The 71,940-nt window shown below is 49.9% G+C and overlaps 1 protein-coding gene and 1 pseudogene across 1 annotated transcript; one reads left to right on the forward strand and one right to left on the reverse strand.

Annotated features, from left to right (window-relative positions):
- Nucleotides 1-15,177: 15,177 nt before the first annotated feature.
- LOC138286943 (zinc finger protein 135-like) lies at nucleotides 15,178-17,436 on the forward strand (annotated as a pseudogene).
- Nucleotides 17,437-62,103: 44,667 nt separating this feature from the next.
- On the reverse strand, nucleotides 62,104-62,784 carry LOC138286944 (oocyte zinc finger protein XlCOF26-like). Its single transcript, XM_069227319.1, has one exon. The coding sequence runs from the start codon at nucleotides 62,782-62,784 to the stop codon at nucleotides 62,104-62,106; it is 681 nt and encodes a 226-aa protein (XP_069083420.1).
- Nucleotides 62,785-71,940: the final 9,156 nt, after the last annotated feature.

A 71,940-nucleotide genomic window follows, 5' to 3' on the forward strand; every position in this document is an offset into this window, starting at 1 on the left:
CTCCGCCCTGGGTGTATGTGTGCTTGGGAAGGGTACAATACAATGATAGAGCAGTGCAGGGCTGGCGACTCCGCCCTGGGTGTATGTGTGCCTGGGAAGGGTACAATACAGGGATAGAGCAGTGCAGGACTGGCGACCCCACCCTGGGTGTATGTGTGCCTGGGAAGGTACAATACAGGGATAGAGCAGTGCAGGACTGGCGACTCCGCCCTGGGTGTATGTGTGCCCGGGAAGGGTACAATACAGGGATAGAGCAGTGCAGGACTGGTGACTGCCCTGGGTGTATGTGTGCCTGGGAAGGGTACAATACAGGGATAGAGCAGTGCAGGACTGGCGACTCCGCCCTGGGTGTATGTGTGCCCAGGAGGGTACAATACAGGGATAGAGCAGTGCAGGACTGGCGACTCCGCCCCGGGTGTATGTGTGCCCGGGAAGGGTACAATACAGGGATAGAGCAGTGCAGGACTGGCGACTCCGCCCTGGGTGTATGTGTGCCCGGGAAGGGTACAACACAGGGATAGAGCAGTGCAGGACTTGTGATTCTGCCCTGGGTGTATGTGTGCCCGGGAAGGGTACAACACAGGGATAGAGCAGTGCAGGACTGGTGACTCTGCCCTGGGTGTATGTGTGCCTGGGATGGGTACAATACAGGGATAGAGCAGTGCAGGGCTGGTGACTCTGCCCTGGGTGTATGTGTGCCTGGGAAGGTACAATACAGGGATAGAGCAGTGCAGGACTGGCGACTCCGCCCTGGGTGTATGTGTGCCCGGGAAGGTACAATACAGGGATAGAGCAGTGCAGGGCTGGTGACTCCGCACTGGGTGTGTGTGTGCCTGGGAAGGGTACAATACAGGGATAGAGCAGTGCAAGACTGGCGACTCTGCCTTGGGTGTATGTGTGTCACGGAAGGTACAATACAGGGATAGAGCAGTGCAGGACTGGCGACTCCGCCCTGGGTGTATGTGTGCCTGGGAAGGTACAATACAGGGATAGAGCAGGGCAGGACTGGCGACTCCGCCCTGGGTGTATGTGTGCCCGGGAAGGGTACAATACAGGGATAGAGCAGTGCAGGACTGGCGACTCTGCCCTGGGTGTATGTGTGCCCGGGAAGGGTACAATACAGGGATAGAGCAGTGCAGGACTGGCGACTCCGCCCTGGGTGTATGTGTGCCTGGGAAGGTACAATACAGGGATAGAGCAGTGCAGGACTGGCGACTCCGCCCTGGGTGTGTGTGTGCCCGGGAAGGGTACAATACAGGGATAGAGCAGTGCAGGACTGGCGACTCCGCCCTGGGTGTATGTGTGCCTTGGAAGGCACAATACAGGGATAGAGCAGTGCAGGGCTGGCGACTGCCCTGGGCGTATGTGTGCCCGGGAAGGTACAATACAGGGATAGAGCAGTGCAGGACTGGCGACTCCGCCCTGGGTGTATGTGTGCCTTGGAAGGCACAATACAGGGATAGAGCAGTGCAGGGCTGGCGACTGCCCTGGGTGTATGTGTGCCTGGGAAGGGTACAATACAGGGATAGAGCAGTGCAGGGCTGGTGACTCTGCCCTGGGTGTATGGGTGCCTGGGAAGGTACAATACAGGGATAGAGCAGTGCAGGACTGGCGACTCCGCCCTGGGTGTATGTGTGCCCGGGAAGGTACAATACAGGGATAGAGCAGTGCAGGGCTGGTGACTCCGCCCTGGGTGTGTGTGTGCCTGGGAAGGGTACAATACAGGGATAGAGCAGTGCAAGACTGGCGACTCTGCCCTGGGTGTATGTGTGTCACGGAAGGTACAATACAGGGATAGAGCAGTGCAGGACTGGCGACTCCGCCCTGGGTGAATGTGTGCCTGGGAAGGTACAATACAGGGATAGAGCAGGGCAGGACTGGCGACTCCGCCCTGGGTGTATGTGTGCCCGGGAAGGGTACAATACAGGGATAGAGCAGTGCAGGACTGGCGACTCCGCCCTGGGTGTATGTGTGCCCGGGAAGGGTACAATACAGGGATAGAGCAGTGCAGGACTGGCGACTCCGCCCTGGGTGTATGTGTGCGTGGGAAGGTACAATACAGGGATAGAGCAGTGCAGGACTGGCGACTCCGCCCTGGGTGTGTGTGTGCCCGGGAAGGGTACAATACAGGGATAGATCAGTGCAGGACTGGCGACTCCGCCCTGGGTGTATGTGTGCCTTGGAAGGCACAATACAGGGATAGAGCAGTGCAGGGCTGGCGACTGCCCTGGGTGTATGTGTGCCCGGGAAGGTACAATACAGGGATAGAGCAGTGCAGGACTGGCGACTCCGCCCTGGGTGTATGTGTGCCCGGGAAGGTACAATACAGGGATAGAGCAGTGCAGGGCTGGTGACTCCGCCCTGGGTGTATGTGTGCCCGGGAAGATACAATACAGGGATAGAGCAGTGCAGGGCTGGCGACTCCGCCCCGGGTGTATGTGTGCCCAGGAAGGTACAATACAGGGATAGAGCAGTGCAGGGCTGGCGACTCCGCCCTAGGTGTATGTGTGCCCGGGAATGGTACAATACAGGGATAGAGCAGTGCAGGACTGGCGACTCCGCCCTGGGTGTATGTGTGCCCGGGAAGGTACAATACAGGGATAGAGCAGTGCAGGACTGGCGACTCCGCCCTGGGTGTATGTGTGCACGGGAAGGTACAATACAGGGATAGAGCAGTGCAGGGCTGGTGACTCCGCCCTGGGTATATGTGTGCCTGGGAAGGTACAATACAGGGATAGAGCAGTGCAGGCCTGGCGAGTCTGCCCTGGGTGTATGTGTGCCTGGGAAGGGTACAATACAGGGATGGAGCAGTGCAGGACTGGCGACTCCGCCCTGGGTGTATGTGTGCCTGGGAAGGTACAGTACAGGGATAGAGCAGTGCAGGACTGGCGACTCCGCCCTGGGTGTATGTGTGCCCGGGAAGGTACAATACAAGGATAGAGCAGTGCAGGACTGGCGACTCCGCCCTGGGTGTATGTGTGCCCGGGAAGGTACAATACAGGGATAGAGCAGTGCAGGGCTGGCGACTCCGCCCTGGGTGTATGTGTGCCCGGAAAGGGTACAATACAGGGATAGAGCAGTGCAGGACTGGCGACTCCGCCCTGGGTCTATGTGTGCCCGGGAAGGTACAATACAGGGATGGAGCAGTGCAGGACTGGCGACTCCGCCCTGGGTGTATGTGTGAACCTGGGAAGGTACAATACAGGGATAGAGCAGTGCAGGGCTGGCGACTCTGCCCTGGGTGTATGTGTGCCTGGGAAGGTACAATACTGGGATAGAGCAGTGCAGGGCTGGCGACTCTGCCCTGGGTGTATGTGTACCCGGGAAGGTACAATACAGGGATAGAGCAGTGCAGGGCTGGCGACTCTGCCATGGGTGTATGTGTGCCTGGGAAGGTACAATACAAGGATAGAGCAGTGCAGGGCTGGTGACTGCCCTGGGTGTATGTGTGCCCGGGAAGGTACAATACAGGGATAGAGCAGTGCAGGACTGGCGACTCCGCCCTGGGTGTATGTGTGCCCGGGAAGGTACAATACAGGGATAGAGCAGTGCAGGACTGGCGACTCCGCCCTGGGTGTATGTGTGCCCGGGAAGGTACAATACAGGGATAGAGCAGTGCAGGGCTGGCGACTCCACCCTGGGTGTATGTGTGCCTGGGAAGGGTACAATACAGGGATAGAGCAGTGCAGGACTGGCGACTCCGCCCTGGGTGTATGTCTGCCCGGTAAGGTACAATACAGGGATAGAGCAGTGCAGGGCTGGCGACTGCCCTGGGTGTATGTGTGCCTGGGAAGGGTACAATACAGGGATAGAGCAGTGCAGGGCTGGTGACTCTGCCCTGGGTGTATGGGTGCCTGGGAAGGTACAATACAGGGATAGAGCAGTGCAGGACTGGCGACTCCGCCCTGGGTGTATGTGTGCCCGGGAAGGTACAATAGCAGTGCAGGACTGGCGACTCCGCCCTGGGTGTATGTGTGCCCGGGAAGGTACAATACAGGGATAGAGCAGTGCAGGGCTGGCGACTCCTCCCTGGGTGTATGTGTGCCCGGGAAGGGTACAATACAGGGATAGAGCAGTGCAGGGCTGGCGACTCCGCCCTGGGTGTATGTGTACCCGGGAAGGGTACAACACAGGGATAGAGCAGTGCAGGGCTGGCGACTCTGCCCTGGGTGTATGTGTGCCTGGGAAGGTACAATACAGGGATAGAGCAGTGCAGGACTGGGATAGAGCAGTGCAGGGCTGGCGACTCCGCCATGGGTGTATGTGTGCCCGGGAAGGCACAATACAGGGATAGAGCAGTGCAGGACTGGCGACTCCGCCCTGGGTGTATGTGTGCCCGGGAAGGCACAATACAGGGATAGTGCAGTGCATGGCTGGCGACTCTGCCCTGGGTGTATGTGTGCCCGGGAAGGTACAATACAGGGATAGAGCAGAGTAGGGCTGGCGACTCCGCCCTGGTAGTATGTGTGCCTGGGAAGGTACAATACAGGGATAGAGCAGTGCAGGACTGGCGACTCCACCCTGGGTGTATGTGTGCCTGGGAAGGGTACAATACAGGGATAGAGCAGTGCAGGGCTGGCGACTCCGCCCTGGGTGTATGTGTGCCCGGGAAGTTACAGTACAGGGATAGAGCAGTGCAGGACTGGCGACTGCCCTGGGTGTATGTGTGCCTGGGAAGGTACAATACAGGGATAGAGCAGTGCAGGGCTGGCGACTCCGCCCTGGGTGTATGTGTGCCCGGGAAGCGTACAATACAGGGATAGAGCAGTGCAGGACTGGCGACTCCGCCCTGGGTCTATGTGTTCCCGGGAAGGTACAATACAGGGATGGAGCAGTGCAGGACTGGCGACTCCGCTCTGGGTGTATGTGTACCCGGGAAGGTACAATACAGGGATAGAGCAGTGCAGGGCTGGCGACTCTGCCATGGGTGTATGTGTGCCTGGGAAGGTACAATACAAGGATAGAGCAGTGCAGGGCTGGCGACTGCCCTGGGTGTATGTGTGCCCGGGAAGGTACAATACAGGGATAGAGCAGTGCAGGACTGGCGACTCCGCCCTGGGTGTATGTGTGCCCGGGAAGGTACAATACAGGGATAGAGCAGTGCAGGACTGGCGACTCCGCCCTGGGTGTATGTGTGCCTGGGAAGGTACAATACAGGGATAGAGCAGTGCAGGACTGGCGACTCGGCCCTGGGTGTATGTGTGCCCGGGAAGGTACAATACAGGGATAGAGCAGTGCAGGGCTGGTGACTCCGCCCTGGGTGTATGTGTGCCTGGGAAGGGTACAATACAGGGATAGAGCAGTGCAGGACTGGCGACTCCGCCCTGGGTGTATATCTGCCCGGGAAGGTACAATACAGGGATAGAGCAGTGCAGGACTGGCGACTCCGCCCTGGGTGTATGTGTGCCTGGTAAGGTACAATACAGCGATAGAGCAGTGCAGGACTGGCGACTCCGCCCTGGGTGTATGTGTGCCTGGGAAGGGTACAATACAGGGATAGAGCAGTGCAGGGCTGGTGACTCCGCCCTGGGTGTATGTGTGCCCGGGAAGGGTACAATACAGGGATAGAGCAGTGGAGGACTGGCGACTCCGCCCTGGGTGTCTGTGTGCCCGGGAAGGGTACAATACAGGGATAGAGCAGTGCAGGACTGGCGACTCCGCCCTGGGTGTATGTGTGCCCGGGAAGGGTACAATACAGGGATAGAGCAGTGGAGGACTGGCGACTCTGCCCTGGGTGTATGTGTGCCCGGGAAGGGTACAATACAGGGATAGAGCAGTGCAGGACTGGCGACTCCGCCCTGGGTGTATGTGTGCCCGGGAAGGTACAATACAGGGATAGAGCAGTGCAGGACTGGCGACTCCGCCCTGGGTGTATGTGTGCCCGGGAAGGTACAATACAGGGATAGAGCAGTGCAGGGCTGGCGACTCCTCCCTGGGTGTATGTGTGCCCGGGAAGGGTACAATACAGGGATAGAGCAGTGCAGGGCTGGCGACTCCGCCCTGGGTGTATGTGTACCCGGGAAGGGTACAACACAGGGATAGAGCAGTGCAGGGCTGGCGACTCTGCCCTGGGTGTATGTGTGCCTGGGAAGGTACAATACAGTGATAGAGCAGTGCAGGACTGGGATAGAGCAGTGCAGGGCTGGCGACTCCGCCCTGGGTGTATGTGTGCCCGGGAAGGCACAATACAGGGATAGAGCAGTGCAGGACTGGCGACTCCGCCCTGGGTGTATGTGTGCCCGGGAAGGCACAATACAGGGATAGAGCAGTGCATGGCTGGCGACTCTGCCCTGGGTGTATGTGTGCCCGGGAAGGTACAATACAGGGATAGAGCAGAGCAGGGCTGGCGACTCCGCCCTGGTAGTATGTGTGCCTGGGAAGGTACAATACAGGGATAGAGCAGTGCAGGACTGGCGACTCCACCCTGGGTGTATGTGTGCCTGGGAAGGGTACAATACAGGGATAGAGCAGTGCAGGGCTGGCGACTCCGCCCTGGGTGTATGTGTGCCCGGGAAGTTACAGTACAGGGATAGAGCAGTGCAGGACTGGCGACTGCCCTGGGTGTATGTGTGCCTGGGAAGGTACAATACAGGGATAGAGCAGTGCAGGACTGGGATAGAGCAGTGCAGGGCTGGCGACTCCGCCCTGGGTGTATGTGTGCCTGGGAAGGTATAATACAGGGATAGAGCAGTGCAGGACTGGCGACTCCGCCCTGGGTGTATGTGTGCCTGGGAAGGGTAAAACACAGGGATAGAGCAGTGCAGGACTGGCGACTCCGCCCTGGGTGTATGCGTGCCTGGGAAGGGTACAATACAGGGATAGAGCAGTGCAGGGCTGGCGACTCTGCCCTGGGTGTATGTCTGCCCGGGAAGGTACAACACAGGGATAGAGCAGTGCAGGCCTGGCGACTCCGCCCTGGGTGTATGTGTGCCCGGGAAGGTACAATACAGGGATAGAGTAGTGCAGGACTGGCGACTCTGCCCTGGGTGTATGTCTGCCTGGGAAGGTACAACACAGGGATAGAGCAGTGCAGGACTGGGATAGAGCAGTGCAGGACTGGCGATTCTGCCCTGGGTGTATGTGTGCCCGGGAAGGGTACAATACAGGGATAGAGCAGTGCAGGACTGGCGACTCTGCCCTGGGTGTATGTCTGCTTGGGAAGGGTACAATACAGGGATAGAGCAGTGCAGGACTGGTGACTCCGCCCTGGTTGTATGTGTGCCTGGGAAGGGTACAATACAGGGATAGAGCAGTGCAGGACTGGCGACTGCCCTGGGTGTATGTGTGCCTGGGAAGGTACAATACAGGGATAGAGCAGTGCGGGACGGGCGACTCCGCCCTGGGTGTATGTGTGCCCGGGAAGGGTACAATACAGGGATAGAGCAGTGCAGGGCTGGCGACTCCGCCCTGGGTGTATGTGTGCCTGGGAAGGTACAATACAGGGATAGAGCAGTGCAGGACTGGCGACTCCGCCCTGGGTGTATGTGTGCCCGGGAAGGTACAATACAGGGATAGAGCAGTGCAGGGCTGGCGACTCCTCCCTGGGTGTATGTGTGCCCGGGAAGGGTACAATACAGGGATAGAGCAGTGCAGGGCTGGCGACTCCGCCCTGGGTGTATGTGTACCCGGGAAGGGTACAACACAGGGATAGAGCAGTGCAGGGCTGGCGACTCTGCCCTGGGTGTATGTGTGCCTGGGAAGGTACAATACAGTGATAGAGCAGTGCAGGACTGGGATAGAGCAGTGCAGGGCTGGCGACTCCGCCCTGGGTGTATGTGTGCCCGGGAAGGCACAATACAGGGATAGAGCAGTGCAGGACTGGCGACTCCGCCCTGGGTGTATGTGTGCCCGGGAAGGCACAATACAGGGATAGAGCAGTGCATGGCTGGCGACTCTGCCCTGGGTGTATGTGTGCCCGGGAAGGTACAATACAGGGATAGAGGAGAGCAGGGCTGGCGACTCCGCCCTGGTAGTATGTGTGCCTGGGAAGGTACAATACAGGGATAGAGCAGTGCAGGACTGGCGACTCCACCCTGGGTGTATGTGTGCCTGGGAAGGGTACAATACAGGGATAGAGCAGTGCAGGGCTGGCGACTCCGCCCTGGGTGTATGTGTGCCCGGGAAGTTACAGTACAGGGATAGAGCAGTGCAGGACTGGCGACTGCCCTGGGTGTATGTGTGCCTGGGAAGGTACAATACAGGGATAGAGCAGTGCAGGACTGGGATAGAGCAGTGCAGGGCTGGCGACTCCGCCCTGGGTGTATGTGTGCCTGGGAAGGTATAATACAGGGATAGAGCAGTGCAGGACTGGCGACTCCGCCCTGGGTGTATGTGTGCCTGGGAAGGTACAATACAGGGATAGAGTAGTGCGGGACGGGCGACTCCGCCCTGGGTGTATGTGTGCCCGGGAAGGGTACAATACAGGGATAGAGCAGTGCAGGGCTGGCGACTCCGCCCTGGGTGTATGTGTGCCTGGGAAGGTACAATACAGGGATAGAGCAGTGCAGGACTGGCGACTCCGCCCTGGGTGTATGTGTGCCCGGGAAGGGTACAATACAGGGATAGAGCAGTGCAGGACTGGTGACTCCGCCCTGGGTGTATGTGTGCCCGGGAAGGGTACAACACAGGGATGGAGCAGTGCAGGACTGGCGACTCTGCCCTGGGTGTATGTGTGTCCCGGAAGGTACAATACAGGGATAGAGCAGTGCAGGACTGGCGACTCCGCCCTGGGTGTATGCGTGCCTGGGAAGGTACAATACAGGGATAGAGCAGTGCAGGGCTGGCGACTCCGCCCTGGGTGTATGTGTGCCTGGGAAGGGTACAATACAGGGATAGAGCTGTGCAGGACTGGCGACTGCCCTGGGTGTGTGTGCCTGGGAAGGTACAATACAGGGATAGAGCAGTGCAGGACTGGCGACTCCGCCCTGGGTGTATGTGTGCCTGGGAAGAGTACAATACAGGGATAGAGCAGTGCAGGGCTGGCGACTCCGCCCTGGGTGTATGTGTGCCCGGGAAGGGTACAACACAGGGATGGAGCAGTGCAGGACTGGCGACTCCGCCCTGGGTGTATGTGTGCCTGGGAAGGGTACAATACAGGGATAGAGCAGTGCAGGGCTGACGACTCTGCCCTGGGTGTATGTCTGCCCGGGAAGGTACAACACAGGGATAGAGCAGTGCAGGGCTGGCGACTCCGCCCTGGGTGTATGTGTGCCCGGGAAGGTAAAATACAGGGATAGAGCAGAGCAGGACTGGCGACTCTGCCCTGGGTGTATGTCTGCCTGGGAAGGTACAACACAGGGATAGAGCAGTGCAGGACTGGGATAGAGCAGTGCAGGACTGGCGACTCTGCCCTGGGTGTATGTGTGCCTGGGAAGGGTACAATACAGGGATAGAGCAGTGCAGGACTGGCGACTCTGCCCTGGGTGTATGTCTGCTTGGGAAGGGTACAATACAGGGATAGAGCAGTGCAGGACTGGTGACTCCGCCCTGGGTGTATGTGTGCCCGGGAAGGTACAATACAGGGATAGAGCAGTGCAGGACTGGCGACTCCGCCCTGGGTGTATGTGTACCCGGGAAGGGTACAATACAGGGATAGAGCAGTGCAGGGCTGGCGACTCCACCCTGGGTGTATGTGTGCCTGGGAAGGTACAATACAGGGATAGAGCAGTGCAGGACTGGCGACTCTGCCCTGGGTGTATGTGTGCCTGGGAAGGTACAATACAGGGATAGAGCAGTGCGGGACGGGCGACTCCGCCCTGGGTGTATGTGTGCCTGGGAAGGGTACAACACAGGGATAGAGCAGTGCAGGGCTGGCGACTCCGCCCTGGGTGTATGTGTGCCTGGGAAGGTACAATACAGGGATAGAGCAGTGCAGGACTGGCGACTCTGCCCTGGGTGTATGTGTGCCTGGGAAGGGTACAATACAAGGATAGAGCTGTGCAGGACTGGCGACTCCGCCCTGGGTGTATGTGTGCCTGGGAAGGTACAATACAGGGATAGAGCAGTGCAGGGTGAATGCATTCACTGGGCGTATTTGTAACTGCTAGGAGGACAGTGCATGAGAGATGTAGTGCTGTGCAGTGTGTGCGTGATGAGTGCACACAATAGGCGTATGTGTACCTGCGAGGAGTATAATACCTCAAGGGTGTGGTGTATTACATTGCAAGTGCATTTAGTGGGTGTATTTGTAACTGCTAGGAGGAGAGTGCATGAGAGATGTAGTGCGTGAGTGCCGAGTGCACGCACTAGGTGTATGTGTACCTGCGAGGAATATAATACATCAAGGGTGTGGTGTATTACATTGCGAGTGCATTCAGTGTGTGTATTTGTAACTGTGAGGAGTGCAACACACGAGAGATGTAGTGCTGTGTGTGTGTGCGTGAAGAGTGCATGTACTGGGTGTATGTGTACCTGCGAGAAGTATAATACATCAAGGGTGTGGTGTATGACATTGCACGTGGATTCAGTGGGTGTATTTGTAACTGCTAGGAGGACAGTGCATGAGAGATATAGTGCGTGAGTGAAGAGTGCACGCACTAGGCATATGTGTACCTGCGAGGAGTATAATACATCAAGGGTGTGGTGTATTACATTGCAAGTGGAGTCAGTGGGTGCATTTGTAACTGCTAGGAGGGCAGTGCATGAAAGATGTAGTGCGTGAGTGAAGAGTGCACGCACTACGCGTATGTGTACCTGCGAGGAGTATAATACATCAAGGGTGTGCTGTATTACATTGCGAGTGCATTCAGTGGGTGTATTTGTAACTGCTAGGAGGATAGTGCATGAGAGATGTAGTGTGTGAGTGCACGCACTAGGTGTATGTGTACCTGCGAGGAGTATACTACATCAAGGGTGTGGTGTTGTGCATTCCGAGTGCATTCACTGTGTGTATTTGTAACTGAGAGGAGCGCAACACATGAGAGATGTAGTGCTGTGCGTGCATGCGTGAAAAGTGCATGTACTGGGTGTATGTGAACCTGCGAGAAGTATAGTACATGAACGGTAGTGTTGTGCAGCATGTGCATGGTAAATGTGCGCTGGCTGCATGAATGCTTGTAAGTGGCACAGTACAGAAAGGCTACCATAATGAGCAGTGCACACAGAGTGCAGCTGTGTGCTGAATGTATTTGTGCCTGTGGTGGCACAATACATGGGGTGACAGTGCTGGACAGTGTGTGTGCTGTGTACATACACTGAGCGCAGGAGTGCCTGTAATGGTACACTACATGGTAGACCCTGGGGTCCATTTTGAGAAGCCCAGGCCTGCCCGGTGAAGACATGAGGTACAGGAATGCCCCTAGACAGGTTTTTGTATTGCTGCATTCCTGTGAGCTGGGTGGGACCCAATGGAGGAGGGAGAGAGCGAGAGACTCTCCCTGTATATTTTAAAGATTGCTCTTTGATTCAGTGATAGATGACAAGGAAGGGACCGGGACTCTTCTTGAGGACGAGATGGGGCTGATGATCTACGATTACTCTTATGATGCACATATCACTATGGCTGAAATCCAGGTGTCAACTCTGGTCACTCCCACTCCCGCGGCCTGTGGCACTGTCAGCTTCAGAGTCTCTTCTGCTGTTACATGCAGCCTTTAAAGAGGAAGAGGGACAGACGTGTTTACTTCAAAAGAAGCAGAACCCCAACCTAAAACTTCAAAGGCCCTGACCCTAAATCACATTTAGGGGGTCATTCTGACCATGGCGGTAATTACCGCCATGGCGGAGGTCGGCGGTAGCACCGCCAACAGGCTGGCGGTGCACCGCTGGGCATTCTGACCGCGGCGGTTCAGCCGCGGCCAGAAACAGAAAGTCGGCGGTGTACCGCCGACTTTCCGCTGCCCGTCTGAATCCTCCATGGCGGCGGAGCGCGCTCCGCCATCATGGGGATTCTGACACCCCCTACCGCCATCCTGTTCATGGCGGCTCTCCCGCCATGAACAGGATGGCGGTAGGGGGTGCTGCGGGGCCCCTGGGGGCCCCTGCCGTGCCCATGCCAATGGCATGGGCACGGCAGGGGCCCCCGTAAGAGGGCCCCAAAAAGTATTTCAGTGTCTGCCCAGCAGACACTGAAATACGCGACGGGTGCAACTGCACCCGTCGCACCTTCCCACTCCGCCGGCTCAATTCTGAGCCGGCATCCTAGTGGGAAGGTTGATTTGCCCTGTGCTGGCGGGCGGTCTTTTGGCGGCCGCCCACCAGCACAGGGCAAATGTCAGAATCACCGCGGTGTTCTGACGGCCCCAAGGTCAGAATGACCCCCTTAGTGTCTGAAAATGGGCTGTAAGAAGGGCAGGTTGAGACTCTAACTATTGTCATAAGCCAAGCAGCCAGACGGGCTTTTGGAGGAGGGGAAGCGCTGAAAGACGTCTGCCTGTGCCCAGGACCCGGGGCAAAGGCCTGTTAGTCTTCCTCCTGGGTGAGGGGACATCACCCAGGGAAATCAAGGCCCCAGCTATGGAGCCTGGAGCAGCAGCACCTGTCCGCTTGCCATGACCAGAGTCCTGTAAGGAGTGCGCTGGAGGGAGCGAGGTCCAGTGGGAGTACTGTCGCGTCAACTTCTGTTGCGAGGTGTAAGGAGACAGCTGCGAGGTGTAAGGGGACAGCTGCTGCACAGATTGGGTCATTGCCCATGCGCAGATTCAAGTCGGGGAACTCTGTACCCCAGGAGAGGGCTGCCTAAAAATAGCTGTGGAAAGATTGCCATATGGTGAGGGCAAAGCCTTTGCAGCACAGTTGTAGTGACCCCGAATACCAGGGTATGGCGCCTTGGAAGATACTGGCTGTTAACAAGGGCCAAAGACAATAGTAGCAACCCCGTATGCCAGAAGGGGCTGCCGTGGTACGAATTGCCATGTGGTTAGGGCCAGGGCCTTGGGTGGCATTGGTGCAGCAATGCCGTATGCTAGGAGGGGCTGCCGGAAATAGTTGTGCTGTGAGGATTGGGATAGAGCCCAAGAACTGTGAAGCTGCTTTGGCCCATAAGTCATATGGACCATCGAGGGCGGCACCTGACCTCACGGACTGAGTGAAGATGCAATGAATGCATCACCACATCACCGGGATCCAGATTAGGAGCATTGGAATCACCCCTGCCCCCTCCGGTTGGGGAGGTGAGAACCTACTGTGCAGGAGGAGCGCAGAAACACTTCAGATGGCTGCCAGAGCCGACTGCATTCTGTTTTGCCAAAAAGCCCTGGAAGGAGCTGCAGCTTGAAATCCAACAGGATCCAAACTAAATCAATCTGAGGAAAACCTATAGAATCTCTAATTTATATTGTGTTAGAACCAGGCCTTGTTAACTACATTACTTTTATGGACATGGATGCATATTGAGGCGATGGAAAATCCACCTCAACTCACAATAATGCCTAAACTGGTTAGACAAAATCAGAAATGCCTGAACAAAGGCCAGGGGGGCTGGGAAAGTGGCAAAGATCACTTAAGGAACAGCAAGGTAAAGACGGGAGTTGGCGCTTCAGGTGATCCAATGTGAACAGGAAATCACTGTGAAGAAGAGGGTGAATGGAGTAACCTTTGTTATATTCTTCCTTGTTATACACTTCTTGAAATCCTGAAGCGTAAATAACAACAGCACATCATGATCCCTCTTTTTCCACAATTGTTCTTATGTAAATGAAATTGTGTCCATGTGTAGCTGCACCAGTAGCACACGGCTCTCTTTCTTTATCAAGCTCTCTGAACACTGGTAAATCACCTCCATGTCTGAAGTAAGATGTGACCTGTTCAACAGAACGTTTGCTTAAATATCCGTTTCTGGCGAAATATTTCTTTCAACTTTCAAAGATACTAAAAAATCGATTTCTTTTGCAACCAGTTAACTATTGTGTATTCACGTTCCATTATGTTTCCATTTAATGTTTTTCAATCTCTTTACGTACAACAGGAAACAAAGCCTGGATGCACAAAATGATTATGAATAATGAAGATAATATTGTAAATGTGAAACAAGCTGTCAGAAATAATGAGATCCAGTATTCAGGAAAACATCAACGCAGTCAGCGACAAACAAACCTGCACGTACAATGACAGATCCTGGAAGAGCCTTGTAGGACAGTTCATTGGATGTAAGAGTCTGAGCTGTGCCCCTCCGGGCCACAAGACGAAGAAGTGACCTCTAGGAGATTAAGGCAACAACAATGACAAACCCTGGAAGAGCCTTGTAGGACAGTTCATTGGATGCAAGAGTCTGAGCTGTGCTCCTCCAGGCCACAAGACGAAGAAGTGACCTCTAGGAGATTAAGGCAACAACAATGACAAACCCTGGAAGAGCCTTGTAGGACAGTTCATTGGATGCAAGAGTCTGAGCTGTGCCCCTCCAGGCCACAAGACGAAGAAGTGACCTCTAGGAGATTAAGGCAACAACAATGACAAACCCTGGAAGAGCCTTGTAGGACAGTTCATTGGATGCAAGAGTCTGAGCTGTGCTCCTCCAGGCCACAAGACGAAGAAGTGACCTCTAGGAGATTAAGGCAACAACAATGACAAACCCTGGAAGAGCCTTGTAGGACAGTTCATTGGATGCAAGAGTCTGAGCTGTGCTCCTCCAGGCCACAAGACGAAGAAGTGACCTCTAGGAGATTAAGGCAACAACAATGACAAACCCTGGAAGAGCCTTGTAGGACAGTTCATTGGATGCAAGAGTCTGAGCTGTGCCCTTCCGGGCCACAAGACTAAGAAATGACCTCTAGGAGATTAAGGCAACAACAATGACAAACCACCTCCTGTGGAAACCAGTGTCCAGCACCAGCGTTGATCATGGAATCGGTATGATGTGGTTACAGCAGTGCTCGGCTTCCTAAAATTATAACCCACTAGCCTCCAGTGCTCTAGGTGCATCGTAAACTCTTTCTGGCCAAACCAGGTGACCACAGAAAAGCACAATGGAGCAGAGCCAGACAACTGAAAGATAGAGAAAAGAAGAGTTCCGCTTTTAAAATACAAACTTCTGTCTCAATTTGCACCAACCAGAAGGAGGATGAATCTTTACGTGCAATTGTGAAATAACATTATCCAATCTGAAGACACAATCACCCAAAAAGAAACCTTACACATATTACAGGTTTCACAGATATTTGGTGAGCATTTTACTTTGTTTTTGAACAGGAAATCAAATGTTCATACAGGGAATGTGAGAATAACACAAGTGCTTTATTAGCCATGTTGGCCCATCAAGAAACACAGCCACGGGATGCAGACAAATGTATACCTGACCCAGAAACACTAACCAAGAGAGAGAAAAAATACACATGCTGCAAGAGCTTTAGTTTTTCATCACTACTGAAGTGCCAACAGCAAGCGTACACCGGAGAAAAAACATTTAAATGCATCGAATGTGTGAAGAACTTTAGTCGATTAACAGACCTACAAAGACATCAGCGGACACACACTGGAGAAAAACCTTACCATTGTAGTGAATGTGTGAAGATCTTCAGTCAATTACAGGACCTACAAAGGCATCAGCGAACACACACTGGAGAAAAACTATACCACTGCAATGCTTGTGGAAGTAGGTTTAGTCGTTCTTCAACATTAAGGATTCATCAACGAGCACACACTGGGGAAAAGCCTTTCAAGTGCAATGAATGTGTGAAGAGCTTTAGTCAAATATCAAGCCTCCAAACACATCTGCGAACACACACAGGGGAAAACCCTACGATTGCACTGAATGTGAATGTAGTTTTAGCGAACCTTCAACATTACGTAATCATCAGCGAACACATACAGGAGAAAAACCATTCAAGTGCAATGGATGTGGAAAGAGCTTCAGTTTTTTATCACACCTGAAAGAGCATCAGCGAACACACACCGGCGAGAAACCATATGACTGCAGTGAATGTGGAAGTAGCTTTATTCGATTATCACGAAGAGAATTTGGGTGTAAAAAAAGGGGACTGATGGCGCTCAGGAAACTAATTGGCCACAAATCTCATTTGGGGTTACCTACACAAGGGAAAACACCCCTCCCTTAAAGGTTCTAAGAAACCCAACAATGATAAACACAATGTGAGGTCCCCCCTCGTTCTTCTTTCTGTCAAAATTCAAGTGAGTAGAGTTCAAGTGAACGCAATCATAGATATCACACCAGTCTTTATAAAGTCCAAATCCATCCAGGATTTATTGGATCACATCTTCTGATAATCAATAAATTTCATGAAGATACATCTTGAGCCATACACATTGAGCCAACACGTGTTTCGTCTTGGGATAATCCTTTTGTCCCCAACGACTTCTTCAGGGCTAATCTCAAATAATCTTGAGTTATTTTAAAGTGTCCTTATTTTGACTATGTAGTACATCAGAAAGGTATACATTTACTATCCTCGAATCTTAATAGTTCATGAATTTTTTGATGGCCGTATATTTCAAGGCTACTACAATTGTACACGGAACAAACAAGGTGTTCCCATATTAAGGGAACGCTTTCCAGCGAGTGCGCGAGGACGCGTCCTGCTTCAACAGCCGTTTAAATACATTAACGGCGTTATTGTAACTCAAGATTATTTGAGATTAGCCCTGAAGAAGTCGTTGGGGACAAAAGGATTATCCCAAGACGAAACACGTGTTGGCTCAATGTGTATGGCTCAAGATGTATCTTCATGAAATTTATTGATTATCAGAAGATGTGATCCAATAAATCCTGGATGGATTTGGACTTTATAAAGACTGGTGTGATATCTATGATTGCGTTCACTTGAACTCTACTCACTTGAATTTTGACAGAAAGAAGAACAAGGGGGGACCTCCCATTGTGTTTATTATTCGATTATCACACCTACAAAGACATCAGCAAATACACACACAGAAAAAAACATTCAGGTGCAGTGAATGTGTGAAGAGCTTTAGGCTGTTATCACACCTACAAAGCCATCAACGAACACACACAGGAGAAAAACCATTCAAGTGCACTGAGTGTGTGAAGAGCTTTAGTCAATCTGCATACCTAAAAGAGCATCAACGTACACACACAGGGGAAAAGCCATTCAGATGCAGTGAATGTGTGAAGAGTTTTAGTCGATTATCAAACGTGCAAAGACATGAGCGAAGACATACTGGAGAAAAACCATATGATTGCAGTGAATGTGGAAGGAGGTTTAGTGACTCTTCAAAACTAAAGATTCATCAACGAACACACACAGGAGAAGAGCCATTCAAATGCAGCTATTGTGTGAAGAGTTTTCATTACTTTTCAAACCTACAACAGCATGAGAGAACACACACTGGAGAAAAACCTTTCAAATGCAGTGACTGTGTGAAGAAGTTTAGTCAATCTTCAGCGTTAAGGATTCATCGGAGAACACACACAGGGAAAAGCCATTTGGGTGCAGAGAATGTGGAAGTAGTTTTAGTCAGTCTTCATCCTTAAGGAGTCATCAACGAACACACACAAGGAAAAACACGTTCAAGTCCAGTGAGTGAGGGAAGAGCTTTAGTCACTTCAGATTTCCAAAGACATCAGCAAACATACACAGGGTGGGAAACCATATCATTGCAGTAAATATGGAAGTACTTTTGGTGAAATCTCCACATTAAGGAGTCATCAACAAACCTGCATGTGGTAAAACATATCATTGCAATAAACGGAAGAAGAACTTTAGTCATTTATCAAGCCTACAGGACATCAGCAAACACACACATTGGAAGGCTAGTGAAATGGTCTAAATGTGCGAAGAGCTTTTGTCAATATCAATCCTACAAATCCATAACCAACAACACACGGTCATTTAACACACACGTAAATACTCTTAGAGATGCAGCGATCTTGGCATGAATTTAGGTCCATTGACAATAATACCCTTGTGAGGTGAAGGAATAACAGAAATAGTAAAAATACAACTGTGTAGGACTTTCAAGAGCCAGATGATAAAAAGTAGATGATAGGCGACCTAAAGAGTGTCTATTCTCAGCAATTGCTTGTTTCTGTACACATAGCAAAAGGACAGGATATACCAGGAAGCACACTGGGAGACTAGTACAATGTGGACTAAAAGAAATAATACATTAATGTTTTTTATTGAGTAGAATAGAGTTGTGGTATCCAAACACACCTGATCATGTTACCTATAAAAGCAACTATGAACAATACTTGGACTAACCTGTATTTTCAGCTAATTTAAGGATTAGTGATAAAACCTATAACCTATCACAGTCTAACCAATTTAACAAGATTATCTCACACTGATGAATAGTCACAGCTGATTGTGGTGTTTGGATGTTATATGCAACATTTACTGTTCTGTGACGGCGGCCAGAGAACAGCGTCCAAAAGCGCAGTTAGTGAAAGTAAGAGAATGTAACTCTCTGGGTTAATGCTTGCAGTGCACAACTTTTACCTCCCAAGTCCCGACACGAGAGAAGTGATGCTCATTTCCATCATCACAGGCAACTGTAAATGCACCCACCATAGTGGTTCTTCCCCAGAAGATCCTGACATCGAGCTGGATCCTTGGGAGATTTGCTGACTAACCGCTGATTATGTAAATGATTCACAGTTAGGTTAATTATATATGGGGTTCTTAGCATCAAGCAGCTGAATCCTAGGAGACAGAATTGTTCAAAGGTAGTAATAAATGGGTACAGTCTTCATTGTGTGACTACTTTCACTAGGGACCCTGGAACTGGTGACATTAGGAGAGTCCAGCCTCGATCCTGTGACTGCTGTCAGCGGGGAGTCTGGCACAGGTGGCATTAGAGGAGTCTAGTCTCGACAGTGTGACTGCTGTCATTAGGGAGTCTGGCACAGGTGGCATTAGAGAGGTCTAGTCTTGATAGCCTGACTGCTGTCAGCAGGGAGTCTGGCACAGATGGCATTAGAGGGGTCTAGTCTCGATAGCGTGACTGCTGTCAGCAGGGAGTCTGGCACAGATGGCATTAGAGGGGTCTAGTCTTGATAGCGTGACTGCTGTCAGCAGGGAGTCTGGCACAGGTGGCATTAGAGGGTCCAGTCTTGATAGCGTGACTGCTGTCAGCAGGGAGTCTGGCACAGGTGGCATTAGAGGGTCCAGTCTCGATAGCGTGACTGCTGTCAGCAGGGAGTCTGGCACAGGTGGCATTAGAGGGGACTAGTCTTGATAGCGTGACTGCTGTCAGCAGGGAGTCTGGCACAGGTGGCATTAGAGGGTCCAGTCTCGATAGCGTGACTGCTGTCAGCAGGGAGTCTGGCACAGGTGGCATTAGAGGGGTCTAGTTTTGATAGCCTGACTGCTGTCAGCAGGGAGTCTGGCACAGGTGGCATTAGAGGAGTCTTGTCTCGATAGCGTGACTGGTGTCAGCAGGGAGTCTGGCACAGGTGGCATTAGAGAAGTCTAGTCTCGATAGCATGGCTGCTGTCAGCAGGGAGTCTGGCACAGGTGGCATTAGAGGGTCCAGTCTCGATAGCGTGACTGCTGTCACCTGGGAGTCTGAGACAGGTGGTATTAGAGGGGTCCAGTCTAAATAGCGTGACTGCTGTCAGCAGGGAGTCTGGCACTGTTGGCATGAGAGGAGTCTAGTCTCGATAGCTTGACTGCTGTCACCTGGGAGACTTGCACAGGTGGCATTAGAGGGGTCCAGTCTATATAGCGTGACTGCTGTCAGCCGGTAGTCTGGCACAGGTGGCATTAGAGGAGTCTAGTCTCGACAGTGTGACTGCTGTCAGCAGGGAGTCTGGCGCAGGTGGCATTAGAGGGGTCCAGTCTCTATAGCGTGACTGCTGTCAGCAGGGAGTCTGGCAAAGGTAGCATTGGAGGGGGCCAGTCTCGACAGCGTGACTGCTGTTAGCAGGGAGTCTGTCACAGGTGGCATTAGAGGAGTCTAGTCTAGACAGTGTGACTGCTGTCAGCAGGGAGTCTGGCAAAGGTACCATTGGAGGGGGCCAGTCTCAATAGCGTGACTGTTGTTAGCAGGGAGTCTAGCATAGGTCGCATTAGAGGAGTATAGTCTCGATAGCGTGACTGCTCTGAGAGGGAGTCTGGCACAGGTGGCAATAGAGGGGTCTAGTCTCGATAGCCTGACTGCTGTCAGCAGGGAGTCTGGCACAGGTGGCATTAGAGGAGTCTAGTCCCGATAGAATGGCTGCTGTCAGCAGGGAGTCTGGCACAGGTGGCATTAGAGGAGTCCAGTCTCGATAGCGTGACTTCTGTCACCTGGGAGTCTGGCACAGGTGGCATTAGAGGGGTCCAGTCTATATAGCGTGACTGCTGTCAGCAGGGAGTCTGGCACTGGTGGCATGAGAGGAGTCTAGTCTCAATAGCATGGCTGCTGTCAGCAGGGAGTCTGGCACAGGTGGCATTACAGGAGTCCAGTCTCGATAGCGTGACTGCTGTCACCTGGGAGTTTGGCACAGGTGGCATTAGAGGGGTCTAGTCTATATAGCGTGACTGCCGTCAGCAGGGAGTCTGGCACAGGTGGCATTAGAGGAGTCTAGTCTCGACAGTGTGACTGCTGTCAGCAGGGAGTCTGGCACAGGTGACATTAGAGGGGTCTAGTCTCGACAGTGTGACTGCTGTCAGCAGGAAGTCTGGCACAGGTGGCATTAGAGGGGTCCAGCCTCAATAGAGTGACTGCTGTCAGCCGGGAGTCTGGCACAGGTGGTATTAGAGGAGTCTAGTCTCAACAGTGTGACTGCTGTCAGCAAGGAGTCTGGCACAGGTGGCATTAGAGGGATCTAGTCTATATAGCGTGACTGCTGTTAGCAGGGAGTCTGGCACAGGTGGCATTAGAGGGGTGTAGTCTCAATAGTGGGACTGCTGTCAACAGGGAGTCTAGCACAGGTGGCTAAGAGGAGTCTTGTCTCGATAGCGTGACTGGTGTGAGCAGGGAGTCCAGCACAGGTGGCATTAGAGAAGTCTAGTCTCGATAGCATGGCTGCTGTCAGCAGGGAGTCTGGCACAGGTGGCATTAGAGGAGTCCAGTCTCGATAGCGTGACTGCTGTCACCTGGGAGTCTGGCACAGGTGGCATTAGAGGGGGTCTAGTCTCAATAGCGTGAATGCAGTCAGCAAGGAGTCTGGCACACGTGGCATTAGAGGGGTCTAGTCTCGATTAGCGTGACTGGTGTCAGCAGGGAGTCTGGCACACGTGGCATTAGAGCTGGCTAGTCTCGAAAGCATGGCTGCTGTCAGCAGAGAGTCTGGCACATGTGGCATTAGAGGAGTACAGTCTTGATAGCTTGAATGTTGTCAGCAGAGAGTGTGGCACAGGTGGCATTAGAGGGGTCTAGTCTCGATAGCCTGACTGCTTTCAACAGGGAGTCTGGCAAAGGTGGCATTAGAGGGTCCAGTCTCGATAGCGTGACTGCTGTCAGTAGGGAGTCTGGTGCATGTGGCATTAGAGGAGTACAGTCTTGACAGCTTGAATGTTGTCAGCAGGGAGTCTGACACAGGTGGCATCATAGGGGGTCTAGTCTTGATAGCTTGACTGCTGTCAGCAGGGAGTCTGCCACAGGTGGCATTAGAGGGGTCTAGTGTTGAAAGCGTGACTGCTGTCAGCAGGGAGTTTGGCATAGGTGGCATTAGAAGGGCCTAGTCTCGATAGCGTGACTACTGTCAGCAGAGAGTCTGGCACAGATGGCATTAGAGGGGTCTAGTCTTGATAGCGTGACTGCTGTCAGCAGGGAGTCTGGCACAGGTGGCATTAGAGGGTCCAGTCTCGATAACGTGACTGCTGTCAGCAGGGAGTCTGGCGCAGGTGGCATTAGAGGGGTCTAGTCTCGATAGCTTGACTGCTGTCAGCAGGGAGTCTGGCTCAGGTAGCATTAGAGGAGTCTAGTCTCAATAGCGTGAATGTAGTCAGCGGGGAGTCTGGCGCAGGTGGCATTAGAGGGGTCTAGTCTCGATTAGCGTGACTGGTGTCAGCAGGGAGTCTGGCACACGTGGCATTAGAGCTGGCTAGTCTCGAAAGCATGGCTGCTGTCAGCAGAGAGTGTGGCACATGTGGCATTAGAGGAGTACAGTCTTGATAGCTTGAATGTTGTCAGCAGAGAGTGTGGCACAGGTGGCATTAGAGGGGTCTAGTCTGGATAGCCTGACTGCTGTCAACAGGGAGTCTGGCAAAGGTGGCATTAGAGGGTCCAGTCTCGATAGCGTGACTGCTGTCAGTAGGGAGTCTGGCGCATGTGGCATTAGAGGAGTACAGTCTTGATAGCTTGAATGTTGTCAGCAGGGAGTCTGACACAGGTGGCATCATAGGGGGTCTAGTCTTGATAGCTTGACTGCTGTCAGCAGGGAGTCTGGCACAGGTGGCATTAGAGGGGTCTAGTGTTGAAAGCGTGACTGCTGTCAGCAGGGAGTCTGGCACAGGTGGCATTAGAAGGGCCTAGTCTTGATAGCGTGACTGCTGTCAGCAGAGAGTCTGGCACAGATGGCATTAGAGGGGTCTAGTCTTGATAGCGTGACTGCTGTCAGCAGGGAGTCTGGCACAGGTGGCATTAGAGGGTGCAGTCTTGATAGCATGACTGCTGTCAGCAGGGAGTCTGGCACAGGTGGCATTAGAGGGTCCAGTCTCGATAGCGTGACTGCTGTCAGCAGGGAGTCTGGCACAGGTGGCATTAGAGGGGATTAGTCTTGATAGCGTGACTGCTGTCAGCAGGGAGTCTGGCACAGGTGGCATTAGAGGGTCCAGTCTCGATAGCGTGACTGCTGTCAGCAGGGAGTCTGGCACAGGTGGCATTAGAGGGGTCTAGTCTTGATAGTTTGACTGCTGTCAGCAGGGAGTCTGGCTCAGGTAGCATTAGAGGAGTCTAGTCTCGATAGCATGACTGCTGTCAGCGGGGAGTCTGGCGCAGGTGGCATTAGAGGGGTCCAGTCTCTATAGCGTGACTGCTGTCAGCAGGGAGTCTGGCACAGGTGGCATTAGAGGAGTCTAGTCTTGATAAGCTTGACTGCTGTCAGTGGGGAGTCTGCCACGGGTGGCATTAGAGGGGTCCAGTCTCGATAGCGTGACTGTTGTCAGCAGGGAGTCTGGCACAGGTCGCATTAGAGGGGTCTAGTCTTGATAGCCTAACTGCTGTCAGCAGGGATTCTGGCACAGGTAGCATTGGAGGGAGCCAGTCTTGACAGCGTGACTGCTGTTAGCAGGGAGTCTGTCACAGGTGGCATTAGAGGAGTCTACTCTCGACAGTGTGACTGCTGTCAGCAGGGAGTCTGGCAAAGATAGCATTGGAGGGGGCCAGTCTCGATAGCGTGACTGCTGTTAGCAGCGAGTCTAGCACAGGTCACATTAGAGGAGTATAGTCTTGATAGCGTGACTGCTCTGAGAGGGAGTCTGGCACAGGTGGCATTAGAGGGGTCTAGTCTCGATAGCCTGACTGCTGTCAGCAGGGAGTCTGGCACAGGTGGCATTAGAGGGGTCTAGTCTCGATAGCGTGACTGCTGTCAGCAGGGAGTCTGGCACAGGTGGCATTAGAGGGGTCTAGTTTCGATAGTGTGACTGCTGTCAACAGGGAGTCTAGCACAGGTGGCATTAGAGAAGTATTGTCTCGATAGCGTGACTGGTGTCAGCAGGGAGTCTAGCACAGGTGGCATTAGAGGAGTCTAGTCCCGATAGCATGGCTGCTGTCAGTAGGGAGTCTGGCGCAGGTGGCATTAGAGGAGTCCAGTCTCAATAGCGTGACTGCTGTCACCTGGGAGTCTGGCACAGGTGGCATTAGAGGGGTCCAGTCTATATGGCGTGACTGCTGTCAGCAGGGAGTCTGGCACAGGTGGCATGAGAGGAGTCTAGTCTCAATAGCATGGCTGCTGTCAGCAGGGGGTCTGGCACAGGTGGCATTAGAGGAGTCCAGTCTCGATAGCGTGACTGCTGTCACCTGGGAGTTTGGCACAGGTGGCATTAGAGAGGTTCAATCTATATAGCATGGCTGCTGTCAGCAGGGAGTCTGGCACAGGTGGCATTAGAGGAGTCTAGTCTCGACAGTGTGACTGCTGTCAGCAGGGAGTCTGGCACAGGTGACATTAGAGGGGTCTAGTCTCGACAGTGTGACTGCTGTCAGCAGGGAGTCTGGCACAGGTGGCATTATAGGGGTCCAGCCTCAATAGAGTGACTGCTGTCAGCCGGGAGTCTGGCACAGGTGGTATTAGAGGAGTCTAGTCTCAACAGTGTGACTGCTGTCACCTGGGAGTCTGGCACAGATGGCATTAGAGCTGGCTAGTCTCGAAAGCAATGGCTGCTGTCAGCAGAGAGTCTGGCACATGTGGCATTAGAGGAGTACAGTCTTGATACTTGAATGTTGTCAGCAGAGAGTGTGGCACAGGTGGCATTAGAGGGGTCTAGTCTCGATAGCCTGACTGCTGTCAACAGGGAGTCTGGCAAAGGTGGCATTAGAGGGTCCAGTCTCGATAGTGTGACTGCTGTCAGCAGGGAGTCTGGCACAGGTGGCATTAGAGGGGTTCAGTCTCGATTGCATGACTGCTGTCAACAGGGAGTCTGACACAGGTGGCATTATAGGGGGTCTAGTCTTGATAGCTTGACTGCTGTCAGCAGGGAGTCTGGCAAAAGTGGCATTAGAGGAGTCTAGTGTTGAAAGCATGACTGCTGTCAGCAGGGAATCTGGCACAGGTGGCATTAGAGAAGTCTAGTCTCGATAGCGTGACTGCTGTCAGCAGGGAGTCTGGCACAGGTGGCATTAGAGGGGTCTAGTTTTGATAGCCTGACTGCTGTCAGCAGGGAGTCTGGCACAGGTGGCATTAGAGGAGTCTTGTCTCGATAGCGTGACTGGTGTCAGCAGGGAGTCTGGCACAGGTGGCATTAGAGAAGTCTAGTCTCGATAGCATGGCTGCTGTCAGCAGGGAGTCTGGCACAGGTGGCATTAGAGGGTCCAGTCTCGATAGCGTGACTGCTGTCACCTGGGAGTCTGAGACAGGTGGTATTAGAGGGGTCCAGTCTAAATAGCGTGACTGCTGTCAGCAGGGAGTCTGGCACTGTTGGCATGAGAGGAGTCCAGTCTCGATAGCATGACTGCTGTCACCTGGGAGACTGGCACAGGTGGCATTAGAGGGGTCCAGTCTATATAACGTGACTGCTGTCAGCCGGGAGTCTGGCACAGGTGGCATTAGAGGAGTCTAGTCTCGACAGTGTGACTGCTGTCAGCAGGGAGTCTGGCGCAGGTGGCATTAGAGGGGTCCAGTCTCTATAGCATGACTGCTGTCAGCAGGGAGTCTGGCAAAGGTAGCATTGTAGGGGGCCAGTCTCGACAGCATGACTGCTGTTAGCAGGGAGTCTGTCACAGATGGCATTAGAGGAGTCTAGTCTAGACAGTGTGACTGCTGTCAGCAGGGAGTCTGGCAAAGGTACCATTGGAGGGGGCCAGTATCGATAGCGTGACTGTTGTTAACAGGGAGTCTAGCACAGGTCGCATTAGAGGAGTATAGTCTCGATAGCGTGACTGCTCTGAGAGGGAGTCTGGCACAGGTGGCAATAGAGGGGTCTAGTCTTGATAGCCTGACTGCTGTCAGCAGGGAGTCTGGCACAGGTGGCATTAGAGGAGTCTAGTCCTGATAGAATGGCTGCTGTCAGCAGGGAGTCTGGCACAGGTGGCATTAGAGGAGTCCAGTCTCGATAGCGTGACTTCTGTCACCTGGGAGTCTGGCACAGGTGGCATTAGAGGGGTCCAGTCTATATAGCGTGACTGCTGTCAGCAGGGAGTCTGGCACTGGTGGCATTACAGGAGTCCAGTCTCGATAGCGTGACTGCTGTCACCTGGGAGTTTGGCACAGGTGGCATTAGAGGGGTCTAGTCTATATAGCGTGACTGCCGTCAGCAGGGAGTCTGGCACAGGTGGCATTAGAGGAGTCTAGTCTCGACAGTGTGACTGCTGTCAGCAGGGAGTCTGACACAGGTGACATTAGAGGTGTCTAGTCTCGACAGTGTGACTGCTGTCAGCAGGAAGTCTGGCACAGGTGGCATTAGAGGGGTCCAGCCTCAATAGAGTGACTGCTGTCAGCCGGGAGTCTGGCGCAGGTGGCATTAGAGGGGTCTAGTCTCGATAGCTTGACTGCTGTCAGCAGGGAGTCTGGCTCAGGTAGCATTAGAGGAGTCTAGTCTCAATAGCGTGAATGCAGTCAGCGGGGAGTCTGGCGCAGGTGGCATTAGAGGGGTCTAGTCTCGATTAGCGTGACTGGTGTCAGCAGGGAGTCTGGCACAGGTGGCATTAGAGGGTCCAGTCTCGATAGCGTGACTGCTGTCAGCAGGGAGTCTGGCGCAGGTGGTATTAGAGGGGTCTAGTCTCGATAGCTTGACTGCTGTCAGCAGGGAGTCTGGCTCAGGTAGCATTAGAGGAGTCTAGTCTCAATAGCGTGAATGCAGTCAGCGGGGAGTCTGGCGCAGGTGGCATTAGAGGGGTCTAGTCTCGATAGCTTGACTGCTGTCAGCAGGGAGTCTGGCTCAGGTAGCATTAGAGGAGTCTAGTCTCAATAGCGTGAATGCAGTCAGCGGGGAGTCTGGCGCAGGTGGCATTAGAGGGGTCTAGTCTCGATTAGCGTGACTGGTGTCAGCAGGGAGTCTGGCACATGTGGCATTAGAGCTGGCTAGTCTCGAAAGCATGGCTGCTGTCAGCAGAGAGTCTGGCACATGTGGCATTAGAGGAGTACAGTCTTGATAGCTTGAATGTTGTCAGCAGAGAGTGTGGCACAGGTGGCATTAGAGGGGTCTAGTCTCGATAGCCTGACTGCTGTCAACAGGGAGTCTGGCAAAGGTGGCATTAGAGGGTCCAGTCTCGATAGCGTGACTGCTGTCAGTAGGGAGTCTGGCGCATGTGGCATTAGAGGAGTACAGTCTTGATAGCTTGAATGTTGTCAGCAGGGAGTCTGACACAGGTGGCATCATAGGGGGTCTAGTCTTGATAGCTTGACTGCTGTCAGCAGGGAGTCTGGCACAGGTGGCATTAGAGGAGTCTAGTCCTGATAGAATGGCTGCTGTCAGCAGGGAGTCTGGCACAGGTGGCATTAGAGGAGTCCAGTCTCGATAGCGTGACTTCTGTCACCTGGGAGTCTGGCACAGGTGGCATTAGAGGGGTCCAGTCTATATAGCGTGACTGCTGTCAGCAGGGAGTCTGGCACTGGTGGCATTACAGGAGTCCAGTCTCGATAGCGTGACTGCTGTCACCTGGGAGTTTGGCACAGGTGGCATTAGAGGGGTCTAGTCTATATAGCGTGACTGCCGTCAGCAGGGAGTCTGGCACAGGTGGCATTAGAGGAGTCTAGTCTCGACAGTGTGACTGCTGTCAGCAGGGAGTCTGGCACAGGTGACATTAGAGGTGTCTAGTCTCGACAGTGTGACTGCTGTCAGCAGGAAGTCTGGCACAGGTGGCATTAGAGAGGTCCAGCCTCAATAGAGTGACTGCTGTCAGCCGGGAGTCTGGCGCAGGTGGCATTAGAGGGGTCTAGTCTCGATAGCTTGACTGCTGTCAGCAGGGAGTCTGGCTCAGGTAGCATTAGAGGAGTCTAGTCTCAATAGCGTGAATGCAGTCAGCGGGGAGTCTGGCGCAGGTGGCATTAGAGGGGTCTAGTCTCGATTAGCGTGACTGGTGTCAGCAGGGAGTCTGGCACAGATGGCATTAGAGGGTCCAGTCTCGATAGCGTGACTGCTGTCAGCAGGGAGTCTGGCGCAGGTGGTATTAGAGGGGTCTAGTCTCGATAGCTTGACTGCTGTCAGCAGGGAGTCTGGCTCAGGTAGCATTAGAGGAGTCTAGTCTCAATAGCGTGAATGCAGTCAGCAGGGAGTCTGGCGCAGGTGGCATTAGAGGGGTCTAGTCTCGATAGCTTGACTGCTGTCAGCAGGGAGTCTGGCTCAGGTAGCATTAGAGGAGTCTAGTCTCAATAGCGTGAATGCAGTCAGCGGGGAGTCTGGCGCAGGTGGCATTAGAGGGGTCTAGTCTCGATTAGCGTGACTGGTGTCAGCAGGGAGTCTGGCACACGTGGCATTAGAGCTGGCTAGTCTCGAAAGCATGGCTGCTGTCAGCAGAGAGTCTGGCACATGTGGCATTAGAGGAGTACAGTCTTGATAGCTTGAATGTTGTCAGCAGAGAGTGTGGCACAGGTGGCATTAGAGGGGTCTAGTCTCGATAGCCTGACTGCTGTCAACAGGGAGTCTGGCAAAGGTGGCATTAGAGGGTCCAGTCTCGATAGCGTGACTGCTGTCAGTAGGGAGTCTGGCGCATGTGGCATTAGAGGAGTACAGTCTTGATAGCTTGAATGTTGTCAGCAGGGAGTCTGACACAGGTGGCATCATAGGGGGTCTAGTCTTGATAGCTTGACTGCTGTCAGCAGGGAGTCTGGCACAGGTGGCATTAGAGGGGTCTAGTGTTGAAAGCGTGACTGCTGTCAGCAGGGAGTCTTGCACAGGTGGCATTAGAAGGGCCTAGTCTTGATAGCGTGACTGCTGTCAGCAGAGAGTCTGGCACAGATGGCATTAGAGGGGTCTAGTCTTGATAGCGTGACTGCTGTCAGCAGGGAGTCTGGCACAGGTGGCATTAGAGGGTCCAGTCTTGATAGCGTGACTGCTGTCAGCAGGGAGTCTGGCACAGGTGGCATTAGAGGGTCCAGTCTCGATAGCGTGATTGCTGTCAGCAGGGAGTCTGGCACAGGTGGCATTAGAGGGGTCTAGTCTTGATAGCGTGACTGCTGTCAGCAGGGAGTCTGGCACAGGTGGCATTAGAGGGTCCAGTCTCAATAGCGTGACTGTTGTCAGCAGGGAGTCTGGCACAGGTGGCATTAGAGGGCTCTAGTCTTGATAGCTTGAATGCTGTCAGCAGGGAGTCTGGCTCAGGTAGCATTAGAGGAGTCTAGTCTTCGATAGCATGACTGCTGTCAGCGGGGAGTCTGGCGCAGGTGGCATTAGAGGGGTCCAGTCTCTATAGCGTGACTGCTGTCAGCAAGGAGTCTGGCACAGGTGGCATTAGAGGAGTCTAGTCTTGATAGCTTGACTGCTGTCAGTGGGGATTCTGCCACGGGTGGCATTAGAGGGGTCCAGTCTCGATAGCGTGACTGTTGTCAGCAGGGAGTCTGGCACAGGTCGCATTAGAGGGGTCTAGTCTTGATAGCCTAACTGCTGTCAGCAGGGATTCTGGCCCAGGTAGCATTGGAGGGAGCCAGTCTTGACAGCGTGACTGCTGTTAGCAGGGAGTCTGTCACAGGTGGCATTAGAGGAGTCTACTCTCGACAGTGTGACTGCTGTCAGCAGGGAGTCTGGCAAAGATAGCATTGGAGGGGGCCAGTCTCGATAGCGTGACTGCTGTTAGCAGCGAGTCTAGCACAGGTCGCATTAGAGGAGTATAGTCTTGATAGCGTGACTGCTCTGAGAGGGAGTCTGGCACAGGTGGCATTAGAGGGGTCTAGTCTCAATAGCCTGACTGCTGTCAGCAGGGAGTCTGGCACAGGTGGCATTAGAGGGGTCTAGTCTCGATAGCGTGACTGCTGTCAGCAGGGAGTCTGGCACAGGTGGCATTAGAGGGGTCTAGTTTCGATAGTGTGACTGCTGTCAACAGGGAGTCTAGCACAGGTGGCATTAGAGGAGTCTTGTCTCGATAGCGTGACTGGTGTCAGCAGGGAGTCTAGCACAGGTGGCATTAGAGGAGTCTAGTCCGGATAGCATGGCTGCTGTCAGTAAGGAGTCTGGCGCAGGTGGCATTAGAGGAGTCCAGTCTCAATAGCGTGACTGCTGTCACCTGGGAGTCTGGCACAGGTGGCATTAGAGGGGTCCAGTCTATATGGCGTGACTGCTGTCAGCAGGGAGTCTGGCACAGGTGGCATGAGAGAAGTCTAGTCTCAATAGCATGGCTGCTGTCAGCAGGGGGTCTGGCACAGGTGGCATTAGAGGAGTCCAGTCTCGATAGCGTGACTGCTGTCACCTGGGAGTTTGGCACAGGTGGCATTAGAGAGGTTCAGTCTATATAGCATGGCTGCTGTCAGCAGGGAGTCTGGCACAGGTGGCATTAGAGGAGTCTAGTCTCAACAGTGTGACTGCTGTCAGCAGGGAGTCTGGCACAGGTGACATTAGAGGGGTCTAGTCTCGACAGTGTGACTGCTGTCAGCAGGGAGTCTGGCACAGGTGGCATTATAGGGGTCCAGCCTCAATAGAGTGACTGCTGTCAGCCGGGAGTCTGGCACAGGTGGTATTAGAGGAGTCTAGTCTCAACAGTGTGACTGCTGTCACCTGGGAGTCTGGCACAGGTGGCATTAGAGCTGGCTAGTCTCGAAAGCATGGCTGCTGTCAGCAGAGAGTCTGGCACATGTGGCATTAGAGGAGTACAGTCTTGATACTTGAATGTTGTCAGCAGAGAGTGTGGCACAGGTGGCATTAGAGGGGTCTAGTCTCGATAGCCTGACTGCTGTCAACAGGGAGTCTGGCAAAGGTGGCATTAGAGGGTCCAGTCTCGATAGTGTGACTGCTGTCAGCAGGGAGTCTGGCACAGGTGGCATTAGAGGGGTTCAGTCTCGATTGCATGACTGCTGTCAGCAGGGAGTCTGACACAGGTGGCATTATAGGGGGTCTAGTCTTGATAGCTTGACTGCTGTCAGCAGGGAGTCTGGCACAAGTGGCATTAGAGGAGTGTAGGAGGCTGGACTGGCTTGTAGTGAGTACCAAGGGGTACTTGCACCTTGCACCAGGCCCAGTTATCCCTTATTAGTGTATAGGGTGTCTAGCAGCTTAGGCTGATAGATAATGGTAGCTTAGCAGAGCAGCTTAGGCTGAACTAGGAGACGTGTGAAGCTACTACAGTACCACTTAGTGTCATATGCACAATATCATAAGAAAACACAATACACAGTTATACTAAAAATAAAGGTACTTTATTTTTATGACAATATGCCAAAGTATCTTAGAGTGTACCCTCAGTGAGAGGATAGGAAATATACACAAGATATATATACACAATAGCAAAAATATGCAGTATAGTCTTAGAAAACAGTGCAAACAATGTATAGTTACAATAGGATGCAATGGGGAAACATAGGGATAGGGGCAACACAAACCATATACTCCAAAAGTGGAATGTGAACCACGAATGGACCCCAAACCTATGTGACCTTGTAGAGGGTCGCTGGGACTATTAGAAAATAGTGAGAGTTAGAAAAATAACCCTCCCCAAGACCCTGAAAAGTGAGTGCAAAGTGCACTAAAGTTCCCCTAAGGACAAAATAGTCGTGTTAGAGGGAAAATGCAAGGAAAACACAAATCAGCAATGCAACAACGATGGATTCCTGACTGAGGGTACCTGTGGAACAAGGGGACCAAGTCCAAAAGTCACAAGCAACTCGGAGATGGGCAGATGCCCAAGAAATGCCAGCGGTTGGTGCAAAGAAGCTCTTACTAGGCTGAAGAACTGTGAATACTGCAGGAACGACAAGGGCTAGAGACTTCCCCTTTGGAGGATGGATCCCCCACGCCTTGGAGAGTCGTGCAGAAGTGTTTTCCCACCGGATGGACGCCAACAAGCCTTGCTACACGCAAATCGTGCGTTTGGCGTTTTTGGACGCTGCTGGGGCCCAGGAGGGACCAGGAGGTCGCAAATTGGACCTACAGAGAGAGGGGACGTCGAGCAAGACAAAGAGCCTTCACTGAAGCAGGTAGCACCCGGAGAAGTGCCAGAAACAGGCACTACGAGGATGCGTGAAACGGTGCTCGCCGAAGTTGCACAAAGGAGTCCCACGTCGCCGGAGACCAACTTAGAAAGTCGTGCAATGCAGGTTAGAGTGCCGTGGACCCAGGCTTGGCTGTGCACGAAGGATTTCCGCCGGAACTGCACAGGGGCCGGAGTAGCTTGCAAAGTCGCGGTTCCCAGCAATGCAGCCCAGCGAGGTGAGGCAAGGACTTACCTCCACCAAACTTGGGCTGAAGAGTCACTGGACTGTGGGGGTCACTTGGACGGTGTCGCTGGATTCGAGGGACCTCGCTCGTCGTGCTGAGAGGAGACCCAAGGGACCGGTAATGCAGCTTTTTGGTGCCTGCGGTTGCAGGGGGAAGATTCCGTCGACCCACGGGAGATTTCTTCGGAGCTTCTGGTGCAGAGAGGAGGCAGACTACCCCCACAGCATGCACAAGCAGGAAAACAGTCGAGAAGGCGGCAGGATCAGCGTTACAGAGTTGCAGTAGTCGTCTTTGCTACTATGTTGCAGGTTTGCAGGCTTCCAGCGCGGTCAGCGGTCGATTCCTTATCAGAAGGTGAAGAGGGAGATGCAGAGGAACTCGGCTGAGCTCATGCATTCGTTATCTAAAGTTTCCCCAGAGACAGAGACCCTAAATAGCCAGAAAAGAGGGTTTGGCTACCTAGGAGAGAGGAAAGGCTACTAACACCTGAAGGAGCCTATCAGCAGGAGTCTCTGACGTCACCTGGTGGCACTGGCCACTCAGAGCAGTCCAGTGTGCCAGCAGCACCTCCGTTTCCAAGATGGCAGAGGTCTGGAGCACACTGGAGGAGCTCTGGACACCTCCCAGGGGAGGTGCAGGTCAGGGGAGTGGTCACTCCCCTTTCCTTTGTCCAGTTTCACGCCAGAGCAGGGGCTAAGGGGTCCCTGAACCGGTGTAGACTGGCTTATGCAGAATTGGGCACATCTGTGCCCAACAAAGCATTTCCAGAGGCTGGGGGAGGCTACTCCTCCCCTGCCTTCACACCATTTTCCAAAGGGAGAGGGTGTCACACCCTCTCTCAGAGGAAGTTCTTTGTTCTGCCATCCTGGGCCAGGCCTGGCTGGACCCCAGGAGGGCAGCTGCCTGTCTGAGGGGTTGGCAGCAGCTGCAGTGAAACCCCAGGAAGGGCAGTTTGGCAGTACCAGGGTCTGTGCTACAGACCACTGGGATCATGGAATTGTACCAACAATGCCAGGATGGCATAGAGGGGGCAATTCCATGATCATAGACATGTTACATGGCCATATTCGGAGTTACCATGGTGAAGCTACATGTAGGTAGTGACCTATATGTAGTGGACGCGTGTAATGGTGTCCCCGCACTCACAAAGTTCAATGAATTGGCTCTGAACAATGTGGGGGCACCTTGGCTAGTGCCAGGGTGCCCTCACACTAAGTAACTTTGCACCTAACCTTTACCAGGTAAAGGTTAGACATATAGGTGACTTATAAGTTACTTAAGTGCCGTGTAAAATGGCTGTGAAATAACGTGGACGTTATTTCACTCAGGCTGCAGTGGCAGGCCTGTGTAAGAATTGTCTGAGCTCCCTATGGGTGGCAAAAGAAATGCTGCAGCCCATAGGGATCTCCTGGAACCCCAATACCCTGGGTACCTCAGTACCATATACTAGGGAATTATAAGGGTGTTCCAGTAAGCCAATGTAAATTGGTAAAAATGGTCACTAGCCTGTCAGTGACAATTTGGAAAGAAATGAGAGAGCATAACCACTGAGGTTCTGATTAGCAGAGCCTCAGTGAGACAGTTAGTCACTACACAGGTAACACATTCAGGCACACGTATGAGCACTGGGGCCCTGGGTTACCAGGGTCCCAGTGACACATACAACTAAAACAACATATATACAGTGAAAAATGGGGGTAACATGCCAGGCAAGATGGTACTTTCCTACAAGGAGTCTAGTGTTGAAAGCATGACTGCTGTCAGCAGGGAATCTGGCACAGGTGGCATTAGAGAAGTCTAGTCTCGATAGCATGGCTGCTGTCAGCAGGGAGTCTGACACAGGTGGCATTAGAGGAGTCTAGTCCCGATAGCATGGCTGCTGTCAGTAGGGAGTCTGGCGCAGGTGGCATTAGAGGAGTCCAGTCTCAATAGCGTGACTGCTGTCACCTGGGAGTCTGGCACAGGTGGCATTAGAGGGGTCCAGTCTATATAGCGTGACTGCTGTCAGCAGGGAGTCTGGCACAGGTGGCATGAGAGGAGTCTAGTCTCAATAGCATGGCTGCTGTCAGCAGGGGGTCTGGCACAGGTGGCATTAGAGGAGTCCAGTCTCGATAGCGTGACTGCTGTCACCTGGGAGTTTGGCACAGGTGGCAGTAGAGAGGTTCAGTCTATATAGCATGGCTGCTGTCAGCAGGGAGTCTGGCACAGGTGACATTAGAGGGGTCTAGTCTCGACAGTGTGACTGCTGTCAGCAGGGAGTCTGGCACAGGTGGCATTAGAGGGGTCCAGCCTCAATAGAGTGACTGCTGTCAGCCGGGAGTCTGGCACAGGTGGTATTAGAGGAGTCTAGTCTCAACAGTGTGACTGCTGTCACCTGGGAGTCTGGCACAGGTGGCATTAGAGCTGGATAGTCTCGAAAGCATGGCTGCTGTCAGCAGAGAGTCTGGCACATGTGGCATTAGAGGAGTACAGTCTTGATAGCTTGAATGTTGTCAGCAGAGAGTGTGGCACAGGTGGCATTAGAGGGGTCTAGTCTTGATAGCGTGACTGCTGTCAGCAGGGAGTCTGGCACAGGTGGCACTAGAGGGTCCAGTCTCGATAGCGTGACTGCTGTCAGCAAGGAGTCTGGTGCAGGTGGCATTAGAGGGGTCTAGTCTCGATAGGTTGACGGCTGTCAGCAGGAAGTCTGGCGCAGGTGGCATTAGAGGGGTCCAGTCTCTATAGCGTGACTGCGGTCAGCAGGGAGTCTGGCGAAGGTGGCATTAGAGGTGTCCAGTCTTGATAGCTTGACTGCTGTCAGTGGGGATTCTGGCACAGGTGGTATTAGAGGGTCCAGTCTCGATAGCGTGACTGCTGTCAGCAAGGAGTCTGGCACGGGTGGCATTAGAGGGGTCTAGTCTTGATAATGTGACTGCTGTCAGCAAGGAGTCTGAAACAGGTGGCATTAGAGGGTCCAGTCTTGATAGCTTGACTGCTGTCAGCAGGGAGTCTGGCACAGGTGGCATTAGAGGGTCCAGTCTCGATAGCGTGACTGCTGTCAGCAGGGAGTCTGGCACAGGTGGCATTAGAGGGGTCTAGTGTTGATAGCGTGACTGCTGTCAGCAGGGAGTCTGGCAGAGGTGGTTTTAGAGGGGTCTAGTCTTGATAGCCTGACAGCTGTCAGCAGGGAGTCTGGCACAGGTGGCATTAGAGGGGTCTAGTCTCGATAGCGTGACTGCTGTCAATAGGGAGTCTGGCACAGGTGGCATTAGAGGAGTCCAGTCTCGATAGCGTGACTGCTCTCAGAAGGGTTCGTTTTCAGATGTTTCCAGGAATAACAAGAGTTTCCTTGAGAGGGTACTAGCTCTCTGGTGGTGATGGAGAGAGAAGTGCTACTGGTAATATTGAGACCTGAGCTTCACTCCAGTTTTTGGAATTTAATTCAGTCATTTTTACCCAATTAATTCCTGATTTATTTGGAAAGCTAAAAGAATGCCTGTTGCCTAGCACTCGTCTTGTTAATAACCCAAAGAAATTCACACAAAATGTTGAATACTTGGAAGCTTTCTGTCCTAAGAGGGATTTAAATATATATTTGTAAAATACAAAAGTGATTTTATTTTTTTAACTGCTTTAAGTTTCACATATAGCACTACTTGGTGTTAGAGCCTTTTACACCTATAGCATCAATACCTATGATGCAAGCCTCGAAAAATTAAAAAATGCTACCGGAGCTGCAGGTCTAGTGGCTTGACCTAATTGTAATGCGCTAGACCAATAAATTGTTCTCAAATTGTGTGATCCTAGGTAAATAGTCATTTGTTTCTTTATTTTCATATATGAAACCATCTTCAAATGTGTGAGTTCAGCATGTCTACTTATAAAAACTATTTTCTTTGATTTAATAGACTAAACATTTACTCTAAGTAATCTAGTCCACATGTAGGGTACACATGACCCCAGACGTGTCTCTTTAGAATGTTTCTCAGTTCATGTTTAAAAACTCTAATTTGAATAAATATCTTACTATAGCATCACGTCAATGCACACTACCATTTGAGGACAGCATATTTTTCATTAAAATATTCTCAAACTTTCCCACTACGATCCAGTCTTACTGATAAAAGTCTATAGGGTATAAATAATAATATGTGCAAATTGGGCTTCAGCAAATATTTATGAATGCCGCATCACCAAGTAAAGTGTTCTGGTTTGTTTTGTTTCTATTAAAATCTTTGTGTCACACATCAGAATTACATAAAGTTGTGCTGCAGTTCATATATAAACTATTTAAATTGTGTGTGTTAGAAAGAAAACTGCAGCCTTTCATTTCTCACTCCCAATACCCCAGCTGGATTGTCAGACAGTCGACTTCACAAAATCCTTGAAGTCAAAAAAAGAAAAGTAAGCGCCAATCTCCACAATAAAATAAGCAAGACATTGAAAGAAGACATAAGCTGACATTTGACCTCTGTCTTGAATGCAATGTGACAAGATAAAAACAGGGTTTAAAAGCATCTTTATTGCTTATTCACTTCCTGAATGAATAGAACACCTGTTCTTTGCCAGCTAAAGCTCTCTCACCAGAACGGCCCACTAGGCCCTAAAAATAGCTCCCTATAATAAAACCTGATTCACCTTTGCGAGTGAGTGAGTAGATTTCTTGAGGCCTGTGATAGATGTTGTGAGGAAGTGTCCTTTTTGCAGATCCTCCCCACTTTTTGCTAAGTGTACTCTAGGCCTGTAAGTTAAATGTCAGTGGACTGCAGCACTGATTGTGCCACTTCTACAGTGACAAAGTGGAAGCATGACTCTAGGCCTGTACTTCAGCCTAGCGTGGCTGTTTTAAAACTGCTAATTCGACCTGGCAAAATAACCCCTTTTTAACCACCTTTTTAATACCTATAAGGAGTGGTGATTTCCCTTCTGGGCCCACTTTGGTTCTCCACTTTGTGTCACTTTTCAGACATTTTAGGCTGACGTTGTTTTAGCAATGTTATATTTTACTTGTTTTGCTTGCAGGATATTATACTGAGAATACGCTGCACATGCTGCTTGTTTTTAAAAATCCTTTCTCCTCATTTAATCAGTACACTCAGTACAAGGCTAGAGCACAGAACAAGATATCCTACTGCATACGTTGTCCGCCAAGCATCAGCTTCTAACATCTAGACACATCATTACATTAGAGCTGCATCTCTAACACAGTGTTTTTATTATAAACTTTCCTCTGTCCCTTTTCCTGTTGGAGAGGAGCATTCTGGTCACCACCATCCTGGATTGAAGGCAGCATTCGACATGCAGCCCTGCAAGCACTGACCTTCCATCCTGCAGAGAGGGATTGCCAATCCATTCCAGGCCGATCATCTGGTTATGTTTTTAAAAAAACATTTTTCATTTTTTGCAGCAGTCGTATGAGAGTGACATACATAACATTGTGTACATAACTTACGGAGGAGGGCATTCCACCATAAACTACCCTTTGTTCAATCAGAGTCTGTAAGGAAATACCTCCTTGGCATGGTTACCCGCTGACTTTTTGCCTTTGCTGATGCTAAGTTATGATTTGAAAGTGTGCTGGGACCCTGCTAACCAGGCCCCAGCACCAGTGTTCTTTCCCTAAACTGTACCTTTATCTCCACAATTGGCACAACCCTGGCACTTAGGTAAGTCCCTTGTAACTGGTATCCCTGGTACCAAGGGCCCTGATGCCAAGGAAGGTCTCTAAGAGCTGCAGCATGTCTTATGCCACCCTGGGGACCCCTCACTTAGCGTATACACACTGCTTCACAGCTTGTGTGTGCTGGTGGGGAGAAAATGACTTAGTCGACATGGCACTCCCCTCAGAGTGCCATGCCAACCTCAAACTGCCTGTGGCATAGGTAAGTCACCCCTGTAGCAGGCCTTACAGCCCTAAGGCAGGGTGCACTATACCACAGGTGAGGGCATAAGTGCATGAGCACTATGCCCCTACAGTGTCTAGGCAAAACCTTAGACATTGTAAGTGCAGGGTAGCCATAAGACTATATGGTCTGGGAGTCTGTCAAACACGAACTCCACAGCACCATAATGGCTACACTGAAAACTGAGAAGTTTGGTATTAAACTTCTCAACACAATAAATGCACACTGATGCCAGTGTACAATTTATTGTAAAATACACCCAGAGGGCATCTTAGAGATGCCCCCTGAAAACATACCCGACTTCCAGTGTGGGCTGACTAGTTTTTGCAAGCCTGCCACACACCAGACATGTTGGTGGCCACTTGGGGAGAGTGCCTTTGTCACTCTGTGGCCAGGAACAAAGCCTGTACTGGGTGGAGGTGCTTCTCACCTCCCCCTGCAGGAACTGTAACACCTGGCGGCGAGCCTCAAAGGCTCACCACTTTTGTTACAGCGCCCCAGGGCATCCCAGCTAGGGGAGATGCCCGCCCCTCCGGCCACTGCCCCCACTTTTGGCGGCAAGGCTGGATGAGATAATGAGAAAAACAAGGAGGAGTCACCCCCCAGTCAGGACAGCCCCTGAGGTGACTCTTGCTTTTAGAAATCCTCCATCTTGTGGATGGAGGATTCCCCCAATAGGATTAGGGTTGTGTCCCCCTCCCCCACAGGGAGGAGGCACAAAGAGGGTGTAGTCACCCTCAAGGACCGTAGCCATTGGCTACTGCCCTCCCAGACCTAAACACACCCCTATATTCAGTATTTAGGGCCCCCTGGAACCTAGGAAACTAGATTCCTGCAATCTAAAGAAGAAGAAGGACTGCTGACCTGAAGCCTTGTGGTGAAGACGGAGACGACAACTGCTTTGGCCCCAGCGACGCATCCAACAGGGACCAGCAACCTCTGAAGCCTCAGAGAACTGCCCTGCACCCAAGGACCAAGAAACTCCAGTGAACAGTGGCTCTGTTCAACCATCTGCAACTTTCTTGCAACAAAGAAACAGCTTCAAGGATTTCACGTTTCCCGCCGGAAGCGTGAGACTTTCTACTCTGCACCCGACGCCTCCGGCTCGACCTGCGGAAAACCAACACTACAGGGAGGACTACCCGGCGACTGCGGGCCCGTGAGTAGCCATAGTTGACCCCCCTGAGCCCCCGCAGCGAAGCCTGCAGAGGAAATCCAGAGGCTCCCCTTGATCACGACTGCCTGTAACAAGGGACCCGACGCCTGGAACCAACATTGCACCCGCAGCCCCCAGGACCGGAAAGAACCGAACTCCAGTGCAGGAGCGACCCTCTGCCTAGTCCAGGTGGTGGCTACCCCGAGGAGCCCCCCTGTGCCTGCCTGCATCGTTGAAGAGACCTCGGGTCTCCCCATTGCTTTCAATACAAAACCCGACACCTGTTTGCACTCTGCACCCGGCCGCCCCTGTGCAGCTGAGGGTGTACTTTCTGTGCCTGCTTGTGTCCCCCCTCGGTGCCCTACAAAACCCCCCTGGTCTGCTCTCCGAGGACATGGGTATTTACCTGCTGGCAGACTGGAACCAGGCCGCCACTATTCTCCATTGAAGCTTATGTATTTTGGGCAACCCTTTGACCTCTGCACCTGACCGGCCCTGAGCTGCTGGTGTGGTAACTTTGGGGTTGCCTTGAACTCCCAATGGTGGGCTCCCTTGGACCCAACTGTGAACCCTGTAAGTGTTTTACTTACCTGTGAACTTAACAATTACTTACCTCCCCCAAGAACTGTTGATGTTTGCAGTGAGTCCACTTTTAAAATAGCTTATTGCCATTTTTGTCAAAACTGTACATGCTATTGTGATTATTCAAAGTTCCTAGAATACCTGAGTGAAATACCTTTCATTTGAAGTATTACTTGTAAATCTTGAACCTGTGGTTCTTAAAATAACCTAAGAAAATATATTTTTCTATATAAAAACCTATTGGCCTGGAGTAAGTCTTTGAGTGTGTGTTCCTCACTTATTGCCTGTGTGTGTACAACAAATGCTTAATACTACCCTCTGATAAGCCTACTACTCGACCACACTACCACAAAATAGAGCATTAGAATGATCTCTTTTTGCCACTCTCTTACCTCTAAGGGGAACGCTTCGACTCTGTGCATGCTATTTCTTACTTTGAAATAGTATATACAGAGCCAACTTCCTACAGAGTCCATCCAACATAGAATATGATGTCCATTATACATACATGTGTGCTCGTAGGTGTTATTCATGCTCCTCACCTCCCACTAAGTCGACAACAAACACCCCTGCTCCTCCATGCTATCACTATCTTCTGTGTCTGTGTCGGCATCCGGGTCCAGGAGCTTGTTACAAAGGTGTTGCCAGACTGCAAGGTCTTCATCCACCTTTTCATCCCTCTTGCTGAGCTTAATATGTGTGTCTTCCGCTAGCGACCACTCCTGCACATGGCAGGAACAGTGTTGTAGCTCAGGCGTTCGCTGACTCATCCATGTGATTGCAACTCTATGTCGGGCCAGCACCAGAGCCAAATGTAGAAATCAACATGCCATTTTACGGCCCTTTGGCCATTTAATTTTGCCCTGTTTGCAGTGCAAAGGGGTTCATTCACTACAAAGATACATGGTCTTCTTTAAGTCCGCTACCACCCTAACCCAATATGTTTGCCCTGCACGACACTGCCAGGCTAGGTGCAGAAAGCTCAACCCACTAACGCTACAATGCGGACAGTTATCTACTCATATCGGGGACATGTGGTGGAGGTCTCTGGAAGTGAGATATGTCCTGTTCAGAAAATTATAGTGTACCACCATAAAGTGGGCATTGCAGGAGACTGTACATGTGAGGTCACAGATTTGCGTCTAGTCTCCATCATCCAAGAGTGTACCTAAGTCTTTGTCCAACAGGCCAATAGGATCCCCAGACTGTATGTAGATTTGGGCGCCACATGGTTACAAGGGCCAGTTAACCCTAGCCACCCTGGCCAGCCCTGTGTGATGCAGGAAGTGTCCCTGTCTTAGTGGGAATTCTGCACCAGCCTCTTCAAAAGTAATAAAGGTTCACTGGGGTATAGATCTCCAAATAGAATGCATCCACCCTCCTGTCTTGCTTGGAAGGAGATATTTCCCATCATTTGTCTTACCGGCTTCAATATCCAAACCAGGAGTTTTAGTTGAAAAGGAGCCCATTTCAATACAGATTCTATGAATCTCTGCCAGATTGTCGCTGTCTGTCGGACTACATATAGGATATCCTTAGAGATCCCTGCCCCTTCCATTAATAATTCAAGTAGTCCTCCTGGGTCTACCAGGCTAGCAACCAACCTCTTTTCTAAGTTATTACCTTCGGCTAGCCAATGAGCTGCATGCTGTAAATGCGCTGCATAATAATACAGAACAAGTCATGGCACTTGCAACCCACCCTCCTCATATTTTCTAGTCAATGGCCACCCTACTATGCGTAGCTGCCCAAAGCAAGGAGATGAGTATGGAGTCCAGTTGTCTAAATACCTTCCTTGGGAGAGGGCATAGTGAGTTTTGCAAGACGTAGAGACATCTCGGCAATAGCACCATCTTAGTGATGGCCAGTCTACCCATCAGCGAGTGGGGCAACGAGTTCCAGAAGGTCACTTACGACTTTGGGGAATTTTATACATTATCTATATTGAGGTGTAGCTGCTGTGCTCGGGTGTGTGCCATTTTGTTTTCTTGGTACCTGTTAGTTCCCATCGCAGGCCAGTGTCTGGGAGACTGTCCACAGGTGTGCCAACCAGCGAGGCTAGTGGATACATCAACGATTTTGAGCGGTTGAGCCACAGACCAGAAAGATCTCGGAATTCTTCTAATAAATGTAGTACCAAAGCCACACGAGGGGAGTAGAGATAAAAAAGGCATTTTCTGCGTATAGTGATGTGATGTTACTGGTATCTCACAGGCGTATACTCCAATCCTGCAACTCCCACCTCAACCACACTGCCAATGGCTCCATCATGAGTGCAAAGAGGAGTGGTGAAAACGGCCACCCCTGGTTTGATCGACTACGTCCCACATGTACTCTGGCCCTGGGTTCTGTGTACATGTTAGAAATGGGGTCTCTAGTTGGCGGAGGTATACACCCGTGTCCAAGTAGGGTCCACAGTCCTAGTCAGGGTAAGCATCAACACAATCTAAATTATCCTACGCCCACCCTCTGGTAGCTTGGCACTGAGCAGTCAGGCTTACTGCAAAAAATCAAGCAGTAACATAGTGAAAACAACACAAAAATACACCACACAAGTTTAGAAAAATAGATAATATTTATCTGAATAAAATAAGGTCAAAACGACAAAGATCCAATGAACATAAGTTGAAATATCACTTTTAAAAGGTTTAAAAGAGTCTCAATCCTTATAAATGAATAGTTGTTTCTTTGTAACACCCAGTACCTGGGATGCATAAATAATAACAACACACGGAGACCACAGAGGAGGAGATGCGTGGAAAACCAAGGTGTTGCGTCATATTTTTAGGTGCAGCACAGGCGATGAGTCTTTTCTTTCCACGCTGCAAGGGTTTGCATTGTTTTTCCGGTGCAGCACAGACGATGCATCATTTCTGTACACGCTGCAAGGGTTTGCATAGTTTTTCTGGCGCAAAGTCATGGTTCCTCACTGCAATGTGGGGGTATTTTGATGCCCAAGGACGATGCGTTGAAAACCCTTGATACGCAGGTAGAAGGAGTAGGCACTGCAGCGATCCGTAAGGCGGGCGCTACATCAAATTTCCCCTCAGAAAGTCGGTGCTGCATTGTTCCGGTCAGTGGTGTGGCGCTTTCTTAACCGTGATGCAGGCTTTGTGTCAATTTCTGCAGGTGTTGCATCAATTTTTGATGCACAAGGAGTTTCTTTGAAGAGGTGAAGTCTTTGTTGGCATTTAGACTTCAGAAACAGGAGGCAAGCTCAATGCAGGCCCTTGGCGAGCACTTCAGATGGAAGGCAGAGTCCTTCCTGCAGAGTCAGGGCAACAGGCAGGGCAGCAGTCATTCTCAGCAAAGCAGTCCAGATGAGTCCTTCTGGCAGCCAGGCAGTTCCTCTGACAGGGTGCAGGTGTATGTCCAGAAGCGTCTGATTTGGTGGGGTCAGAGACCAAGTTTATACACCCAAAATGCCTTTCAAAGAGTGGTTTTGAAGTACACAAGTTCCCCTTTCAGCCCAGTCCTGCTTGCTAGGGTTCCTGTGAGGGGTTATCAGTCCTTTTTGTGAGGGTAGGCCACTGGCCTTTGAAATGTAACTGTGAGCCCCCTTCACCTTTGCAGCCCACGAAGACTCATTTAGTATGCAGATGAATGTAAATGTGACTGCGTGTCCTGTGTTTGTAATTGTCTGGGTGGAATGCACAAGGGGAGCTGTCAACCAGCACAGACCAGACGTGGATTGGAGACAGGCTGTATGGCACAGATGGCAGTAAGTGCAGAGAAATTCCCACTTTTTAAAAGTGGCATTTCTAAAATAGTAATATTATATCCAACTTCACCTGTAAGCAGGACTTTTTATTACCGTTCTGGCCATACTAAACATGACAGGGCTACTCCTTCCAGATCAGAAGCTACTACTCAAAAGTATATGAGGGTAGGTCTAATGCTAGTCTATGAGAGGAGCAGGCCTCACAGTAGTGGAGAACGAATTTATGAGTTTCTCACTACCAGGACATGTAAGACACACATGTACATGTCCTGCCTTTTACCTACATAGCACCCTGCCCTATGGGTTACCTAGGGTATACGTTAGAGGTTACTTATATGTAGAAAAAGGGGAGTTAAAGGCTTGGCAAGTAGTTTTAAATGTCAAGTCAAGTGGCAGTGAAACTGCACACAAGGGCCTTGCAATGGCCGGCCTGAAACATGGTTAAGGAGCTACTTATGTGGGTGGCACAATCAGTGCTGTAGTCTTACTAGTAGCATTTAATTTACAGGTCCTAGGCACATCTAGTACACTTTGCTAGGGATTTACAGGTAAATTAAATATGCCAATTGGGGTAGGAGCCAATGTTACCATGTTTAGATTAGAGAGCATATACACTTTACCACTGGACAGCAGTGGTAAAGGGTGCGGAGTCCTAAAACCAGCAAAAACAGTGTCAGAAAAATGGATGGAGGCAGGCAAAAAGTTGGGGCATGACAACCCTAAGGCTGTCAGGTCTAACGTAAGCCCTCAACACCTCGAGCAGAATCCCTCAACACCTCAAGCAGATTACCCTAGTCTAGTGTTTCAAAGGGTTTTTCCAGGTCAATGGAGTCAATCTTATATTGGCAACATTTACATAACAAATGATGAACAATACCTGACTAGGGCGGACCGGATAGTGACAATATTGGCCACACACGGTTAGAAACGCAACCTAAATAAATCTAAAATCCTTTACCTGATCTTCCTCAGATATGAATTATTCAGCAAGCGTAGGGGTTGGCGCCTGACTTCCTACAGATGTGCCAACTTAGAGCCTAGAAATATATACATTTGTAATCCCTGATGGTTTTATTTCTAAAAAAGTGGTGTTACACCTTCTTGTAAATATGGAGCAGTGGTTAGTGCCACTGGAGCGTCACGAAAAGTGACGCTCAAGTGACGCTCGGGGCTCTTAAATCTGCCCCTAATCTGCCACATTATACTGAGCTAGTAAAACCCCTGTAATTTCTCTCACGTTCTCTGAAAAACAGTGGACTAAAAACACACAGCTACTTTGAATGAACTCCAAGCAGACATGATATAAACTAAGGCCCGTATTTATACTTTTTGACGCAAAACTGCGCTGGCGCAGTTTTGCGTCAAAAATATTACCGCCAGCTAACGCCATTTTGGTGCGCCGTGCGGGTGTCATATTTATACTTTGACGCACGGCGGCGCAAACAACAGGTGGGAGTCATTATTTTTGACGCACACCGCGGCCTCAAGTTGTATAGGAAAATGAGGTTAACGCGGCGGAAATGCCTGTGGGTCGATTTAACACACCGCAAACCGGATATGCGCCGTTTTGTTTGACGCTATAGCGTCAAAAAACACAGCGAACACAGCCATTTCACCAGAGGAGAGCCAAAATGGATCCCAGATGCCACTACAGACCCCAGGAAGATGACAGCAGACCAGGAACCAGCCAGGAGGACCCACACAAGAACCAGGACACTTTTAAGAAGAAAAGAAAGTGTTGCTTCAGTGCAGAGGAGCAGGAAATCCTGGTTAAAGAAGTGACGGAACACCAGCACCAACTGTTTGTCACATCAGAGTTGCCAATCAGTAGGAGAGAGGCTATATGGCAACAAATTGTTGACAAGATCAACAGTGTGGCAGAAGTACGCAGAACAGTCATCAAGTGCAAGAACCGCTGGCATGACTGCAAACGCAGGACCAAGGAAAAGATGGCCAGGAACAGGAAGGCAGCACTGCAGACTGGAGGGGGGAGTCCAGCACACCAGGAGGCCCTGGACCACATGGAGGAGATGGTCGCAGCCGTCATCCCTGAGGAGATCGTCACAGGCATTCAAGGACAGGACAGCGCAGACTACCAGGAGACAACACACATGCAGGGTAAATTGCATGGGGAATTAAAATGCAATAATGTCAACTGCAACCGGGGGGGGGGGAATACCTACTACACATTGCATGTAAGTCATCATATATATGGAGTGGCATGGGCAAAGGGGCATGGCAGGGGGGCATGGTCTGCACAAACAGAAGCTGGGGCACACCATTACACAACACCAACAACAGTCCCATGAGGGCATGCTGTCATGCCAACGATGGAGCAAAGGGAAAGCCTCGACAAGAGGGAAGGCCACTACGTCAAACTGACATCCTGGCACTCGTGAGCCAACATACCTCCTACATTAACTAGGGCCCTATTAGCAATCCTCTAGCCAAACCGACAACTGCAATGTAACTGAGACAACAGTTGCCACTACCACCTCTGATCTGTGTGCAGCTCAAGTAGCCAATGGCAGTAACCTGCCCATGGAACATACATACCTAAATTAGGGGGTGAGGATGACATCTGCAACAATCTCCTGAAACAAGACAAAGGCCCCAGTATACTCAAATGTCAATGCCCATAGTTGTCACAAACATCAGCCAAAGTAAACAACAATAGGAGCGACACAGCACTAAGGACACACCCATGCTGCATATGTCAGGGTCCATCCTGTGCCTGGGTAAAAAGGCAACATCCCAAATGTCATACTGCTCAGACAACAGCATTGAGGAGTTGACACATGTAACTGGTCACTGAAATACACCTGCACAGTCAGAGGACGAAATAGGACACTGATACGACTATCAGGGCAATCCAATGTAACACACATTACCCAACATCAGCAGGACACATTAACAATGTCAACATCCATATCAGATCATAACATTGCCATGCATAGGATATGCCACATGTCAATTACATTTAAGTCGATGTGAACGATCAGGGATTGGGGCAGGTCCTGATAGTTAAGTGGGCCATCAGAACACCCCCAGCCAGTGAAAGGTCTCACCATGAGAATGGATATACACGGAGGGTCGAGTAGGACAGGAAGGTGGCAATTCTCGATTTGGCATAAACCAACACCTAGAGGCGATGAGGCTGACAAGTCTGATAACGCAATAATATACATGTGACACACAGGTGGGCCATAGGCCTGAAACAATGCCCATCTGAAGGACTGCAGATATTAATACAAAACAAGATCACAAAGTGAATTCATCAAAAGGCAGGCACGTCACGTCAAAATTGTCACAACACAGACACACTAATTGTACCCTGTTTCATTGCAGAGGAAGATGGATCTCCTGCCGATATGCCTGTCCCCGATTTCCCTGATGACATGGATGACGTGCATATAAACATTTCCCAGGAGGCTATCCAAAAGGTCCTTGAAACCCTCCAGACCCCACCTTCAGTCACAAGGAGGAGCACAGAACAAGCAGCCATCGCAGAGGAACCACCCAGCACCCCAGTTGTAAGACCTGCCAGCTCCAATACAGCTGAGGACTCAGACGACACTGGCACCAGCTTTGAGAGAACTGTAGTTGGAGTACAGCGGGAGCTGGCCAAGGAGGTGCGGGTGGGGATGCAAAATATGGCAGCCAGCCTTGAGGGGGTGCGTTTGTGCATGATGTCATCTGCAGATCAGGCAGCAGCTATGCAAGCCCTAACATCTATCTTGCAGGAACTGCAGAAAACCCAGAAGGAAATCAGCACAGCTGTAATACAGTTGACCCAACACCTACAACAGCATTCCTGTCAATGCGTGCACGAATGCAACATTGAACCCCTCAGGGCCGACCTGGCTGCCTACCATCGTGATGTGGCTGCTATTCTCAAGAACCAGCAGATCCTCCTTGCTGCAGTACTACCCTTAAGACCTTCACAGGGAGCAGCGACCGGAATGTCTGACTCCACGTCTTCTAACACTGAGGTGTGTGTTGCCCTTTCACAACCAACAACAACAAGGACAAAGCAGGCAACACACACATCAGAAGAAGAAGACATGGAACAGATCACATTCACAAGGAAAATGACCAGGAAGCACTAGTCCCTGCCACATGGCCGACATTTACCAAGGTCCTGCGCTTTGTAACTTGTCAGTCTTGCAACAACTGTACTCAAGCATTGTTCTGCAAACCACTGTATATCTTGTCACCCAGCCCAGTGATTGTATCTCTCCTACTCATTGCCAAATCCTGTCCCTCTGCACTGTCTTAAACAGCAACCCCAGCATGACAAAAGCATTTTGGTAATCCCTTGTGTTGGATCACAATGGAAGATATCACTATAATGGACTCACATTCATAGACAATGTACAGATAGCACTACAGCACTTTTCAATAAATAGCACTTACACAACATATCTGTCTCTGGGTAATATGACATATCAACTGTGCAGTAGATAATTGAAATGTCCCTACTGTCAAATAACGTAGCTTCTCAATACAACTGTCCAGATATTATATAATTAGGGGTGTCACCAAAGTGGGGGCCAACTGCTGTTCAGTGTTTCGCAGCAGCTGCTGAATGGCCTGCCAGTTCAACCGGTACCTCTGTATGATGTTGTGTTCCCTGATGCCCTGAAGGGTTGTTCTTGGGCGGAATATCCTTTCCTGCCTTCTGCGCTGCCTTTGGGGTCCCTGCTGGTGTTGTTGTAGCTGCTGTTGTTGTTGCTGGCCTCTGTGTCTGCGTGCATGCTGGATTAGAATGACCTCCATGGCTCCCTGTTGCTGCTCTGCTGCTCTGCTGTTTGCTCTGTGTGTTCTGATTAAATACAGGTGTGTTTGCCCCATTTTAACGCCTGCCCTGACCCAGGGGTTAATTTTTGACGCAAATCGGGCTGTGTGTCATTTTCTGGCTCTGCCTCCCGGCCGTGCGTCATTTTTGCCCAAAAGCATAAATACGACGCACGGCCGTTTAAGCCATTTTTGGGACGGGAACGCCTACCTTGCATATAATTAACGCAAGGCGGGTTGCCGCATCCAAAAAATTACGCACACGCCAGAATTTTGTCGTCCGTGGGCTTGGGCGTCAAAGTTTAAATACGGGGCAACGTTTGCGCTGATTGTGCGTCCAAATTTTGGACGCACAATCGGCGCAGACGAAGTATAAATATGCCCCTAAATATTTATAGAATAGTGCTATCTAAAAACAAAATAGTTATTATAATTGTTCCCAGCATTTTGGGTTACACGTATATAGCTTACAATGAAGGACAGTTCCTACTGCTTACAAATCACATTTGTATTACACAGCTGAAGCACGCTTCGCTCCCACAGAGAAAATTATTAGTGTGGTACAAATGGCCATTTTGAAAGAGCTTCCTTTGTTGCAAGGGAAACTAATAATTATAGTTTTTTATGTTTCTAAACTAGAAGTGGTGTCAAAAGCAACTTTTTCTATGGTCACACTGTATACCTGTGTTGCGTGCAGTAGCCCGCATCTTTAAGTGCAGTTGAGGTAGGATCTGAGTATGATCTGACTGTCTGCTTTCAAGAATTTCTTCACTATACCCAAAATATACCACAAACTCCTAACATCCTTCCCATTGAGGAATATAGGAGAGTTTTCTATAAAGATGGCTCTGCACAGCCTGCGCTTGTTACTGTACTGAAATAACCTGACTTGTGCTGTAGTGCAGGGAAATTTGGAAAATGCCAAATTTAAAGCACTATATACTCAAACCTTTGGTGATTGTGTTGCACAGCTCGCAGAAATTCATGCATTGTTGCTTGCACTACAGAAGACTGATCCATCAACTCGCACACTAATCATGTCAGATTCATCCTTCTGTGTGCAAGGGAGCAATGTTGATTCAGCACAATGGCATTCAAAAGGTTTCAGAGATTCAAAAGTGAAACCAATTAAAAATAAGCGGCTCTGTGGAAAGATGGCTGTCTTAAAATACAAGCTTCTTTTGGTCCATGATTAGCATAGCGTGGCCCATAAAAGTAAGGGAATCATCGCTCGAAGGTACTGTGCAGCCGACTTAGCCGCAAAGTCAGCTGTTAATACTTTAAAAAAATCAGTGGTATCCAGAGCTCAATCCAAGTTGACAGGGACATTTTGGCAACGATATAAGCAATCATTAAGGGTGAAATGCCTTCAGAGGGCCTTCCTTGCACATACTCACACCCTCCTTCAAGATAACACTCTGATGGTTCCATTACCTGGACTGGAATCAAGACAAATTATAAACAAACAAGTTAGATTAAATACATACAAAGTAGAATGGTGCACCCACATCTCAAAAAATGTCTAATGTCAAGATTTTAGCAACACAAAAGGATGATGGACAGAGTGCTGAACAATGCAAACACTCACCCCCAGTCACAGATCTGGGTTTAATCCATCATTCTTTTGCTCACCATGCCACCCCAGGTTGGATCCAGCCATATGCAAATCTGTCTTGACCCTGTTCCTCATGGGAACAGTTCCACCCGAAATGCCAAGCCAGGTTCTCACTGGACAGTAAACAAGCATCCTGGGACTTATTTCAGGGTTTCAACCTTCATCAGCCAGGCTAGTTTGAATCCAGTGGCACAGTGAGCAAGGGACCCACGTCTGGGCATACCCTTCCCACTTAGGGCAACTTTAGCAACACAAAAGGATGATGGACAGAGTGCTGAACAATGCAAACACTCACCCCCAATCACAAATCTGGGTTTAATCTATCATTCTTTTGCTCACCATGCCACCCCAGGTTGGATCCATCCATATGCAAATCAGTCTTGACCCTGTTCCTCATGGGAACAGTCCAGCCCGAACTGCCAAGCCAGGTCCTCACTGGACCGGAAACAAGCATCCTGGGACCGGTTTCAGGGTTTCACCCTTCATCAGCCAGGCTAGTTTGAATCCAGTGGCACAGTGAGCAAGGAGCCCACATCTGGGCATACCCTTCCCACTTAGGGCAACTTTAGCAACACAAAAGGATGATGGACAGAGTGCTGAACAATGGAAACACTCGCCCCCAGTCACAGATCTGGGTTTAATCCATCATTCTTTTGTTCGCCATGCCACCCCAGGTTGGATCCAGCCATATGCTAATCAGTCTTGACCCTGTTCCTCATGGGAACAGTCCAGCCCGAACTGCCAAGCCAGGTCCTCACTGGACCGGAAACAACCATCCTGGGACCGGTTTCAGGGTTTCACCCTTCATCAGCCAGGCTAGTTTGAATCCAGTGGCACAGTGAGTAAGGAACCCACGTCTGGCCATACCCTTCCCACTTAGGGCAACTTTAGCAACACAAAAGGATGATGGACAGAGTGCTGAACAATGCAAACACTCACCCCCAGTCACAGATCTGGGTTTAATCCATCATTCTTTTGCTCACCATGCCACCCCAGGTGGGATCCAGCCATATGCAAATCGGTCTTGACCCTGTTCCTCATGGGAACAGTCCAGCCCAAACTGCCAAGCCAAGTCCTCACTGGACCAGAAGCAAGCATCCTGGGACCGGTTTCAGGGTTTTACCCTTCATCAGCCAGGCTAGTTTGATTCCAGTGGCACAGTGAGCAAAGGACCCACGTCTGGGCATACCCTTCCCACTTAGGGCAACTTTAGCAACACAAAAGGATGATGGACAGAGTGCTGAACAATGCAAACATTCAACCCCAGTCACAGATCTGGGTTTAATCCATCATTCTTTTGCTCACCATGCCACCCCAGGTTGGATCCAGCCATATGCAAATCAGTCTTGACCCTGTCCCTCATGGGAACAGTCCAGCCCGAACTGCCAAGCCAGGTCCTCACTGGACGGGAAACAAGCATCCTGGGACGGTTTCAGAGTTTCACCCTTCATCAGCCAACCTAGTTAGAATCCAGTGGCACAGTGAGCAAGGGACCCACGTCTGGGCATACCCTTCCCACTTAGGGCAACTTTTGCAACACAAAAGGATGATGGACAGAGTACTGAGCAATGCAAACACTCACCCCCAGTCACAGATCTGGGTTTAATCCATCATTCTTTTGCTCACCACGCCACCCCAGGTTGGATCCAGCCATAGGCAAATCAGTCTTGACCCTGTTCCTCATGGGAACAGTCCAGCCCGAACTGCCAAGCCAGGTCCTCACTGGACCGGAAACAAGCATCCTGGGACCAGTTTCAGGGTTTCACCCTTCATCAGCCAGGCTAGTTTGAATCCAGTGGCACAGTGAGCAAGGGACCCACGTCTGGGCATAACCTTCCCACTTAGGGCAACTTTAGCAACACAAAAGGATGATGGACAGAGTGCTGAACAATGCAAACACTCACCCCCAGTCACAGATCTGGGTTTAATCCATCATTCTTTTACTCACCATGCTACCCCAGGTTGGATCCAGCCATATGCAAATCAGTCTTGACCCGGTTCCTCATGGGAAATGTCCAGCCCGAACTGCCAAGCCAGGTCCTCACTGGACCGGAAACAAGCATCCTGGGACCGGTTTCAGGGTTTCACCCTTCATCAGCCAGGCTAGCCTGGCTAATAGTAACTTAATAGTAGCTTGAAGTGACTTTTAAATTTTTTGTTACGACCGGGGCTTTACAATTCTGGCCATGCCGGTATAAAACCGTCCAGGAGGCAACGCCACTGACCACCTCCTTCCAAACTATATATGACTTACAAAACAAAAAAATGCAATTGGTTTTAGTAACAATAAATTCACAAGACAGAGCAATCAGGTTTGACCCACCTAGAGATTTCTCACTCAGTAGATGGTATCATGAAAAGTAGTAAGTGATGCTAGGTCTGAAGGACTGAAGGGTTACTTCACCACTTGAGAATGTTGGACTCCTTCAAATAGGCTCCTATTAGGGTTACCACCTTTTCCAGAGAAAAATACTGGCAATGTGTTCATATTTCAAGATATTACAAAGGCCTAAACAGGATACTTAAACTAGACTTTTCATGAAATTGTCTATGTTCACTTTTAACATGGCTTTACTGCTTTGTGTACTTTAAATATCAGTCTTGGATCATTAGGGCAGCTATATTAAGTGCGACTGAAAAGAGGAAAAGTGCTAGTTTTAGGTGACTTTTTCTACTTTTTTAGTGGCTGGGATATTAACATGCCTGTAAAGAACTAGCCAGGTGGTAACCCTAGCTCCTATGTCATAAAACACTGTCCGTCTAATCAGTCTTTGTATTTGTAGTGCACAGAAGAACCAGGTCTTGAGTCTCTTCCTGATGTCCGCCAGTGAGGGTAATGTTCGGAGGGGGAGGGGTAGGTCGTTCCATGCTTTGGAGATGATGTAGGTGAAGGAGTGGCCACCATTACGGTTGTGCTGGATTCTGGGTGTGTGCGCAAGAGCCAGCGGGGAGGCGCGCAGGTGTCTGGCGGGCTGACGGAGGCTTATTCAGTGGTTGATGTAGGCTGGTCCTTGATCACATAGAGCTTTGTAGGCATGCGGGAAGAGCTGGAACTGGCATCTCTTATGGACAGGGAACCAATGAAGGTTTCTGAGGTGGGGGTGATGTAGGTGTGTTTGGGGAGGTGAAGGACAAGGCTGGCTTCCGCATTCCGTATGGTCTAGAGTCTCTTGAGGAGCTGAGAAGAGTTGCTGGAGTAGAGTGCGTTGCCGTAGTCAAGGTGGCTGGTGACGATGGCCTGGGTGACAGTTTTCCTGGTGTTGACTGTGACCCACCTGAAGATTCTGCAGAGCATGAAGAGGGTGTTGAAGCAGGAGGAGGCAAATGTGTTGACTTTGTGCTTCATGGTGAGCTCTCTGTTGAGGATGATGCTGAGGTTGCATGCGTGGTCTGTAGGCATAAGAGTTGGTCCGAGTTTGGCTGCCCACCAGCTATCGTCCCATAAGGATGTGTTTCTCCCGAAGTTTAGCACTTCTGTTTTGGTGCAGTTGAGTTTGAGGCTGTTAGTTTTCATCCAGTCAGCTACGTTGGTCATGGTGTTGCAGACGTTTGTCCTGGTGGTGGAGGGCTCTTCTGTGAGTAAGAGGATGCAGTGGGAATCATCTGCGTAGAAGAGGATGTTGAGTCCGTAGGATGTGACGATGTCAGCCAGGAGGGTCACATAGGTATTGAACAAAATGGGGCAGAGGGATGATCCTGCATATGATGTTCTTGTGTGTGAAGGTGAAGGAAGTCAGCTGGACATACTGGGTACATCCTGTTAGGAAGGAGGTGACCCATTTGAGAGTGTCTTCCTGTATGCTGATGCTGTGGATTCTGTTGATAAAGGTGTGGTGGGAGAAAGTGTCAAATGCAGCTGATAGGTTGAGAAGGATCAGGGCAGTGGTTTCCCAGTGATCAAGGAGTTTTCTGAATTCATCCATGCCAGCGATAAGTGTGGTGTTGGTGCTGTGGTTGGTGTGGAATCCTGATTGGATAATGTTGAGTAGTTTGCCTTCTTCCGGGTAGCTGGTTAGCTGTTGACTGAAGCCCTTATTGAGTACTATGGCAGGGTAGGGAAGCAGAGAGATAGGTTGGTAATGTTTGAGTTCTCTAGGGTTGGAGGAGGGTTTCTTTAGGAGGATTCTGATTTCCAAGTGCTTCCGTTTGTCTGTAAAAACAGCCGAGGTGATGGAGGTGTTGAGGATGATGGGAAGTTCCATGCTGATATGATTGGTTCTGAGTTTAAACAGGTGGTGGGGGCATAGGTCAGTGGGTAGATGACATGATGGCCAAGGTGGATTGTGTGGTGAGCGGTGTCCATGTGGTGATTATTCTGTTGGTGTGCCATAGGGGGTTGAGAGAAGGAGGGCTGAGAGATTGTGGAATGGGAGTTGAAGTTGTAGATGGTGACAATCTTGCTGTGAAAGTAGTCTGAGAGGGTGTTGTAGAGTTCTTGGGAAGGGTGGACAGAGTTCTCTGTGGCTGTCAGGTTGGAGTACTGTTTGACTATTCTGAATAGTTCTTTCATAAGGTTGGCTGCTAGGGAAATGTGGGCCATGATGGGTGCTCTCTTAGCTTCCTTGATTTGCCAGTGGTAGCTGCTGAGGACTGCTATGTAGGTTGCTCTGTCGGAGGGGTTCCTGGTGGATTGCCATTGTTTCTCAAGTCTGTAGCAGCTGCACTTTGTGGCTCTGAGCCGCAGGATGTACTGGCTGGCTTGTCCTTAGGTTTTATTGGTTCTGGCACGTTTCAGCGGGGCGACTGTCGGAGCATTCGGTGATCCAGGTGGAAAAATTCAGGATGGCCTGGTCAAGGTTGCATGATACCTTGAGTTTGAAATTGTCAAGGACCTGCATCCACTGTTTTTCTGTCACTTTGCCCCAGCTGCTGCAGTTGCATCCGTGGTGCTTGGGGGTGGTGTCTTGAATGCCGGCGATAGTGAAGTAGACAGTGCTGTGGTCAGACCAGGTGAGTTCTGTGTGCGTAGCTGAATCTGACTGTCACTGGAGGTGAAGATGGGGTCAAGTGTGTGAGGGTATGGTGACCAGTTGGATGAGGCCTATGCTGCTCATGTTCTCAAGGAAAGTGGTGGAGTTGGCATTGTTGATGTGGAATTTTAGGTCTCTGAGTAGGGTATAGTGGTTAGAGTCGATGGAAATAGGCGCTATGATATTGAGGATCATGTCAAAAAGGGCCGGTCGAGGTCCTGGGGGTCTGTAGACGAGGGTGCCTATTTCTGTTGTCTTGGCATCGGATTGTAGCTGGAAATTGAGATGTGCCATGAGGGGGTTGGGTCGTCGCTGTTGGCCATGCATCGGATTGTGTTCTTGAAGATGATGGCAATGTTCCTGCCATGTTTGTTGGTGCTGTGTTGAGTCATTTTGTAGCCATTGGGTGTTGCAGTGGAAATGTCAGGGTTCAAGGAGGGTTGAGCCAGGTTTCGGTGATGAAGGCCACGTCGGATGATAGGGAGGTGATTGTGTCCTAGATTTCCGTGGCATACTTGCAGAGTGATCGGAAGCTGAGCAGGATGCAATGGGGTGGTTCTGGGTTGTTCGTGGTCTTCAGTGAATTGGGCAGGGCCTCATAGCAGTGTCATGCAAGTAGCATTTGGTGCCTTGGAAGTGACATAAGATGTGGCATGGGCCAGAGCCTTCAAGCCTCGCTCACCACGAGTGACCCTCACATATTTACAGGTCGTGCTGAAGTCTCACTCACACCTGGCTGAATCTTATAAACAGGGGAAGGAGGGAGCTAGAACAAGAACTCCACATGTGACTGTGTTCAGAGAGGGGAGGCAAGGACTTACCTCCTCCAAAATTTAGGCAGTTGGACCACTGGACAGTCTGGGTCACTTAGGTCCACCACCTGTGTTCCAAGGGCACCATCTGTGCCCTTCAAAGCATTTCCAGAGGCTGGGGGAGGCTACTCCTCTTAGGCCCTTAACACCTATTTCCAAAGGGAGAGGGTGTAACACCCTCTCTCAGAGGAAATTCATTGTTATGCCTTCCTGGGACTGGGCTGCCCAGGCCCCAGTAGGGCAGAAACCTGTCTGAGGGTTGGCAGCAGCAGTAGCTGCAGAGAAAACCCCAGAGAGCTAGTTTGGCAGTACCCGGGGTCCATGCTGGTGCCCCAGGGATGCATGGGATTGGCACCCCAATACCAGATTTGGCTTGGGGGACAATTCCATGATCTTACACATGATACATGGCCATGTTCGAAGTTACCATTGTGAAGCTACACATAGGTATTGACCTATATGAAGTTCACACATGCAATGGTGTCCCCACACTCACAAAGTCCAAGGAAATTGCCCTGAACAATGTGGGGGTACCTTGGCTAGTGCCAGGGTGCCCTCACACTTAGTAACTTTGCACCTAACCTTCACTAACTGAGGGTTAGACATATAGGTGACTTATAAGTTACTTAAGTGCATTGTAAAATGGCTGTGAAATAACGTGGACGTTATTTCACTCAGGCTGCAGTGGCAGCCCTGTGTACGAATTGTCTGAGCTCCCTATGGGTGGCAAAAGAAATGCTGCAGCCCATAGGAATCTCCTGGAACCCCAATACCCTAGGTACCATATACTAGGGAATTATAAGGGTGTTCCATGTGCCAATCAGAATTGGTGAAAATAGTCACTAGCCTGCGGTGACAATTTTAAAAGCAGAGAGATCATAAACAGTGAGGTTCTGGTTAGGAGAGCCTCAGTGATACAGTTAGGCACCACACAGGGAACACATATAGGGCACAAGTTATGAGCACTGCGGTCTTGGCTAGCAGGATCCCAGTGACACAGGCAAAAACTAACATACACACAAGTAAAAAATGGGGTAATATGCCAGGCAAGATGGTACTTTCCTACACACATGGTAAGTTTTGTCTATGACATTCATAGAAAACACACATCCTTACGTAGGGACATTTTCTTAGAACATCAGCTGTTTTATTATAAAAACACTTCCTTGTCCCTTACACGTCAGAGGGAGATTCTAGCCAGAGAACCACAACTGTGTGCTGATTGCTAAATGCTTTGCTTGAGTTACTTATGCAGACTTCAGGCCTTTGCTCAGGTATGGGGGATGTTGTCTTCCAAGGGGAACCTGAAGGGCAGAATTAGAGCTTAACACGCTGTGCTCTGTTATAGCTTAGGTAGGAATTAGTCCATTGACTCTAGTGACAATATGGTAGCGTTATTTCTATGCTTTACTCTCCTTGTCCCAATTTTAATCTTGTCATGCTGTATCGTCCTGGTTACTGCAGACCATGCTTTGCTATCTAAGATGCAGTCGCTTTATTAAAGCATTATTGAAACCTATACTGCCTCGGTTTGTCATTGTGTATGTGAGACCTAATGTAACTGAGAGAAACTGATGAGACCTGAGTGACCACGGTTTCCGTGAGAAATCAATTATGTCATGCGCTTGGCTTCCCAACACCCCTGCCTTTGGGTAGAGATGAGGCACTGCTAGTTAGCTGGAGCACCTGTAGTGGGTCAGACTCAGTCTCCCACACCGCAGGCGATCCTGCAGCTCAAAATCCAGTAGTCTCACTAGAATAATGAGAGCCTACGTGACATGGCTGGAATCTGGGGACTCACGCTGAGTCATTAGTGGAAGCTGGGGACCCGACACTAGGAATTTTTGATTTTTTGAACCACAAAACTATATACAAAAAAACACAAAAACAAGCATTTAGAAAACAAATACACAAACAAAGAAATATTTTATTTACTGTGTAAAAAAAATGAAAAATCAACATTTAAATTTTAATAGGAAGTTTGGAGCGTTTCTAACTTAATTGAGGCCACTCATCATCCATACTATATTCTGTTTGATGCACTTGCTCTGCTCCCACAAATCAATCGGAGGATAGCAACTTAATTTTTCACATTTACAGAAGGATTATAAATTTTCAGTTGTACATTTTGTCCCTCATTACAACCCTGGCGGTCGGTGTTAAAGTGGCGGTAATACCACCAACAGGTCAGCGGAAAAAGAAATGGGATTTGGACCCTGGCGGTTACCGCCATCCAAGACTGCCACTTTAACACACCGACCACCAGGATGGTAAAGGCCGCTGGGCTGGAGACTTCGGTCTCCAGCCCGGTGGCCGTCACAATCCCACCCTCGGGATTACGACCCGGCCTACAGCCATGGTTTTCGTGCCAAACTTACTGCCATGAAAACCATGGCGGTAGGCACTATCAGTGCCAGGGAAACCCTTCCCTGGCACTAATGGGGTCTCTCCCGCCCCACCCTTCCCCTCCCTCTCCTGCCCCCCACACATATACACACCTACATGTGCTCCCATATACACACATGCACACACACATACCCACCACCACCCACACATGCACACATACATACCCACACCACGCAACTCACACCAACATAGCTTGTCACACACATGCATTCACAACACACAACACTCACAATCACTCATTTATGCATGCATCCAATGTGACTCACACCCGCATACCAAAACATACACACACACACCCACATACACACAACACCCCTACCCCCCTCTCTGGTCGGAGAACCCGACTTACTTTCTTGCAGGGGGTCCTCCTGCGGAGACGGTCCGCGGAACTGCTGTCAGCAGCAGCATCCGCCAGCAAAACTGTTTTGTTGCCGTGGCGGTGCTGCTGTCAGCAGCGCCGCCTTACCACCATCTGCTGCCATGACCGTCGGCGGTGTTCCGCCAGCATTCTGGCGGAATACCGTCGGTGGTCATGATATGCGTAGACGGCTGGTAGCCACGGCAGCAGTATGTTGCCGGCCGTCGCCGTGGAGGTAGGCGGTCAATACAGGCAATGTTGTAATGAGGCCCTTAGAGCCTTTTCTTACATATACTTTATTAATCTCTAAATAATATTTGATTTTCTAAGCAGTCACAGAGCCCCTGAGTAGGCTTCACAGACCTCCACGGTTCCCTGGACCACAGGTTAAGAATCACTGTCATTGAAAATCATTGCAGTATTCTCTCTTCTAAAATAAAAAAAATCACTGAAGAGTTGGCAGAATGTGAGTGAATGAATCAACCATTTATTTTAGAATTAATGTACATTAGTGTATATTGCATGAAATTGTTAAATCAGTATTACAGAAGAATACATCAATTACAAAAATGCATTTAACATTAGTTAATCTATTCATAAACAGTAGTAGGGAAACAAGGAACTGCTGCACCAAAAGTATAACTTACATCTCATGTCTAAAAACTAACTTAAAGGAATCAATAGTTTAAAACACCAATGGTTAAATGACACTTGCAAAAATATGTTCCAGTAGCTTCCTCCAACCTATGGATGACGTGAATTATTCAGCTAATTATGTTAATTTATGACATAAAACTCACATACTTAGACAATTCCTCACTAGTTTCAGTATATTTCATACACTTGGATCATGTGATATTAGGAGGAAAGTTATTACATATTTACAGTTTCTCACAATAGCATCATTTTCATTTTAAGGGCAACGATACATTGACAAAAGCAGCTTGCAAAATTCAATTCTGTTTTCTTGTTATCTGTCTCCTTGGAGTCACACAACTGGATTTGTGAGCGACTGTGTGCAGATTCGTATTCTGCACATCTGCACTGAAAGCTAGAGACAGATTTCTTATCAGTAAACAAACCATTTAAATTATTCAGACATCCTCACTGCTTACCTGTGATAATGATCTTTCTGGTGGATACTCCTATCTGCCTGCAGATTCATCACCTGTAGAATACTCTCAGGCACCACTCTGGAAACTTCAAAGCTGTCACATCTCCGGTAGGGAGCGATGGTTCGCATCAGACCCATAAGTGGCGTCTGATGATGTTACCAAAGCCATATAGCGCACAAGCACATCAGTTTTCAACCATTTTATCCAAGCTTCAAGGCCAGCAGAATGACTAACATTCTGGGAGTGATGCAGTACCAAAATTAATTTGGGGCCTTATTAGCTCTCCCTATAACACATCCAACAAACGGCGAAGAGGATGGGTCAATGAGGAATCTGCAAGCAGATAGAGTATACCCCAGAAAGACTGTTACCGCAGCTTAGTAACCTTTTGTTCCGATGGACTTGGTTGAGGGTCGACGACAAGACAAGATTATGTCTATCACCTCCGGTGGCAGCTGCATGGAGTTTGGTTGTCCCGCCTCAATCTCCAGGCATGAAGGAGAAGGCCTTGGAAACTGGGTCCAGCACCATTCCCTCTGACTGGGAGAGAAGGTCTACTCTACATGGCAGCTTCCGAAGGGGACATTTGGTGAAGCGCTGACAGTGTTTATACCACACACCAGCTGGCCAATCAGGGGCAATGAGAAAGACTTGCAACTGGTCTTGGTGTAACTTCTGCAGAATCCAAGAAATCAAAAGAAATGTGTAGCACTGTTGAAAGTTCCACCTAAACTGGAACGTGGCCCCCAATACACCCATGAATGGATACTGGAGGGCACAGAACTTCTGCAACTGAGCATTTTCTGAAAACGCAAACAAATCCACCTGAGGAGTACCCAACCGGGTGAAGATGTCCTGGACTAATATCCATAGTGGATGTCACTCCTGGTCGGCAAGATAATACTTGCTGAGACTATCAGCTCTGAAATTCAGGGACACTCCGCTAGCTGGCCGGTGGTGATCCAAATCCCTTGGTGGTGCACCCAAGACCAGTCTCAATTCTTGCAGGCAAAAGAGATGAGACTGTATTCCCCCTAGCTTATTGACGTAGCGCATTACTGCGTAATTGTCTGCCAGGATCTGGATCGACCAACGTTGGGTGGAGGAGAAGGATGCATTAAGTGCCAGCCACATTGCCTGCAGTTCCAACAGAACCTGCTCTTTCAGAGACAAAAAAAAACTCTGATCACCAGACCCTCTAGGCGAGCTCCTCACCCTGAAGTAGCAGCATTCTTTACTACCGTAGCCACGGCTGAAGGGGTAGCAAAGGCCATTTTGCAACTCAGGTTCACCTCATTCCCCCACTCAAACACTTCTGCTGCAGCACTGGTGGAGATTATGATGGAGTCCAACAGATCCCCCCCGGTACTGTAGCCAATGCTCGCAGAGGCACCACTGTAGGGCCAACATTCACATGAGACTAGGAGAATGCAGGAACCCATCAGACCCAGGAGTCAGAGGTCTGACAGAACTGGGACTTTCGCACTATGATGGAAAGAAGCAATAATTTCCCCCAAATGTCTGCAATGCTCTGAGTGGAGGAAAGGCATGGGGAAGAGTGGTGTCCAGTACTGCCCCTATAAAGTGGAGTAGTTGGAAGGGTGTTGGGTGGGATTTTGGCTCATTTGTTGAGAAACTCAGGTCGAACAGTAGGGCTTCTCTTGACTGCAGATTGGGAGATATCACCTTTGCCGATCCAAGTCTCATTAGCAAGTCATCCAGGTACGGCTGGAAAAAAGGTGTGCCCAACCTTCGGAAATGGGTTATAAGAACTGCCATCACCTTTGTGACAACTGGAGGTGCTGATGTTAACTCAAATGGGAGCACAACAAACTAGTAGTGCATAGAACCCACAACAAAACAAGATACCTCTGATGCAAATGCCGGATCAGGATGTAGAAGTACGTATCCTGCTGGTCGAGTGACACCATACAGTCTCCAGCTTCCAAAGATAGTAACACTTGAGCTAGGGCCTGCCTCTTGAACTTTTTCTTTTTGAGCTGTAGTGTGGTCAGAAGCGACGTCAACTGTGTATCTCGTCCCTGTCCCAGGCCATGAAGAGCCTTGCCTCATGTCCTTGATGCCCTTTGGGTACTTGCTCTGGCACTCGTGGCAGATGAAGTGAGGATCTTTTAGGTACACCTGTCTTTCCAAATCTTTACAGGGCCTGAACACTGATGTCATGGTACTGCACTTGTTGGAAACATTTCTGTGGGAAAACTCAAGACTATGAGACAGCAAGCTCCAGATCTGCACCAAAAGAGTAGAACAAAAGTAACTGATGTCCTTGTGCCGGTGTGAGCGCTATATTGCATCAGTGATGCCACTGGATGCCACTTTTGCCACTGATGCAAAGCCAGGCCCCCTACAGGTAATGTGGTAGCCTTTGATAACTCTACCACTATCTGTGTGTTTTTTCTTAACTTGCTAGCCAGCACTTCTATAATTTATGTATCATCACTTAGCATTTGAATGCCCCACATAATTGTAATGCTATCATCTTCTGCAATTCGTTGATGGCTATATAGGCTTGGTAATCGACTGAAGCTCTTTTCTTATTCACTGCACTTGGATAGTTTTTACTCTTTGTGTGTTTGCTGATGTGTTTGTAGTTGTGATAAATGACTAAAACTCTTCACACATTCACTGCAGTTGTATGGTTTTTCCGCGGTGTGTGTTCGCTGATGTTTCCGTAGGTGTGATAATTACTGAACCTCTTCACACATTCACTGCAATGGTATGGTTTTTCCCCAGTGTGTGTTCGCTGATGTTTCCGTAGGTGTGATAATTACTGAAGCTCTTCACACATTCACTGCAATGGTATGGTTTTTCTCCAGTGTGTGTTAGCTGATGCTTCCTTAATGTTGAAGATGCACTCAAACTACTTCCACACTCACTGCATTGGTATGGTTTTTTGCCTGTGTGTGTTCGCTGATGGCAGATCTGATAGTTGACTGAATCTCTTCACACATTCATTACAATGGTATGGTTTCTCCCCTGTGTGTGTTCGCTGATGGCAATGGAGGTGTGATAACCGACTAAAGCTTTTCATACATTCACTGCAGTTGTATGGTTTTTCCTGTGTGTGTGTTTGCTGATGCTGTTTTAGGTTTGATAAAAAACTGAAGCTCTTTTCACATTCATTGCACTTGAATGGCTTTTCTCCTGTGTGTATTCGCTGATGATTCCTTAATGTCCAAGAGTCACCAAAGTTACTAAAGCTCTTTCCACACTCACTGCAATGGCATGGTTTCTCTCCTGTGTGTGTTCGCTGATGTATTCGTAGGATTGCTAACTGACAGAAACTCTTTAAACATTCACTGCAATGGTATAGTTTTACCCCACTGTGTGTTTGCTGATGTCTTTGCTTGCTTGATAATCGACTAAAACATTTTGCACATTCACTGCATCTGAATGGCTTTTCTCCTGTGTGTCTTTGCTGATGGTGCTGTAAAAGTGATGAGGAACTCAGGCTCTCACTGCATGTGTATGAATCTTCTTTCTTGGTTAGTGTCTCTGGGTCGGGTCTATATTTGTCTACATTCCATGACTGTGTTTTCTGATGGGCCAACATGGTTGTAAAGCACTTGTATTATTCTCACATTTCCTGTATTTGTTGGTATTAAGGATGTTTGATTTCCAATTTAAAAGTAAAATACAATGGTCACTAAATACTTACCATACTCATAATATGAGTAAGGCTTCCTTCCGAGAGATTTTGTATTGAGATTGGATAACAGTTTTAAATGCTTGTGGGTGAGGATTAATCCTCCTCATTTTGGTCGGTGCACTTGGAACAGTCCATTGTATTGTAGACAGCAGAACTCTGCTTTCCTTTACCCTTCAGTTGTTTTCTCCAGTCTGTTGTGCCTTTTTCAGGTTCCAATTTACAATACACCTACAGCACTGAATTAAGGCCTGTTATCATTTTACGAATCAGAGCACCGTGGTTATCACATCATACAGATCCTATGATTAAAGCTGGTGTTGGTCACTGTTTATTCAGGAGGTGGTTTGTCAGTGTTGTTGCCTTAATTTTCTAGATGTTATTTCTCAGTCTTGTGGTGTGAAGGTGCACAACAGAGACTCTTACGTTCATTGAATTGTCCTTCACATCTCTTACAGGATTTGTCAGTTTAGTTGATGATCTTCAGTCTCTGTCTGCCCTGACATTTTCCCGTATACTGGAGGTCATTATTTCTGTCCATTTTTTGTAGATTTATGGAACCATTGTTGCTTTTCATAAGCATTTCATGCATTCAAGGCGTGTTCTCTGTTGGATGCAAAGAAATTTATAATGATGAAATGCAAATGTAACAGAAATTGAATACACAATATTTAACTGCCATAAAAATCATCTCTTCTTTACCATCTTTGAAACTTAGCAAGAATTATTTCACTATACACAGATATTTAACTAAATGTTCTGTTGATCATGTCACATCTTACTTTCTTCTGAAAATGAGGTGATTTACCAGTGCTCAGCCAGTAACTTAGTAAAGAAAGGGCGAGGGGTCGCTTGTCTCTCTAACTACTGAGGCCACAACCTCATCCTGCAAGTTGCTAGGTCCAAGGATCCCTGGCAAATCTCCAAGGTCTAAATTAACATGTATACAGACTACACTACAGAAGTACAGAGACTCAGAGGTACATTCTTTCTGGTCACAGAGAAGCTCCAGCAACTCAGCCTGAAATATACTCTTACGTGCACATCCAAATTGCCTATGGCGGACTCTGAAGCCACCCTATTTTTCACAACACCTGAAAATGTCTGAGACTGGCTGTCTCTCCTCAAAACCAACTGCAAACTTTTGAGGGAAGGTTTTATCCATCAGATTTATGTTTACAATCTCTTTTATTGAATTTAGGGTGCAACAATACAACATCTCCCACCAACAATCACTGGCCGGTGGGGAGGGACAACTAGGAAGGAGAGGAAAGGAGGGTTCAGAGAGGGGGGAAAGAAGAGGAGGAACGGGGAGGCTTATTGCTTACATGAACATTGCTTCCTCAGTCCGTAGGTGTGCTCTGGGTGTATGTTATTGACCGTGACTCTCGTGTCGGGGGAGTGTCTACTAGTTTGATCGGGAGAGGCCCCTAGGGTTTGTCAGTCGGAGGATGCAGAGGTACCACAGGAATGTTAATTCCCTGAATTCCTCTGACATGTATTGGATACATGGTCACCATGTTTTATCAAAGAGGGGCAGTGAGCCAGTTGCTGCTGCTGTCAATTTTTCCATACCCATGAGGGCCCACAACTTATATAACCAGTCAGTATGAGTAAGAATGGTCCCCGACCCCCAGCGGGAGAGTAGTAGGATTTTTGCCCCTCTTAATGCCAGTCAAAGCCCTGCCCTGAGGTGTGTGAAGCGGGTATGTGTGGTGGTTGGGGAGGCCCAATAAGACATAGCTAGGGAATCGTGGTATGTTAGTATCGTGGATTTCGTCAATTGCTTGGAGGATTGTGCGACTGAAAGAGGCGATTTCCAGGCATTGCCACAATATGAGAGTAAGTGTGCCCTCTTGTCCGCACCCACGCTAGCACCCGCCATCTCCGCGCACCCCCCACTTGACTATCTGCACTGGTGTATAACACATGTAATGGGCTATTTTCAAGAACATTTCCTTTGTGTTTGTGGCATGCACAGTAACTCGTGCCCGGTGAAATACATCTTGCCACTCTCTATCTGTGAAAGTGCGTTCGCATTTTAATTCCCATCTGTGCCTTGCCTGCATTGCAGGGAGCGCAGTTGGCACGACCAGGAAGGCGTAGATGTCGGAAAAAAGTTGTTTTTCTGTTTCTCTAGTTAATGGCCATTGTTCAAAGCGTGTGAGGGGTCGACTTGCATATGGTGTATCGTGGGGGAAGAATGATGGACAGCTAGGTACTGCCAGTATGTGGTTGCTGGGAGACCATATTCTGTTTGGAGACGGTTGAAGTCCATGACTCTCCATCCTCATCAAAGAGATAGCCTATCCTCTTGCAATTTGATTCCTGCCAGGATGTGAAGGCAGAATTGCCCATCGCAGGAGGAAAGTCTGGGTTATCGATGAGCGGTGTCTGTGGGGAGATTGGCGTGGACAGCACTTTCATAACCTGTACCTTGTCCCACGCTCCCATCATAGCCGGCAGGATAGGGGAAACATATACTCCCTCCGGCCGATGTTTCTTTTGCAGCCAAGGCACTTTCCAAATATGGACTCCTGCCACTGCCTGGTCAATAAAGCACCAGTATTTCTCAGTGAGAGGTCGGGCCCACTCAACCATGTACCACAGCTGGGCCGCATGGTAATAGCTCGACATACGCGGGACTCCCAGGCCCCCCTCTGTTTGTGGCAGGTATGCCTGGGTCTTTGACATTCTAGCCCTCTTACTGCCTCAGACATACTCCCATATATGTGCTTGCAGTTTTTCTAAAAGGTTAAGAGGCGGCTTCATTGGCAGAGTCTGTATAAGGTACAGTATTTTAGGCAGGAGTGTCATCTTTATCGCTGCTAGGCGGCCCAGCCATGATAGGCCATGTTTCTTCCATCTCCTGAGTTCAGAGCGCACAGTATCTAATATCCTGTTATAGTTGCGAGCTACTGTCGTCTCGAGCGTGGGGTGTATCCATAGGCCCAGGTACGTGATGCCATCCGTAGCCCATGGGAATGGGAGATTAGTCTCCAGCGCGGACCTTTCAACCTCAGGGATAGTGAGGTTTAGAAGGGTTGATTTAGTGAGGTTGGTTTTAAAGCCCAATGCTTTGCTGAATGCCGTCAGTTCCACCATGAACCTAGCAAGGGAGGTTTGGGGCTGGGACAGATGGAGAAGCACATCATCTGCATAGAGCGCCAATTTGTGCGATCTGCCACCCATCGGCAAGTCAAATATGTCTAGGTTCTGTCGTATGTGCTCAGTGAAAGGCTTCATCTACAGAGCAAACAGTAGGTGCGAGAAGGGGCATCCCTGTTGTGTTCCCCTTGGTATGGGAATTGCTGTGACAGTTCTCCATTCACGGCTACCATAGCTCTGGGCCTATCATAGTTGCATCGGATCCACCAGCAGAACCTGGGTCCGAGCCCAAGGTGTCTCAAGACCTCATGAAGGGACCGCCAGTTTACCCGGTCAAAAGCCTTCTCCGCGTCAATGGAGAGGAGTAGGGCTGGAATTTGGGAACGGTGGAACTTATCCAACAAGTGGCATAATCTCTTATTGTTGTCGCTACAAGATCTCTCAGGGATGAACCTGGTTTGATCCGGGTCAACCAGACCCTGCATATACAGGTTCAGCCACCGAGCTAGGATCCCCCTGAAGACCTTAGTATCCACGTTCAATAGTGTAATGGGTCGATAGGGGGAGCACAACTGCGGATCTTTCCCCGGTTTGGGAATAACTATCACCATGCCTAATTGCATTGTGGGGAGAACGGGGTGGTTCGGGGCTAGCATGTTATACAGCCGAGCCAACACAGGGGCTAGCGGAGCACCAAAAGATTTATAGAACTCTGCTCCAAGGCCGCTCACCCCTGGTGCTTTACCTATTTGCAGGCGGTGTATCGTCGCTAGGACCTCCATGGGTGTGATGTCCTTCTCCAATATGGCACTGTCTGCAAGGGGGATCTGCAATACGGAGGTGGAATCTAAATAGTCCTCTATGTCCTGACTGTCAAGCTCTTCTGCAGAGTATAAGACTGAATAAAACCTCTCGAACTGTTGGATAATTACCTCTTTCTGGCATGTCAGGGTGCGATTCGGTAAACTGCACGCGGAGGTAGTGGGACAGGATGCGGCCCGCTTTGTCTCCCCCTGAGTAGAATTTTTGCTTAGTCTGGAGTAAGGCATATTCCGCCTTATCGACATCTAGGGCCCGCAATTGTTTCCTGTGTGTGCTGAACTGTCTTTTAACTGCAAGGAATCCCATCCAGCTACGTGTGGCCTCCATGGCCCTTATTTAGTACTCTAATTGTTGACGCTTCTCACTGCGGGTGATATTTAATCTCGCTGCTATCGCTATAAACTGGCCCCTGATGACTGCTATAAGGGTTTCCCATAGGGTTGTGATACTTGTTGTAGGGGTATCGCTTGTGGCTAGAAAGTGGGCTATTGTGTCCCTGATTTCCACTAAGATATCCTTGTACACCAAGAGCCATGTATTGAGCCGCGAGTGTCTTTTACTTAGAGTGTGAGATGGAAGAGTGAGATGCAGCATGAGTGGGGAGTCATCTGAAATATAGGCCACCCCTATCTCAGACCTGGTGACCAGAGTAGTGATACGGGGAGTAGTGACACCGCCGCTTGGATGACAGCTAACCACCTCAAACTCAACTCCAACAAAACCGAGATAATCATTTTTGGCCCCCACAAAAACATATTGGACGCCTCCTGGTGGCCCACCACTCTAGGCCCCGCACCCACCTCCGCAGACCACGCACGCAACCTCAGCATCATCCTGGACCCCCCCCTCTCCATGGCCCACCAAATCAACGCCGTCACCTCTTCCTGTTTCAACACACTCCGCACACTGAAAAAAACCTTCAAATGGATTCTCACAGAGACCAGAAAGACCCTCATCCGCGCACTCATCATCAGCAGGCTAGACTACGGTAACGCCCTCTACACCGGCACCACACTCAAACTTAAGGGCAAACTACAGCAAATCCAGAACACAGCAGCACGCCTCATCCTGGACCTCCCCCGCCATGAACACATCTCACCACACCTCAAAGCCCTTCACTGGCTCCCCATAGACAAAAGGATCACCTTCAAGATCCTCATCCACGCACAAAAATCCCTCCACAACACCGGCCCAACCTACCTCAACGAAAGAGTGAACCTCCACACTCCCACAGGCCACCTCCGTTCCACCGACCTCTCACTTGCCACAGTCCCCCGCATCAAACACACCACCACAGGAGGCAGATCCTTCTCCTATCTCGCCCCCAAGGCCTGGAACTCCCTCCCCACCGACCTCCTGCTCTTCAGGAAGGGCCTCAAGACATGGTTCTTCGAACAGTGATCACCCCCCCCCCCACCAGCGCCTTGAGACCCTCACGGGTGAGTAGCGCGCTCTATAAATTTCTTTGATTGATTGATTAATTGATTGAGGAAGAGGTCTATGTGCGCATGTCTGGTGGGCAGCCGAGAAAAAGGAGTATGTTCTTTCCGCCAGATGCTGCTGGCGCCAGATGTCAGTCAGCCCTGCCCCCTCCAGTCACTCCTGAAAACCCCTTGAGAAAGCTCCTGTTTGGCCGTATCTCTGGGAAGACCATTCTAGCTGGGGGTAACTAAGTTAAAGTCCCCACCTACCACAATGTCCTCATCTGATGTTGCCAAGATCTTCCCCAATGCGTCTTTTAGAAAGCTCTCCTGACGGTCGTTCGGCCCATAGATATTGGCTACCGTTAGTCTACACCCCTGAATATCAATATGAAGGGAGAGAAGCCACCTGGAATCTCTGCCTGTATCCGTGTTACCTTCCCTGGAAAATTCTTGGCTAGTAGGATTGCTACTCCCGCCCACCTCCCAGGACCTGAAGAATGGAATTGGCGGTCAAACCAGCGTGACCGCAATCTCTTCCAGTCTGGTCGGAGTAAATGGGTTTCCTGTAGTAGACAGAGATCACTCCTTGCGTCCCTAACCTGCAATAGAAGGGCTTGTCTTTTCACAGAAGCATTAAGTCCCCGGACATTTAAACTAAGAATGGTGATCATTGATGAGGCAAGTGTGTGTTGCTATAGTTCTGCCAAATGATTCCAGTCAGTAGGAAAATGTCCCAGCATACAGACCCGTGTTCAATGGGATTAAAGGATGCCACCTCCCTTGTGTCAAGGTAGGAAGATAGAAGAACAGAGGGGAAAGGAACAAACAAAAACCAGGGATGAACCCGGCCGACCACTGCTCCAAAGGAGTCGGAGCTCTGCTGCTTAGTTTTCACATGCTTTAGTTCTTGCCTTTACTGGATCATGGTCGCCCAGTTCGGTTATCTCCCAGGCAACAGGTAGTCCATCTGGAGGAGAGACCCTTATTGTTCACCATATCATTGGTTTGAGTCTGCTTCCAAAACGCTATCATGGTGGCGTAGACTTCTGAGCAATGCTGCACTTTCCACCTGGCTCTCAGCCGCTGTAGGTTTATGAGATTTATTCCGTCTGGTATGGGTTTTTGAGCGGCCCCTAACTCTTCATGGTGGCTGTTCCTGTGAAGCTGACTGCTGGGTCTGTTCTCAGAGGTGCGGCGGCATCCCATCACGGCCCTGTGCTTCTTCCAGTGTGCGGATGCTGCGGGTTTCGTTCTGCCAGACAAAGTGGAGATGAAAGGGGTGGCCCCAATTATATCTGATACCTTTCTATCTTAGGAAGTCGGTTACCAGCCAAAGGGTTCTGCGGTGCTGTAATGTCAACATCGACAAATCCTGAAATAGGCCGACACGGTGTCCTTCAAATTCAATCCAAGTTTGGTTGCAAACAGCCGCCATTATGGTCTCTCGTCATCTATAATAGTGTACACATGTCAGTATATTTTGAGCCTGACCTGGTGAGCGGGTGGGGCGTCCAGCTTTATGTGTTCTTTCAAGAATGATGTTCTGGTCCTTCAGTTCTTGGGCCACATGTTCAAAGAGTTGTACTACAAAGTCCTCTAGGAAACCCATCAGTGCCTGTGTCAGGTACCACTTTTATGCGAATATTAGATCTCTGTGATCTATTTTCCAAGTCCTCTAGTTGATACTGCAGTTCCTGGTTCTTATCCTGTAGGGCAGAGGTCTTCAAACTGGGGGGTGGGCCTCCCTATGGGGGCCCTCAAGTGATCCCAGAGGGGGCGCCAGGCTCTGGCCAAAAGAAGCATTATACAGATAAGAGGGCTTTGTTTTAAGCAGGAACATGCTATTGTATTGTTAAAAAGGTAACAGTACTTAACTGCAATGTTTAAATAGGTCTAGACTTATTTAAACATTGATATTTTTATAAAATATTTGTGAAGGGGGGGGCAATGATATTTATTTTTCAACTGGGGGGGCGCAGTATTAAAAAGTTTGGAGACCATTGCTGTAGGGCGAGGAGTTCCCTTCTGTGGGACTCCATTTCTTCCTCCAGCGCATCGTAGATCTGCTCCAGCGTCTCCAATCGTTGTCCCAGGTCGATCAACTCTCTCTTGAGATCCTTGACTTCTGCTGCAATTTCCTGTTCAAAGTGGCAAAATCCTCACGAAGGGTTTCAAAAAGCTGTACCATGAATGTTCTTGTCAAAGGCGCTTCCCCGCCCTCCGACAGGCTCAATTCTGCCCTCTCTCCTACCTCTGTCATTAGAGTCCCTGGTGGAGGTGTTCTCTTGGCAGGTGTTTTGTTAAAGAGAGAGGTCTTTGAGGAAGCCAAATATGTGTATTGTATTTCAGAGCAAAGAGTTTTAGCTTGAAATGAGGTTGAGGCCTATGTCGAATCTTAATCTCAGGGATAGCACTTTGGTGTTCTCAGAAGCCTCTAGGACTCAATAGCTCTTCCTACAATGTCCATAAACAAAACTTGTCAATGGGAAAGTGGTGCCAAATAGAAACTGGAGAACTCATTGAGTCAGACTCTTGCTACAGTGTTTCTTGTTCAAATACTCCAAAAACTATTTGGCAAAAAACACACATTCAACCAATAACAGGACCCACCAAGTGATCTAAGTAAGTTTTATGTCAGCAAAGGTCTCAGCACCCAGTCAGAATGCCATTGATGGTTCCATTGATGCCTGACAGCCACACACAACATGATACCCACCAGGTGTAAATGTATTAACACTGTGTAGTTCTTAGCCAGGCATGGGTATAGCCGCACAATTGTAAATGCATTACATGCATGGTTTGCCTTTCAGACCACTAACTTGTGAGTATATGAACATTCACAAACTCCAATTGGAGCTATTCCCACGCTGTAAATGGTTACTTCTACTCCAGCAAAATGCTGAAGTAACTCTCCTTCCTGGTTGGGAAACTTAGTGGAGGAGTAGAAGGGGCACTTCATGGGAAACTGGAGAGATGGCAATCCACACAACATTTCCTCTACACACACTTTTGCACTTATTATGCATTTTGGTGCCTCTGTATCCAGTTTATCATGACCAGTTGTTTATTGCCAGGTTAAAACATACAGCAGGTTTTGAGTAATTAAACCAGGAATTGGTATCGTAGTTTTTAAAGTGTTCTAAGGGAGCAAAAGGTAGTAGTGACTTTTCACTAGAGTGTCACTAAGATTTGCATCAGGCAATGGGGGGGACTGCCGGGCTTTTTAGAGGGTTTGTCTAATGTGCTTGCACAACTGGGTCGCCATCTTGTCTGTGACTTCTGTGCAGTGCACAGGAATGGGCTTTTTCTGCCTGTGTCTTGTAAGCTGCAGTGCAGTGTGCACTGATTACTAATAGTACACTAAAAGACACTGCTGTGTGCACATATTTCTCATGGTGCAGTAAAAGGCAGTGCAGTGGGCACAGATTCCTCATAGTGCAGTAAAAAACCGAGCAGTGTGCGTAGATCTCTCAAAGTGCAGTACGATGAAGTGCAGCGTGCATAGATTCCTCACAGTGCAGTAAGATGCATTGCAGTGCACAGACTCCTCATAGTGCAGTAACTTTCAGTGCAGTGTGCTTGATACCTCTTGATGCAGCAAAATGCAGTGCAGTGTGGACAGAATCCTCCCACTGCAGTAAGATGCAGTGTACAGATACCTAATAGTGCAGTAAGATGCAGTGCAGTGACACTGATTCTTCACAGTGCA

This window comes from Pleurodeles waltl, chromosome 4_1 (genome assembly GCF_031143425.1).
Source record: "Pleurodeles waltl isolate 20211129_DDA chromosome 4_1, aPleWal1.hap1.20221129, whole genome shotgun sequence".
NCBI lineage: Eukaryota > Metazoa > Chordata > Amphibia > Caudata > Salamandridae > Pleurodeles > Pleurodeles waltl.

Bases quoted from the DNA above. Each gene is read 5' to 3' on its own strand.
- LOC138286944 (XM_069227319.1), bottom strand. From the start codon at position 62,784: ATGTTGGCCCATCAGAAAACACAGTCATGGAATGTAGACAAATATAGA.